The 55,413-nt window shown below is 45.4% G+C and overlaps 1 protein-coding gene across 8 annotated transcripts; it reads right to left on the bottom strand.

Annotated features, from left to right (window-relative positions):
* Positions 1 to 3,225: 3,225 nt before the first annotated feature.
* On the bottom strand, positions 3,226 to 53,968 carry atp11a (ATPase phospholipid transporting 11A). 8 transcript variants are annotated; one of them, XM_048999227.1, is made up of 31 exons: positions 53,479 to 53,968; positions 31,859 to 31,981; positions 30,820 to 30,909; positions 30,638 to 30,718; positions 29,464 to 29,571; positions 27,429 to 27,557; positions 26,685 to 26,788; positions 26,496 to 26,546; positions 25,764 to 25,828; positions 25,011 to 25,092; positions 24,106 to 24,256; positions 23,820 to 24,017; positions 23,315 to 23,488; positions 22,971 to 23,137; positions 22,716 to 22,787; positions 21,892 to 21,965; positions 21,686 to 21,789; positions 19,374 to 19,555; positions 18,524 to 18,775; positions 17,564 to 17,738; positions 17,003 to 17,105; positions 16,480 to 16,625; positions 16,216 to 16,275; positions 15,847 to 15,974; positions 15,629 to 15,764; positions 15,119 to 15,142; positions 12,939 to 13,004; positions 12,691 to 12,794; positions 12,432 to 12,597; positions 8,762 to 8,861; positions 7,541 to 7,678 (listed from the first exon to the last, which is right to left on the bottom strand). In XM_048999227.1, exons 1-30 carry the CDS (start codon positions 53,515 to 53,517, stop codon positions 8,772 to 8,774), a joined length of 3,444 nt encoding a protein of 1,147 aa, XP_048855184.1. In that variant the 5' UTR covers positions 53,518 to 53,968; the 3' UTR covers positions 7,541 to 7,678; positions 8,762 to 8,771. The 8 variants fall into 8 exon arrangements, with proteins under 8 accessions (XP_048855181.1, XP_048855182.1, XP_048855183.1 ...); XM_048999228.1 differs by lacking the exon at positions 8,762 to 8,861 and adding an exon at positions 11,060 to 11,148 and having other exon boundaries at positions 7,542 to 7,678; XM_048999229.1 differs by lacking the exon at positions 7,541 to 7,678 and adding an exon at positions 11,060 to 11,148.
* Between the last annotated feature and the right edge of the window lie 1,445 nt (positions 53,969 to 55,413).

Genomic DNA, 55,413 nt, shown 5'->3' on the forward strand with positions numbered 1-55,413 from the left:
TCCTGTCCATTCAGGAAGGTGTGAAAACTTTGGAGACTGTAACTTCGGTCCTTTTGCCGCACAACCACTGCAGGTATAACTTTGTTACATTTCTTACTCATTAATCACAAGTGTTACCTTTTCCTGCTCCAGTCCATTAGAAGGGTGGTCAGTCTGAGACCCACTGGAATTGTAGCCAAATCTCCATGAGCCCCCCGGGACCAGGGCTGTCTCTGGGAAGTGCCGGTTTGAACATACGCCACCCATACACCAGTGATTTTAACAGCTCTTGCTGCTGCCCGCTTTCTCATTCACGTACGCATTCACTCAGCAGCCCTGGTACCTGTCCCCCGATGTGTAAACATCACAGGAATCGAGTGACTCATAATGACAGAGTGGGAGTCTGCTCAGCCAACCTGGAGCCCCACGGTGACGATATGAACTATGAGACGCAGCGTCTGCAAAGCCTGACACCTGTCTGTTCATCTATCTATAAAAAAAAAGCTGAGGGATGAAATGTTAGGAGGTGGGACGGGGTATTCAGTCAGCCTTTATTCCAGCACGGCCGACCTGAACACATCACACTAAGCTTTAATGTCAAATAGCCAGGCGGACACAAACACCGGAGTGTGTCCGCGGTGTTTGCAGACCCATCCCCCGTTTTGAAGAGGCCATTGCACGTCTCCTCCCACCTGTATGGCTCGGAGCCACGACCCTCTGCCCGCCCCCGCCGAATGGCCCGGCACCCGTTTTTACCGACGGCTTCTCTCCGAAGTCGATAATGAGCAGGCGATGTGGCATGTACAGGCGAGGGCGGTGGGGGTTGGGGGGGGGGGGGGGGATAAAAGAAAAGGTGTAATGATTCAAAAACAATCTTGGCAAATGACAGTGCCGTCTCGAGGCTAATGGAAACACTTCACAGCCCAGTGACTCCACACACTCCATTAAACACACTCAATGGCAGCCCTACTTGAAGATTATAACTTCTAGAAGACTTGGAAGAGTCGCCTACATATATGTGATTCCACTGCTTATTACGATTAATTACTCTAATTCGCTGAAATGGTAAATAATATTTCCCACCGCTGAGAGCAAACCTCGGGGCATGTTTGACAACAGGACATCCGTACTGGATATTCTGGGGGGGGGGGGGGTTCCCACTAACCCTACATCATTAACGCAGTGGAAGTGCATATCATCGCTAATGAGGCAAGGGGGTATATTTCTCTCATTCCTTTCACCTTCCTCGCTGATTTAATCGATGGATCAGGCATTGATCAGGCAGTAATCATAGCAGGTCTGAGAATTATCTGTACTGACAGGACCGATGAAAAGTGACGAAAATGACATTTCTGTTTTATCTGTCGTGGGTAGATGTGTCTGTCCCGTGCAGAAGATGTTGAGGCTCACAATGTTCATTCTGCTGTTAGCCTTCTGAAGCAGACCTGAGCTTTTCACTTTCTGTGGTTACTTTCTGCGAATGTTCCCGTTTCGCTCAGATTCACATGGACTTCCCAGCATGCTCTCTGACTGGGCTGCAAATACGGCCCCTGGTCAGGTGACTGGGAGAGAGTGTGAGCTGAGAAGTGATTGAAAAGAAACCACTGATGTCACCACCGGCGCAGAACATGAAGCATGTTTCGAACTTCAGTTTAAAACACCCTTTTAAACTGGGGCTTAGAGAAGGATCAGGGCGGTATAAGAGACAGCAGTCCGCCGACTGCGATGTGTGGGCAAAATCGAATGCAGGAGAAGTTGGCCTGTCCAAAATCCACCGCCTGCACACACTCACACACAAACACACAGACAATAGGCTAGTAAACCCCCCAGTGCTTAAACAACACATTCTGCAGACCCAGAGAATCCCAGGCTCCCAAACGCGCCAGTTCAGATGGGGGTCACGTTCGGGCCTTCCTGTTCGCTCTCTGTCGGAGGTCCCTTCAGAGTGGGCCCCCTTCACCTCCTCCCAACTGCGGAAGCTACAGAGGGGGTGTGACAAAAAAAGGAGCCATCAACAAGACTTGGCAGCCACCTCCCCCCCCCCCCCCCACCCAATTTCCCTCCCTCCCCGGATCTTGGCTCCCCCAAAATCCTATTTCACGGTGCCAGGCAGGCTCCTGCTAGCACGTTAGCGATGCTCCTTTAAAACAGAACACTAAAGCCCGAACACCACAGTCGCAGGGGTATTTTTGAGCAAATCCATCTTCCTGCATTGATTCACTGTGCGATACACAGGCGGCAGGTAACCGCATCCCACTCATCAAATCCCAGAAAGGAAGCTGCTCACAAACAGACTGAGCAGGAATAAAGAATCGTGGCAGTGGGATTATTTCTAATTTCTGAGTCAGGTGCCAGCACTGCGCTGACCGTTCGCCCTAAACTTGGCATGTCTAAGAATATAATGCAGGGGCTCTCCTGCTTCAATAGCCCTTCACATCACTTAATCAGGCGATCCTGGTACAGCATTACAATGGAAATCAAATGTTTAGGATTAGACCATTATAGCCTCTTAGGATTAAAACGGGACTGCAGGCCCCTTAACAGGAAAACGTGAGGCCTGTTTTGCTCCATGGCCCCAGGCAGTGAGAATTATGACCAGGGAGAGAGATGAGAGGAAAAATAGCAAAATGCTGACCCCTAACGACAGAGTGGAGGTACTGAAGGAGCGGTAACGACGCGTGTCCTGACTCCCACATGCAGGCCCGCGGTCTCGTGAGGACAGCTGGGCTCCGGTGGGCGGACTTGCTCGTCTTGGGGGCCCGGGTGAAGTAATTTTGTCCCGAGCCGGTTTTGCCCATATCGTTCAGTACCTTAGTATAACACCAGCATTGCATCCTTATGCGTGTCCCTTGCCTGTCGCAACGTTGCCTATAAACGGTATTATTCTTGAAAAGGCTCGACAATAGCGACTTAATTCAGTCATTAAAATGTCAGAATGAATACCTTTCCCAATTGTGCTATCATATACCAAAAATACAATTTAAATGTAAAATACACTAAAGGAAACGTTTTTGTTTACTGTGTTTGGCATCAAGTTAAAAACGTGCTCGCTGCTTGTTATAAAAATTAGGTAAATAGTGTACGTATTTAATAACAGACGTGCACCGGAATTGGTATTGAAAATCGAATTGATTGTGTTTTTAATTAAACTTTAGTGCCACCTTATGGATAACTAGGGTCACAAATGATACTAAATTATTTCAGTGATGTTATTGTTATGTGAGACATTACGTGAGATGAGATTAATTCAAATTTCAAATGTTCTTTATTACAGGAAAATGTACAGTTACTACATAAAGTCTGGCAAAATGGACAGGTATCTATAGGTATCAATCTTTTAAAAACTGTATACAAAAAGACCCCAAAACTGTACATGAATGAATATTTTGTTTATGTACATATATAAGCTATACTATACAGCATTGTGTGTCTTATTTATTAAGAATGAGATTATTACACCTTGATTCACATTGCGTGTACTGTAGGCTGGACCCCGAACTTGTCTACAGAATAAGCAAACGCAGTGTGTCTGATATATTTAACGGCAAGGTTACACTTTCACAAACGTGTTTTAAAACAATTTAAGTGAAGGGCCTCTTGCCAGTGTGAGAAGACACATGTAAATGCCATCGACGCGCTCTCAATAAATATGTGTTAACAAGAGAAGCATTTTAAAGCTTTATTTCAAGTTTTGTACTTCCCGTCATATTTATATATATATATATTTTTTTGTTTTTGTTTTGTCGGCATCCAGTTATGGTTACGAAACTAAAAATCCTGCTAAATAAATAAATAAAACATACCATCCCTCTCCTGAGTACAAAAGTAACAAAACAAAGTTTCATTCAGATTTACAAAAAGGTCTAAGCTGGTTAATACTAGATGGACGTCAGACACACGTCGGAGACAACACCATTGGATCAAGCCGACTTCTTCCAGTCCAAAAAAATGACATGTGATTACTTGTAATTGCGTTATTTGTTCAAGTGAAGCGGTGGTGACTGATCGTCAATCGCCAGCCTCACCGCAAACACACGGGCTGCAAGCGGTTGGCTTGTGTACATTGGTGATTATGACGTGTATTAGCCACTCGCAATCGAAATGAACAGTGATCATCCACTGGCTTCATTCGAGGGTGAAGTGGTACGTTTCACTGAATGGGAGGCTCTACACAGTAGGGAAGAATCCCCCAGTGTTTTTGAGTGCAGAGGCCGGAGACTTAAATATTATCTATTATGCTTCATGAAGTTTCCATGCCATTGATATGAATGGTCTGATTCAAGGAATTCCATCCGAAAACAGTAGGACACATAAAACGCAGGAATCTTTGGTTCCAGTTGCAGATTCTTCCGCCTTCTCTGAACAAGGTGTAACTCATGGCTTAAGTATGTGAATGGGAACATGTGTTTCTTGGCAAATGCAAAAATATGGAGCGACGTGAGGTCACCCCCACCCACAAAAAAGTTCATCACAGAAAGACCGCAGGCATTAGACTCGGTGACATGGATATTAAAGCCCCCATATCCACTCAAAGACTCAACAAATACTGGGTCACGTATGAACTGAAAATAAGATGAGAGCTTTGGACCAAGAAAAAGGTTAAACTCACATCGCCACAGTGCGAATTATCCTGCTTGTGTTTATCTACATTGATGTAGTAGCAGAAATAAGCTTGTGTTACAGTTGCGATTGTGACACTGCCTTCTGATTTAAGTCTCATTACTCAGGTTTAAAGGACCCCCCTCCCACCCCGCCCTGAAATCAAATACCACTTTTATACATCCATAGGTCTTAAACATTCTGATAATTACCACATTCTTAAAGCACACAAATAGCATTCAGCTTAAGGAATTACCAATAAGTTTCTGTTCTGGTTAACAAAGCATGAGATCTCCAAGTACAAACAATTAAAAATTAAAATACATCATCAGTGTGTTTACATGAAGCTGCCGTCCCCCTCATTCTCTGTCTAAAAAGCATATATATATAAAAATAGAACAAAAAATTTATCCAAATACAGCACGACACAGACAGTACCGGAAGGCAGCAGCTAGACAAGCAGCTAGAACATTTACAAAGAAATCCTTGGTCTTCAAAGTATCCCCACACTTGTGCTTCTGGCCCTGCAGCACATTTTGAATCTATGTACTGGAGTGGCAGCCAGCCACAAGGAGAGAGTGCTGTGCAGCGAGCTGCAGGTGAGCTGCGGTGAGGGACTGATAGGACGGCCGACGGCTGTGCACACACATTCACGCGAGCACTGCTACACAAGTAGGATGAAGAGAGAAGCGACAGGTAGGAATGAGGAAGCGAGGAAGAGACGATTCATGGAGAAGAGAGCTCACAGTAGTGATGGAAAAAATTTAATGAACCATTTGCTGTATGTTTTGATCTCACTAGATGGTGTTCTTGGTTTACTTTGGGCCTTTTTTTGAACAGAGAGCACCATCTAGTGGAATAAAAAAATATAGCAAATGGTTCATGAAACGTGATTTTGTCCATCACTAGTTCACAACCTTATTTGTGTGAGTGTGTGTGTGTATTCTTTAGTATTCTAGTCATCATGGTAAATTGCTAATGCTAATTTCGCCTGTGCCTCTGGTGAACTCAAGAAGTTTTTCCTTTCCCTTGGCAGAAGCCGGGTCATGAATGTGAAGCCCAGTGGATGCAACGAGGTCAGTGTTTGTGCACACCAGACATGTAGAAATGTGTAAGATGTGTGTAGATGTGTAAAAGTACAGCCGAACTGTGGGAAACACAGACACGGTTAGGGTGGCCGAGGGCCAGCCTATTGGTCTGAACTAAAACAATGAGGAGGAATGCAGCCGAGGGCAAAGCAGCAGTGGAAAGATGGAAGGCGGGTGTGGGGAGGGACGGGAAGTCATTTATACCATTTGTACATATGCAGAATGCAGCCACACGTCTCCAAGGCAACCAAGCACTGTGCAGTCCTTCACTTTGGCTACAATACTCCCCACCACCCCTCCCACTGATCGAGACGCAAGTCATTTAAGGCAAGATAACTAGAGCTTACAATTTGTCAAAATGCCTGCCACCCCAAGTCTCAGCATAAGGCAAAAAAAAACGTGTGTGTATGATTATTATTTTTGTTGTTCTTGGTTTTTTTTTCCCCCGACCTTTGGCTCCAGACAATAAGTAAAGAAACAGTGTAATATTAAGGCAGAGAATTCACACACATCCACTGTCAGACAAATCTACTAGGATCAATCACACGGTAAGCATCCAGCTGGGGATAGACAAAGGGTACAAATCCACAAAACCGAACAACGTGCCGCACAAATGCAGTACGCTGGCTGCCATGGCAACAGGTCACAGCTGTGGTTGACTTCTGACTTGTCACAGGTCACAATCGAATTTCCTGTACCACACGATGTCTGTCATCTAACCGCTAGATCTATTAGTCTTTCGACTGCATTTCATACAAATGTGATTCTGGTCAAATGGGCGGTAGTACAGTAATGAATTGCAGGGAAGACAACAGGTTACAGGAAGAAATTTAGAGTTAAATATGATCGTAATCCTTCAGAATTGTGTCAGTGGTTATATATGATGAGGAGCCAAACAGCCATATCAAACCTATGTCTTAAGCTACAGAAGGAGGTTCTAGAAGCAGGGGCCTCTCACCAGTGATGGACAAAATGATGCTTAATGAACCATTTGCTGTATTTTTTGGACCCCCATAAGATGGTGTTCTCCGTTTGCTTTGGGGCATGCTTTGTGCCCTTCTATGAACATACAGCGCCATCTAGTGGGATAAAGAAAATACAGCGAATGGTTCATGAAACCATTTTGTCCATCACTACCTCTCATTTTAGGACCAGTCTAGCACAGTGAACACACTTGCTTGGTCTACAGCACTTACGATGAAAGTGAACAGGACAAGAGTCCTATGTGGTGTTTCTCGACAAAAGATTTGCACAACACCAGTTTGTTCTGCGAGCAGCAGGAAAGAAAAAAAAACAGAGTAATAAAAAAAGTGAGTTTAACAAACGGCACAGAGGTTTTCATCCAGTGTAGATTCTGAAACATCTGAAGTTTCACTTTCACTTCGCCACGAAACCAACCGTTGATCACAATGCTCTTGGTGCCAGTGTTTATGTGTCTGTATTTCAAGTAATATCACTCGCAGAGGCAGTGATATGAGGGTCTCTGGGGAGGAGGGCATAACGGGCAGGTCTCACAGTCTCACCGCAGATTTAAAGGGGGTCAGAGGTTAAGCGGGAGGTCGTGGCAGTGTGGTCCCAGACCACACAGTACTGACCCCACCCACCACAGGGATGGAGTGGGTCAGAGTTTTAGGAATCAAAGCCTAGTCTCTGTCTGTCCAAACCTATCAATCAGAGCAGAATGAGGTTGCTCCAGCTCCAAGATATTGGCATGGGTTGCCTCTTGTGGGATTTTCTCGTCTCTTAAAGGCATAAGGTAACAGAGGTCTGGGCTACACTGAGGTTTCAAGACCCACTAATCTGTGCATGCGGCCAATGCCAGGGGGACCGAGGGTGGAGCTGAAAGTGCAGTAGCCAATGCTGCCCCTCCAATGGGTATACATCAGTTCTTTAGAACGGTGGCCAGACCTTCTGGGGTTGACGTTGTGGGCTTCGAAGTCCAGACGGGAGGAGTTCAGCAAGGGCAGAGGTGTGAACTCTGATCGGTGGCTCTGGTACAGCTTCTGTGCATTCTGAGGAAAAGGTGGAGAGAGGTCGGACACAGAGGTGGGGAGGAAAAACCGTTGTTAGAAGGACTCCACGGAGGGGGCCTGGCATTCACTGCACACGCCCAGACACACAGGAAATGACCAGAAAACAGTGAAGTGTTCACATAAACATCACAGCAAATGTACAGCTGATGCTCACAGCATGTGAGTACGTGGATACAAGAAGAAGGCTGTCCATTCCCAAAAATTGATGGAGTCGGGACACTAAGGTCAGGGAAAGACGGTTGGAAACCGGATCCATTTTCCGTATATAAACCTACACGCAGCTTGTCCATCCACAGACACAGTCACCTTTATATATATGACATTCCATGTCAGGACACACTGCTAATATGGCATGTAGCTGATTATATGTTAATTCAGCTTCAAGCCCTGGGGGAAGGCGGCCTGGCTGCAAAGGCCAGCTCGCTCTCCATCTGATTATAGTTTCCAAGAAGCACATCACTGTTTAATTAAGGCAGAGGGTCTGTGTTGGCCAACTGCAGTTACACAGATCGGTTTCCAAACGCTTCAGCGCTGCCTGCAATCTCACTCTCAACACAAGAGGGCAGCAAATTGCTTTTGTTTTGAAGAAAGTACGATAAGCTGGGGAATACCTTTAAGGACTGTGCTAATGTTTTGAAATCTGAGTTGGCCGCACTGATTTCTATCCTCATATGATTTTTTATTTTTTTTTGCCTGGTTTGTTCTTGTGTTTTTGTCACGAAGGCATTTCATTTATGCAAAACGAGGCTCATGAGCTATATAGTACCTCTAAGATGTGTGCCCACTCTACCCGGGAAGGAACAGCCTTGTTGTGAGGTTTCTCACTTCCCCAGCCCAGCCCCACCCGGTGTTAAAACAGCAGCACACAGAAAGTCCCCTGTCCGAAAGACGCAGCAAGAAGACAAGTTGGTGTTGCAAGATGGGGATTAACATGCATGTATGTATGTCAGAATGGGGAGACAGGTCAATCAGCTGCTTCCAGCAAATATCCAACTCCCTCCATCCTGATCTCCCCCAAAAACTATGCCACACCAGGCACCACGCTCACCCCCCTGTGGTTACCATGGAGCAGCTAGGTCTCAGTGGTGCACTGAGGTGGGTCTAGCAGGGAATCGTGGCCTTGTGGCAGCACCCTTTGAAAAACTCCATCTGCCTTCAACCTCTGTGAACAGCAGGAACAGACACACTCAGAACACAGGCTTCTGCTCTGTCGGTAACTCTGTAGGCTGTCCACCTCGTCTGCAGACATCGGTCCCCCCCACCCCCCCACACCTGCACCCCTTGAAGGTGGGGAGGCGGCTTGCCGAGGGAGGAAGTCCTGCAGGTGTCACCGGGTGCACAGCAGTTAACGTTCGGCTCCGAGCGGACACTCACTCGCTGCACAAATCGCTCCTTTGAAAAAAGTCATTGAGGGCTGAGGCAGAGCCAAAAATAACCCAGCCTGTACCCCCTCCCTTAAGCGTAAGAAGTACAGACCAGTGACACCTTTGGATAAATCGCAGGAGAGGCTGCTGTGTGCTAAAGATGCCCCACAACACCCAAAGACAAGTGGGCTCGTCCATAAAGGCATGACCACACACAGACTATAAACCTCTCCAGTGCAGGAAGGGAAGACCGTAAACTCCAGGTATTATGAGGAAGTCAACAAATCTCTTCAGTTACATGATTAATTGTCTTAACAACATGGTTGAAGCTTCGCTGCTTGGGCCCTGAAGAAGGACAGATATCGTCTTTCCAATCCTGTGATTCTAATTCTGGTCTCTTTCTCATCTGTCCGTACAGATGCTTCACCCAGCCGGGGTCCTGGATCTTATCCCAGGAGGATCTCACAGATTGAGTGAAGCTCTACTTTGAATCATTTGCCTGGAAGTATAATGAATATGGCAGAGAAGTGGAATTCTCTGAGCAAACCTGTAAGAGCACAGCAGGAACGTACTACTGCAGCAAAATGCAGAACATACTAGAATGCTCTGAGAACATATGTACAGAAACAGTAGGGGTATAAAATCTAACAGTACGAGAAGCCCATCATCGCCTCAATGAACCTGCGGGAGGAAGCAAACAGTAAACAACACATTGAAATTCTTTTTTTTCCACATTTTGGATGGATTTATACACAGGATGACAAAATGACACAAAAATGAAATTGCACATCCGTCCTTGCAGGTTTCAGCCAAAGCACATCCTCTCACATCAGACCAGAGGTGACATCACCCAACAGCAGCTGAGCCATTGCCGATGCACCAGGCAAAGTGCTTCCACATCAGTCTGGATCAAACGCTTTGCAGAAATTCAGAACAAGCGTGGAGTTCCAGAAGCTTCCGGAATGCTACGCCACAGAGTGCACCCTGGTCTGTCTCAGGCTGGACTTTTCTTATTGATTGGCTGCTCTATATTTTACTGGGAGCCAATGAACGATTAGTCTGCGTGCGGCGCATCCAGCCCAAACAGATTACTCATCCCTACCCTCAAAGGCTACCCTTTGCCCCCAGGCTACACATCCACTGGCAGAGACAATTTCCTCCCCATATGCCCCCAAAGAGAAGACAGGAATATCTCCAGTTTCCGTCCTGAGATCAAGGGCGCAGGTTTAGGTACGGACGGTTGGGACAAGTCTCCTCCAACATTGTGGGAGTGCTGTGTGTTTAGGGGGGTGGGTTGGGGTGGGGGCTACGCCCTTGTCTGAGAAACATCAATCTTTGATGGGGGGAGGGAGAGGTCTGATGTGAAAGGATCGCTTGCGATGGCTCCAGCACACACACTTACATGTACACAAAGCACGTCTATAAATATCTCCTAGCATGCAGTGCACAGGACAGTTTCAGGCGTCCTTAGGCCACCATGGGGGGAGCGCAGACCCAATGACAGCTTTCTGCCCTTTGTGTCATTATCATACCTATAAATAGGCCCATGTTGTGATAATAATAGGCAGATCCTACCAACTCACCTGTTCATTTCACATTATAAAAGTGGCTTTTTATGTTTTTAAGATAGCTAATGTCTTTGCAAGCAAAGCAGTGTACAGACATCTCACCGAGGATGCCAGGAAGAGTGGGGGGGGGGGTGTCACACAGCATTTAAACACAGCTAAACTGGACTCACACCAAGATGTGAGACCAACCGGACTTGATTCGCTTTGTGGGCTGAAGAGCGAATGGGCCAGTTTATGGCACAAATCAGGCCGGCAGGCCCTAATCGTGAGCAACAGGCAATGGGGACAGCTGTGACGTAAAGGTCATCGAGAAGGAGAGGGAAATGTGATCAAAGAGGTGGCATCAAAAGCCCAACCCCCCCCCCCCCAACCCCATGGTGACCGGGGACCACAGACATGACGCCATGCAGAGAGGATTTAAGAGTCACCTCCACTCCAGTTAGAAACTTAAACTGCTGGAAGTCTGGGATAGCATAAAAATGGTGGACTGTTCGACAGTAAGGCACTTTCGCTTGGTCTGGAGGCGGCCGCAAGAGGTCAGAGGTTACAGATATACGGGGAAGCAGCAGTTCAGTGTCAGTGAGGAGCAGAGCAAAGGGAAGAGGGAGGAGACAATGGTTACAAGCATTAAGAGACATCAATTTTTTTCTGTCTTTCTCTCTCTCTCTCTCTCTCACACACACACACATACACACACACACACACACACGCACACACACTACATTCTAAAAACTCCAGGTAAAGATTGAAATACAGAAGTTGCAGTATAACAGCCATTTCTGTGTTACAAGAGGTGCAGTCATTGATAGCATCTATGAACCTTATTTAATTAAGATCTAATAACCCCAATAACAGCCAGCAAATTCCTGTCTATACAAGAACATAAGATACAATGTACAAGTCAAATTCTGCTGCCCTGACATTTTGGACACTAGCTCTGCAGTGACTGTTAGGGCAGGGCTTTGTGGTCACCACGAGGATGAAGCCACACAACAGTTAAGTCATAGCTGGGTATCTGTTGAGAGAAGCTGCAGAAGAACTAATAGAGAAACTATGGGAAGATGATGGTACGAACTGAGAGTTTGTGACAAAAGCCTTAAGGTTCTGTTTAAAGCAGGAGGAACCAACAGCAATATCCCTGTGTTATTTCGGAATCAATACTACATTTTAGTACTTATGAAAAAATGTGCTCCTCATCTTACAATTTGGTGATGTTAATTCGTAAGATGCAAATATCGTAACACTGGACGATATGTTGCTAAAGCTGTTGTGTGGCTGAGTGGATGCTGCCATCACACAGTAACAATATTAATAACGTTACGGCATATCACTAGCCTACGAACAGATCAGAATTCATAGTTGATTACTGAATTTATGTCGTTATGGCATCATCGTAAAGTCGAAATATCGTTTTGATCAAAACGATAAAGTTGAATCACCATAAACTGAAGATTATCTGTATGCAAACAAATACAACGCACGATATATAGGTTCTATTTCTAGGCTATAACAAAGTGTTGAAAAATGCAGGAAAAGGTCATGTAGGAATCATGCCAGACGAGGGAAACCAGACACGAAATGGTCCACTTACATTCGACATTGCGGTTTAACATCGATAGCATATGGAAATCTAAAGGTCAGCCGATGATGGTTACCATGAAATCTTATACAATCCGAGTAGCAGTTTTATATTTGTGTAGAAAAACAAAAACTCAGTGCAAATGTGCGTCCCTCCATAATGGTGCCAATCTACGCTGACATGCGCTAATAATGAGTGCAGTTAGGATGCCCCGCCCATACCTGGATGCGCTCGGTGCTGGTTGGCCAGAGTGCTCGGCAGAGGACCTTTTTGAGCACATCCGGCAGCAGACTAATGATGACAAGCAGCCCGATGCCCAGCCAGGCCGGCCCGCTGGACAGCATCTGCACAAACACGTAGTACATCCTCTGGTAGTTCAAGAATGGCCTGCAGGGGGAGCCAGAGGGAGATGAGGCTGAATGCCAGCAGCATGCAGAGAACACACGGTTGGCTCGTGGCAAATAAGACGGCAGAACTGACCAGATGACTCCGCCCCACAGCAGGGAGAAAACGACGTAGAAAAGCAAAGATCCCCACACGACAAAGTGGTTGATCCACGTCCAGTAGTGAGTGTCCAGGGCCAACTGCAGAGAGCAAACCACAGTAAGATAATGGCAATTCTAAAGAATGGAAAACCAGCATCTGACGGCTTGTAAGTTAAATAATGCTCTAATGGCCTTCTATCTAGAATGAGACTATTCTTATTTGATCAAATAACAGGATGTTACCTTTAGGGTGACTGTGAACACCAACACGGTGAAGACCAGAGTCCCAAAAGTCCAGTTTCCGAATATCTGTGAAAATGGACATTTCAACAGTCATGAAGCAATGTACCTGTATATCATTCTGTGCACTTCGTTGGACGGATGCGTTCAGTAGAATACAGCTGATTAGAGTCACCTGACATGATAACAATAACAGCAATCTGCGATAAGCACATAGCGTTTTCCCATGATCTCAGCAGTGGTTCAGTTTGGAAGCAAAGTCATGCTAGTTTGATCACACTGTTGATAATTACTAATAGCCAAAATCCAGCCATGCCAATTCCTAATTTTTAACACCCAGCTTTGCGCATTCCTATTGGCTAATGCTCCTTCTTGCTCATTCCTATTGGCTAATACGCAGCCTTGCCCATTTCGTATTTGCTAACACTCAGCCTTGTCCACTCCTATTGGCTAACATACAATCTCTCCTCTCTGTTGTTTATGGATATCAAATTTTCAACAAGCACCGGTGTACAACAAGCTCACGCAGTTGCCAAAATGCCTTTTTTCCCCTGTTGCTGACAGGGATCCAGGCCATGCTGACTGTAAGACGAAGCAAACATCATGGAGGACAATAAGGACAAATGACACCACAATGCTCCATTTATTATTAATACAGAAAAAAGCACAAACCTGCTGCTAAGTCTCTAGCGCTTTTGGTTTAGATAGACAAGAACCACAATCCTCCATGCTAGAGCAAAAACTCTACCATGACGTTATGCAAGCTCTGCTCAAAATGAAAAAACTAGAGTTCAGCTTATGAACAAGCTTCAGTGGAGGCTACAGTGGGGGCCAATTCACAGAGCCCAAATGATACCGCTGCTGTGATCAGAACCCATTATTTTGCTGTTGGCCACTCTGTCTGCCCCCAGGCATCAAGATCCTCCTGCCAGCTTCCCTGAAGGCTTCTCCCTCCATCTAATCAGAGGCAGCATTAAAGCAAAAAACCTGAGTTCACTGCTCTGTCAAGTGCTGCCTTTCATCCTTGGACAGCTCTCTGCAGTCCTGGCTTCCTGGCGTGCCGGAATGCCCGCTGATGTCACTAGCGTTACCCCCTTATCAGTCCCAAGCAAACCGAGGCTCAGAGGAGACATGAAACGAAGCCAGAATCCAGAAGCTACATCAACATCTACATCTTTGAAGGGCCATTTGGAGGGAAACACGGCTGTCAGCGTGCTTTCACGTTCACCGTGCGTCCAGCTCTTATGCCGTAGGGACATCACCGGCATCTTTTTCATAATTACAATTGACAAGAGGGAAAGAAACAGTTTTAATCTTTATATCATAATATGAAATATTGATTTTCAGTCAGGCTGGAAACCCGACCAGAAAAAAATGTATATAAATTCATAGTAGGCTTTTCAAAAACTATGACTATGACAATGACATAATCCTTATTATGAATTATTAAGCAGGTTAAGATCATATTGATTATCTTAAATATACCTTGAGGTGGCATGGTCTTCAATCCGTTTCAACAATATACTATCTGAACACTGAAATGAAATTCAACCTCTTTTCACTAGAGGAAGCACAGAAAATACAGAAGAATGAATTATAAACACTCTTCAGAAAGACTGAACACATTTAATTGCTTCATCACGTTGCAGCTGTAAAGATGTTTCGCACCTTCATGAATCATTTTAGCCAACTTTTATTCTCTTTTCCCGTAGCCCACACAAATTTCACCCAGATAAATGAGCATTCCAGCATGATTATGTTTCAGGCTGATAATTTCCAACATTTCTAGCTAATTTTACCCATTCTAGCTTTCTGTATACCTTCCCGTAGTCTTGCTCAGAGACTTTGGTAGAATCTAAATTCTTAAACCCCCCCCCCAGCTTGTCATGGTCATCTCTCTCCTCCGGGCTATATGGTACACTAAGACAATACGCAGACCTACGTTAAGCGTGCCACCATAATGAAGCGGAGGGTCATGAAGGTTACCTACTCTGCCTGAAGGGTGAGGGGTTAGGTTTGGCCAGGGGTGTGGAGACAGGGTGTTAAAAGAGAAGCATACGTATGCCAAGCAGTATGAACCGCAGAGATATGTGGGATAAGCGGGAAAGTATGAACGGGGGAGGGTTCATGAAACAAAAACTAATCCGAGAGGACAGACAGAGAGGGGAGGGGAACAGGCTTACCATTTGTGTGTTGGTGGTCATTAGCTGAAGAGGAAAAAAGCAAAGAAGCGAAAGAGGAGAGGAAGAGGAGGAAGAAGAGGGGAAATAAGGACAAAAAAAGTAAAGAAAATTAGGATGTTAAAACTGAAAAACAAAGACAAAAAAAGCAATCAAAAAGACTAATATGACATAAATAAACAGTATAGAGAAATAGACCCACAGCTGAATGCCCTCCAGCGGTGAAAATTTCATGGAAAACCCCAGGAATTTAAGCAGAGTAAGTCTCCGAGCGTTTTGAATGGCTAGATCAACCCTGCTGTATGGATGGATGCTCTAGTGATGCTCTGTCCAAGATGCATTAGCTTTTTTTAAGCCCTTGCCCACAATACCTGGATCCTGCTTCACAATCCTCCTCCCTAGAAAAACTACTGTGGCAAAAACACATCGGCCTCAAAGCCAAAGGAGATCCCCGCACACACAGCCTGTCCGGCCATCACCAGCGCATATTCTCCCAGGCCCAAGCAACCTCACCTGTCCATTGCTGGTAAAGGTAGTGTTGTCGAACAGGAAGTAAGCACCAAAGAAGAAGACCATGGAGTCAAAGAGGCCCAGAAAAGTCCAGTATATGAAAATCCGCCAGCGAAGCAGGCAATTCTTGGCTATATCCCTGCAGAAGGTAAGACAAACAATTAGGTCTCGTTTTGTCATGCATGCTGTCTTGTCTCTAGGGATAGAGAGGTAGTCCTCACCTGTACAGGGAAGGGTCCCTCTTCAGGATGTCCATGCTGATGTGCTGCTCGATGAGGCTGTAGAGCAGGATGGGCAGGGAGGTGAAGCTGATGTTGTAGAGCGTGAGATAGGCTGTATCATACAGAGGCTGGAGGACACAGAAGGAAGAGTCAGGCAAATTCAGGCAAATGGAGCCGTTGGAGTTACGGTGAATGCATCTGGCTAATGACGTGTAGAACATTGATCTTCAGCCTTGGAGAGCACGCTCTGTAAGTCACTAAAGTGATTCCACTCTGCACAGGTATGTGGTGGTCTCGGAGGCATGTGCTCTGGGGATTGTGGTCACCACGGGGATGAGACCACACAACGGCTATGTCATAGCTGGGTACCTGCTGAGAGAAGCCGCAGAAGAACTGATAGAGGAACTGGGGGAAGATGAAGCAGACATTCTGTGGAGATAAAGTACGGTCAGCCTGGCCACACAGAGACGTTTGCGTCATTTCAGATAAAACACACACCTCCTGCAGGTGATGCTCTCAGCAGTCTGAGACTATTAACCTTACAGAAGGTGAGAGAGGCACTGTATGACTTTGTTATTGTCCGTAAGTCAGGTAATGTACTTGATTCCTGCTGGTCATCAGTAACTTACTCACCTTGTAGAAGAAGTACTGCACCAGCTCAGCGATGCGTATGTAGTAATAGTGACCATGAACCAGCAGCATCTTCTTCAGGTGTTTGAACTTGGGGATTGCATAGTCACTGTTTCTGGCTGCCTGGCGACCCTCTTTACCCATAATGCCTAAACGGGAGCAAACCAAGAGATCAGTAAAGCAAGCAAGGATGTTTAAAAAAACTGTAACACTGTGAGGAGCTGTGATCCTGCTTCAGGTCGGCAATGGCCTGCCTTCATCTTCTCTGTCCCTTTGTAATAGATAAAGCTCAACAATTAAAGGGTAATGCAGTCATGGAATTCATAAGCAGCATGCAAGTATGCCATAACATTGTAACGTACCTTACCAGTTTTAATATACATTAGTAGCAAATATTATATGATTAAACAATTACAATGTTATTATTAATGTATATTAAAGCTGCTAAGGTATGTTAGCACGTTAACATTCATGCTGCTTATGAATGTTCTATGAATGCATTATGAAGGTGCACTGAATCCTTCACCTATGCCGACGTGAGCTTCCAGGATCATGCTGACATCGTTGGCTCCATCTCCAACGGCCAGTGTGATGGGATGCTCCTTTGAGGCCTTGATCAGCTTCACGATCTAAAATGGCACACATCCAGAATATTCCAGAGGACAACAGCAGCAGCAGATAATCAGCACCTGATCCTAATGGACATGGAGACGCCGAATACAGTTTCCAGTATCCCTATTGTAACATAGCCAGACCACCCTATGTGCAATTTCCACTCAGATTTATACAGCTCAGGCAGAATGGTGTGGAGATATCTGATCCTTCATTCTGCCACTGGTCTCACTCGTCTCCACAGTGACACTCGATGATGGTCACTAATAAAGTGGTCAAACAAAGCCTTTTCCATTAACTGGGAAACCACAGATTGTGCCAAAGGGAAGAGAATCCAGTGCCTTCCAGCGAGAGCCTTTAAAAGTTTTACCCAATTAAGATGGTTCAGAACACCTGACTGACCCTTCCAGGAATATTTAACAGCTGCTATCTCACATCTGCTGGTCTGGCCAGCCCACAGGAAGTGACATCGGACCTGCGCTTTCTGCAGCGGCGCCATGCGGCAGCAGAGCACGGCACTGCAGTTCCGGCAGATCTCCAGGAAAATTTCCCTGTAGTTCCCTGAGCTGTCGTCCTGTGCTGGCTTCATCACTGCGGACAGCGTGGCCCCGTCGATGATCAGCCCGTAGTCCTGAAACTCACTGGACAGCCTGCGAGCAGAAACACACTTGGGTCAATTCCTCAAAATACAACAGCTTCATGATAATTGCAATACCGGTCAAAAGTCCGGACAGACCTACAGAAAATCAAGTTTCGCAACAAGACAGCGAGCCTAAGCAGACCTCGAAGGGATGTGAGTACTGTACTATCTTGTGAACAAAGACAGAGATGGGGTGCTGTGACAGGTGACCTGGTCTCCACAACCCCCAGATGCTGGAGAAGCATTCCAGACGGCAACATCTGGAAGCTGGTTGAAAGACTATCAAGAGTCTGCAATGCTGTCATCAAAGGGGCTGTTTTGAAGAGTCTAAAACTTAATAAAATTTTGGTAAAAAAAATTGGTTAATATTCAATATAAATTACTTCACTGCCTCGGGGTACTTTATTATAAGGTGAATAACATAAAATAACATTGAAATAGAGACAAGTGCATTAAAAGTGTCCAGACTTCTAATTCATACTGTACAATAATTAATACATTTATGCTTTTAGATTTTGTACTGGAGTGTAAATAACTTTCAGTTGTTTTTGGGAAACATCAGTTTCAGGTGGATTTCAGTAAATGAAGTAATGGATGGATCATGGTAGATGATTGAGGTCGAGGTTGGGGCCATTGGAGTGACAGGAGCCGTAACTGTAAAATTTCCTGATGCACCTTTGACTGTAATTCTGCGCCCGACTAGCCTGACCTAATAGTGTAGCTGTGTGAGCTGAAAAGCAGTGATGATGTCACATGGGCAGGTGCGGGGAAGCCCCAAGAGCCAGAGACACGGACCCGGAGAAGGTGTCGTGCGTGAGGCTGTCGTGTTGCCGCAGCACAGTGCGGCCGAGCTCGAAGAGCACGTCGTGCAGGCTCTGCTCCTCCGTGCGCTTGGTAGTCAGCTCCAGGATCTGCGTGCTGCGCCGGAACAGCTTGCTGGCATAGCAGGTGGCAGCCGCTGTCTCCATCTTGTCCCCTGTCAGCACCCACACCTTCATGCCGGCCTTGTGCAGTGACTCGATGGTGTCTGCTGCCTTTTCCTGGAGCCTGGAGGGGCCAGTCAGACAGTCAATCAACCCAGATAGCCAATCACCATTTCCTGTCCCGCCCATCACGCCTCAAGAATAAGACAAGACAGACGACACAAACTGCTTTACAAATAAATTCCAAAAAACTAGTCAAAATATAAACAGGTAAAGGGGCATCCCCTGAAACCCATAAAAACAAAAACAAATACTTAATTGAGTCTTTAAAACCAGTGCGTTTTTTTTCAGTAATTCCGACTCAAACAACAAACAAAACATGCAAACAGATGTGAGTTTTTAGCCGGCTTCCAGTGCAGTGAAAGTCACCACTATGGAAAGTGACACTGGGAAATCCTAAATGGGCTGTGTGACCTTGGTCAGCCGCTTGGATTGGCCAGTCCCAGGTGGGCATGGCAGCCTCTACACCACTTGGATTGGCCAGTCCCAGGTGGGCGTGGCAGCCTCTACACAACTTGGATTGGCCAGTCCCAGGTAGGTGTGGCAGCCTCTACAGTCTCTATGAGACCTGGGTCAGCTAATCCCAAGTGAACATGGCAGCCTCTAGGAGACCTGAATCAGCGAATTCCCAGTGGGCATAGCGCCCTCTGTGCTCCCCATACCTGTCCTCCACAGCAGTGGCCCCCAGCAGAACGAGATCCCTCTCAATAAGGTCGTAGGCCTCCGCCAGCTTCCTGTCCCTGTCCTGCAGGGCCAGCTTGGCACTGTCCAGCAGCTGGCACATGTTGTGGTACTCCTCCTGACTCAGGGCCTTGTAGGCCACACAGAGTGTCCGAAGGCCCTCCTGCAGGGAGCCACCAATCACATGATGATCATGAGGGAGCGGGGGGCGGATGCTAACTGGTTAGCTAAAGTCATCATTGGGATGTACTGCTTCTTTAGCTGGTATGCACCAGCTAAAGACTGAAAGGGTCTAAAGATATTCGCTGCTATTCTATGTGTAACCGGCATATATTTCCTGCTATATAAGTCAAATATATAAAGCTCCATTTATCTATATCAGATTTCTTGTATGAGTATATACAGTTCTGGGCAAAAGTCCTAGGCAGTGAAAGGAAATGTTTAAAGCTATTTATCTAGGTACGACGTATGTATTTGCTCAGAACAAAAAACACAGTTTAACATTAGAATATATGCAAATTAATAGTAACTCAAAAGTTAAAAGGAATTTCTTCTATTCCCCAGAAAGTTACTGATCTATCTAGTTGGATGACGAGATAAACTCTGCTTCAGCTCCCAAACCTCTCCTTAGGGGCCCCCAGCCATTCCACCGGCTCTCTAAGTTAACTTATTAGTTTAAAAAGTTAATGAGGTATTGATTAGCCAAACAATGTGTGTTAGTGGTCGAGGCAAAAAATACGTTGGTGGATTGGATGGTCGCTGCAAACACTGGGGTGACTTTAGGAGAGGTTTTGGGACGGCTGAGCTGACAGACTTTAACAGACATAATATCATAGTTTTACACCAACATGCAGATCATTTAAACAGCGTTTTCTTTGACCGCCTGAGATTTTTGCACAATACTGTATGTGTATAAATAGTATCAGTCAAAAGTCTGGACACGCCCCTTTTAAATGCATTTGTCTCCGCTTTAGCTGTTATTCACCTTTTGGTAACAGACCTCAAAGTAATGAAATAACATATCAAATACTGCAACAACCAAGAGAAATGAAGCAGTCATGTGTGTCCAGACGTTTGACTGGTACTGTATGTGTGTGTGTCAATGTATGCTTTGGGTTTACATTACAGCGTGGGGACCAAATGTCCCCCACAATGTAATAAAAACCAGTTTTATGAGGTTCCCACAAAGATCTGTGAATGCAATCAAAAAAGTAAAAATGCCAAAAGTCTCGCATTTTGTTTGGTTACTTATGGTTAAGATTACGACTGGATAAGGGTTAATAGCATAAAAATGAAGAGCTGAAGACACAAGGCAAGTCAAAAAACAGAGTGAAAAGTGGGACTATAGCTAAACGCAAAGGAAGCAGCTCAGGGACACTGTGAACAATTATCTGCAACAGTGGAAACGTCAGTCAAGAAATATACTGCGGAGTAGCACTCAGCAAAGGTGCAATGAAGTACCAAAAATACCTAACTAATGCCAGAATTGATCAAAATGTGGCATTGCCTGTGGCTTCACAGATGTGAAATCTGAGCAACAAAGAGAGACAGGAGGAATATTGATGTTGTAAAAGTAACAAAGATTACAAGGACTTCAGAGAAAATGCTTTTTAAATGTTAGAATTTTCACTTTAAGTACAAATAATCAAACTAGAACCTATCAACAGAAAACACGGCATTGGAAGCCTGGCTGAAGACAGGACGCTCGGGAGGAAACCTGTCAATTTGGTCACCAAGGACGGCTCTTGATGAAGTTAAAACGAGGTGGACGGGTGATTCATGATGGATCATGGGACACTTATAACCGACTTTGATCTCTGACTGGCACCACTGAACCACCTGCCCCTCATTTTCACCTGTTTACTATAATTGGTATATTATATTGGTATACATAGTAAATTACCGAGCTGCAGTAGCTTGGTGACACTACAGGTGTGGTGCTGATACGTCTACAGAACAGGAGATATTTAGGCCATGAGTTGTGGGAGGGAGGGTACGGGCTAATGACATGCCTCTGCAGTCCAACCCCTGGGAGATGTCCTCCAATTATCCCTGCTTATCAGGTCACCGGAGAAACTGGAACAGTGCACCGAACCTGATGATACCTCAAGGAGCCCAAACCCCACAGAGCTGCAGGGATAGGTCCAAACCAGACACAGGTTCTAAAAAAGGGGTGATCGGATCGTGGATAGTTATAGAGAACCCCCGTAAACTCTCACTGTCTGTAAAAGTTGAGCATATTCCGGCGGGCAAGGTGGAAAAAACCAGCGGTGACAGGTTCTGAGACACCCACCACAGCATTGTGCTCCACCCGGGCTCGGACCCGGTCCACTTTCCCAGAGATGACTCTGGGGAAGATGGATGAGTCGGCTCCTTTGCAGAACAGGTAGAGATGTCCTGTGTGGAGCAGGAAGAGGAGTATAAGGTGTGATGCTGACAGCATGCTCACCCATATACACAGAGAAGCTGTAATGACCAGAATGACCCCGAGGAACCTACCTGAGCTGGAGCGGACAATCACACTCATTCTCCTTCGGACAGAATCAAAGTTGAGCACCTCCAGTAGCTCAAACCTGCAGCCAAAAACAAAAGTGCCCATCACTTGCTGGGAACCACAAAATGTTGGTCAGCGGTCAATATTTCAGACAGTCCATGTGTTTTTTCTTAATGCCGTCCCACATGAAGGTCAATGACCAATGGTTGGAGTTCCCTGGCAAATGAGAGCAGGTACATTGATCTCCCCCACCCCCAGTTCCCTTCCACCTTTGAGGTTTTCCTCCATCCTTCAATCCAAGGGGAGAAGAGAAAGGTCGCGGGATGGGTACTCAGACTGAGAGAAGGGTATATGTTGCAGAGGGTTGAAAATTCGGGTCCAGAAAGTACAAATCCAGTCCAAGGTTTTGTTTCAACCAACCAGTTGAGTATAAAGGGTCACAGTCACAACTCAGCTAGTTGGTTGAAATAAAACCTTGGTCTGGATTTGTACTTTCTGGACCTGAATTTTCCACCTCTGGTGTGTTGTAGACATTCAGGGGCTCGCAGGCTCATACTTGCCAGAGGGATCTAATCCCTCCACAGTGGGGAAGACATGATCGGGCAGAGTGTGATAGTTTGGCACAGTCATTTAGTATGTATGCTGTGGCCACAGAGCTTTGTCTTAACATGAAAGCTTGTGATTGTCACGTTTTGTCTCTTTGGTAACAGATGTTACTTTCAATTGACAACCAGATTTTTCTACTAAAACTTTTCGGCTATCCATTCATCCACAATTACACATTTACAAATCTGGAACCACTTCAGGAAACACTTCAGCGATGACCCACCTCTCTACCTCATCTTCCCTATTCAGGATTTCCATGTGATTGTCCTTTAGTCGTAGGTAAGTAAACCCCAGCCTAGGAAAGAGAAGAACAGTTAACACAGTCAGAGATGGAGAACACACAAGCCTGTGATAACAAATATAGTTGGTGACATTGCATTTATTTACAGTTAAGTGCAGAAATGACTTCCAGAACAAATATAATGATCAATGTCAGTCCTTTTCTTCATGCATGTTTTGAGTGACAGCCATCACTCGCCTTTTCATGCCCTCCACCAATGCCACCTCGTCCGGAGAGGAGGAGATGTAGAATGAGGTCGCCTTGCCCTGGTGGATCCCCCGCTTGATTCCATCAACTGTTTCTTCCTCCTTCACTTGCACAGTGTGGCACAGGCAGAGGGCACGGAAGAACAACTCTTCACGCTCCTGGCCACAAGGGGGTAGCAGAATGCATGGGGCAGTAGTGTCAATAACAGTAGGGAATTATATTATCCGCACTAAGAAAAAGGTAACGTTCGCGAGTTAAGAATCACAAGAAAACACAAAAAAACACCAGAATCATGCTTTTGATGGCTTGACCTAGTAAATGCAGGTGTCTCTGACCTTGCCATCAGGACCAGGAGAGGAGTCGATCATGTCAATGCCAGAGGATCCAGAGAGAATCTGGCCATTGCATATGGCGTGCGGGACGTAGACATGGCCATCCACGCAACACTCTATGAACTCCATGTTGTTCTCTGTCAGGGTACCGGTCTTATCGGTGAAGACATATTCAACCTGGAAGGTGGGGGGAGGTAGATCTCTTCATAGACAGGCCACCATACGCTAGCCTAATGAAATGTGATAATATATGCTGTATTCCTTAGCCATGACAACATCTAGTTTCCCTTCTTTTCTTGAGATCCCTTAGGAAGAACCACAAACCAAAATAACCTGGATGTGGGAAGTCAGCTGTGCAGAATGATTCTAAATAAAATATTCCAAAAGATAGTTCTGTGTTGAATGGGTTCATCCCAGGACAGAACATCCTTCACGCAGAGGCAGCATCTATGTCTCAGGTCTGCATTTTCAGGTGCCCCTGCAAAGGATTCATTCACCGCCCACATACCTGCCCCAGCTCTTCATTGAGGTCAGAGGTATTAACCAGAGCTCCCTCGCCGAGCTCCTCGTCAAACATCTCATCATCCCAAGTAATGAAGTAGGAACCCAGGAACTTCTGCATCTCAACGGTGACGTACATGGACACTGGGATGATGTAGTTGAACAGGACCATGAAAGCCAGGAAGTCGGTGAAAGCTCTGATCATCTATGGGATGAAAAGAGTGGAACCACCATTAGAGGGAGGGGACAGGGGCATGTAGAGGGAGTTTGTAAGACGGTGTATCTGGGCTTACCACATGTCGCTGCCTCTCGTGGTCGGTCTTTCCATTATACCAGGGCTCATCCCGGTTAGGGTTCGACTGCCATACGTACTTCAGCGTTGTGTTGATCAGGGCCTTGCTGATTAGGATGCACAGGTAAACCACCAGGAAGGCATTCATAGACCTACGCAGGTAAACAGGCAGGAGATCCAGTGAGGAACACACAACACTACTTCATGCTCTCACTTGACGTTTTTTATTTGATGAGGGACCGCAGGGAGAGTTACATCTTTTCCCGACAAGATGTGTTGTACTGAAGCACTTTATGCGACAACAGAAACCTGTTTGTTTCTCGGAATAAAGCTCTTTTAGCTACAAATCCAAGTCCAAATCCATTAAACTGGCTTTTTGTTCACTGAGCTCTTATCTGGACAGGCTTACGGGGCCAATGCCATACATTAACCGCAAACAACGGCTACATCAACACAACTGGAACAACAGCATCCACGTTAATTACACTGTGATTTACCGAGGTAATTAGCACAGGGGTCAAGGTGCTTGTGAGAACAACTGGGCAAGAGCTGGCCATTTAAAACTCATTTCTCATGTAAAAGCACAGATCTGTTATTTGGTGGCAATGGACCTGGCTGGAATGGAAAGGGTTAGTAAAGGAGGGCGAGGGCTGGGCGGGGCGAGGGGTTGCATGGGGCAAGGCAGTGTGGAGCAGACTAATTACAAATGTAAACACCTTGTTGGAATTTTATCTGCTTGAAACAACCAGCTGAGTGTGTTTGATCAGCAGAATGAATGACAGTCAACATCTCGAACCTCTACAATTCCTGAACAGGTCACAACATGCACCAAATCACTAACATACAGCATAAATACAAACGCAGAAGAATCCTGAATGTGAGATGAGTTGGTTATGCAACTCTTACTTTTCGACGGCGGAACGTTTCTGCGACTTGGATTGGTAGTTGAGGGCCATCTTGGACTCCATGCCGGTATAAATTGCGACAGCTGGTAAAAAAGGCAAGTGCTATTAACTGATCCCAGATCAGTCGGGGTGAGCCTCACTCACCTTCAGCCCACACAATGTCTAAGCATCTAACATGGAGTCAGCCTAATGACTCAAAAACACAGGGTTTCCATTCCGAGATCGCAAGAGCCCTGTTTTTTTTTTTTTTTTGAAAGATGAGATGCACACATTACTTTGCTACACAGTCAGTACAGAACAACATGTAACTGCACACTGAAATACGTTGGTGTCTAACTTAAACTATGAAACCCCCATCTACTGGAAAATCACACTGCAGTACGGGAAGCCGGCCCTCTCCTGAGGAACCAAACACCTGTTTATTTTATTTACCCTATTATCCATCACAGACTTGGCTCTGGCTCGCTCCGATGCCTCTTTAATGAGATGGAAGTGTGCAGTAATATGAGGCAGCAGAAAATACCTGTAAATTTTGTTCTGCCAATTCAGCGCTGATCATGACAGACCGCAGAGCCATAACTGCTTCCTCATGAATAACGGCAATTTCAATCCTCGCTGCAATAACCATAAGGCTTTGCTCGGAGGAATGAGCGCACGCCAGCCCGTCTCACTGATAGCCCATCATTTCTAAAATGGTTTGGTCTCTCCCAGAATGCACCGGGCTGCTTCTGTATCAGGCCATGCAGATCCTTACCATAAACAAATTCTGTGTTCTTTAGCGTGGCTCCTCGCAGAAGCAGGTTCTCAGAACCCAGGGGCCTGAAGGAGAGACAGTAGAGCTTAATCATCATTGACAGCGGTGTGTTCTTTCACTAAATTACCATGAAGTCAATCAGTGTTCATCTCTTGGCTGGTGGCCTTTGGCCAGAAGTAGTATAACGTCACTAAAGTCAAAATCAAATTGCAAACAAGTGTGCATATAATAACACAAACCTAATTTGATCTCAAATTGACTTAAACATCCTTGTCAACAAGCAGACCCACCGCTGAAACAGATTTCTTTAGTGTCAACTGAGCAAGATGGGACACGTCCTTCTCTCCAGCACATAAACATGCTTGAACGTCAGATCATCTCTCTCATTAAATTCTCTGCTATTCAACCAAACCGGTTAACATACAGGTTAATCCCCACTTATTGTGATGGGGCATTTTCAAAAAGGAAATTCAGATGCATAAACAATTATAGCAGCAAGTGAGGGATTTGCATAGGGGCCGGGAAGTTTTAGGAACAGCCAAATAATAAAAGCCTTCCAAAAATCATTAGCATAATACATCAGCCATGCATGCAAGCTATCGATATATAAAAATGTAGACCCAGTATAGCAAAGCTTATGTTTCTATGAGGTCTGTGACATAGCAAATGGCTATTTTAACGTGTAATCAATTTCCTGTCTGGCAGGGAAAGCAGGAAATATGATAGACCTACCTTGCGATGGGTTCATCTCGGTCCTGATAAATATTGATGCGTCCGACGAATCTGAAAGCAGGGGAGTGGTTCAAACTCAGTTGTTTATGTGGTGCATTAACAAACACACACGCACACACACACACACACACACACACGCTGTGTTTGTCGGCATCACTGGCTTCCCTGAGGTTCTTCATAGTCACTCACTTGTAAAGGTCAGGTTGTGGCTGCTCGCACTCAATGGTGGCCCTCAACATGTCCACCTCCTTCTCAGTATTAAACGACTTTGTGTCCTGCACTGCATAGTATGTCTTTTTGGAGGGAAGAAAAAGCAAGAAAATAGTAAATGCGACACAAAGGGGTCATGGGGGAGGTGAGACACTGTCGGGCCACAGGATGCCCTGAGCCACATCAAACACATTGGCTCACTCATCTCCTTTTCTCCATCTCTCCACTTTACTCTGTACCACTCTTTTCTCTGTCCTGACGCCCCACTATTCTATCTCAATGCGAACACACACCCCCTCCTTCCATTCAAGAGGACAATAAGTCATTTGTCACATGCCTTTCAGCATTTAAGGGATTACATGGAATGCTTTACGTAAAGATAAACGATGGGAGCGTTATCGACTGCGACAACCTAAACAATAATTCTGTTCTATTTGTGCCCAATTACAGAATTATAGTATTTATGAGGTATCTGCAGAGCATGACCCTTAAGGAACCTGCAGGGGGTTTGAAGGTAAGTTGGTCAGGACATTCTCCAAGCAGTACAAGACCATAGCCTGTAATTACCTAGACGTCCGAACACAGCTATAAGCCCTTCAGTCACAGGACACTTTGCCAACTTGGCTGGCCTTCAGCCTAGCAAGAGCTTTAGAGGATGCCCTGTCAACATCCAATAAGCCTTGACCTACAATCAACAAGCCTTAAGCTACAGAAGATCTTCACCTTGTGACTGGACTCCCCGTCCAGACTGGCTGTTGTCACAAAGCAGGTACCATCATCCCGGCTCGTGGACAGGAGGATGAGGTCACTGGGGAATGTTTCATCCTCCTTGACCAAGACAACATCCCCAACCTGAGAAGGTAGGCAGAGCGTGAGCAGAGAAGAAGGCAACGTCTTCACTGAGAGAAGCTCCGGGCGGGTCTCTCCCTGATGACACCTAGCAACACTGCTGTCTGTTGCATTTGTTTTCACCTTCTATGGAAAAAAAAATAAACATCTGCACTGTCGACATTCCATTTCGGAGGTTCTTGTTACAGGCACTGACAATGTCATGGTGATACCTGGGCTGTACGCCTTAAGTCTGGGTTGTTGCTGCATTTTTCTTTGTTTGTTTTACAGTTCTGACACACTAACAGTCCACATAATTTATCATGATATACATTTCAGCAAGCTGGTGTTTCTCGATTAACTATTTGGTTCACAATAACGAATAAACACCCATATAGACTTCATTACATTTTGGTCATCTGTTCATGTTTACTTTCCGCAGGATCATGTGTTACACAACAGACTGGAAGCCGTATGCCTTAGCAACAGCGAAATCTTCTAATCTACGGCTCAGCTCAATTAGCGATATTTTTCATTTGTTGTTCTTTTTTTTTGCACAGTTCATTTCAGTTCAGAGGCACATGGAAAACAGTAAACATGTTCAGTGTTTGTGCTATGACAAGTTCAACAAGGAAAGTTCACCAATTCAAATGCCCAATTTGCTTACAATGAGTCTCCAGAGCTAAGGGACCTGGCTCATTAGCAAGATATTCCGGAAAGTGCCGCTAGCACCTTTTAAACGTGGAAAAATCGTTGTTTTTAATCATTGCTACATGGTGTCTCCAAAGCTTTAGACCTAGGGAGGTGAGTGTTCAGTACTGGACTTGAAATGGGGTAGGATGACAGTCCATGTCAGGGAAGACACTTTGAGCTACTCCAGGTTTTACAGGCTACTTTATAACTGAAAGGCACGTATTCTTGGCTAAATAGTTCAGTGTCTCTTGTGCCTTGACTGGTTTGTTTCTGTGATTGAAAGACTCATCCAGCTGTTTCACATTAACATTAGTGACACATGCATGATTACAGGAGACTGACCAATCAGCACACAGCAAGAACTCGGTGCTTAAGTGAAATCCGGGTCCTTTTAATTGAAGTGGTAGTTTACAAATCCTGTCCGAGCTCATAGTGTCCCCCATGACATGGATTATCTGGTCTCCCTAAAAAGGGGCAGTATAAAGAGCTACAGCTGATCAGAGAGCCCAGGAATCACCAGCTGAGGTTTATCTGACCAGAAGAAAGAGGAACTTGGACTCCAGTAAACCAGGTAGTTAACATCAGAGAATAAGGAGGGCAAAGCTAAAATTCCACGCCAACACGGCTGACATGCTCATTGTGCACTGCAGGCTTAGGTAGTATCCCGTACTAGTGCTCAGGTGAGGCTGCACCGTCTTTAACGTAAGAGGATATGAAGACACTGATAGCATTAGCGGCTTAGTGGGAATTTTCACTGCATCTCAGGCACAGCTGCTAAGTTGCACGCGCTCCCCCTCCCCTCCCCAAGCCAAGATATGCCTGCCAATTGCTAAGTGGGGCAGTTAAATCGAGATGGCCACAGAGACTGAGACAAACAGAGCTCTGCCACACGCAGGCGTGCGCAGCCGAGGGGCCGAGGTGAGGCACACCAAAGGCTGCACGGTGGAAGCAGAATCCCAAAGTGAACAGGAAACTGCCGTTTAACTGCCGAGCAACACACCTCGAGACTCAAGCCGCATGACGACTTAAAAACTAAACAAATGATCAACATTTTACTGGGGTAAATTGCAGAAAATTAACATTTTAACTGACAAAGATTCGTTTTTACAGGGTTCTTCATTGCAACATCACAGGCCGCACATTGTTTTCAAGAGCCAGTGGCTGTTATGGGGTTTGAACTCTCGGCAGGCTTTCCGCACACCCACCAGCCACCCCCCATCTCCCAGCAGACCCTCACCCGCAGCTTGCGGCTCTGCTTCCTCACCACCTTGCCGTGCTGGATGATATGAACAGGACATTGGTTGACAGCATTGTCAGCTTTGTGGCGTAGCCAATCCTCATAGCCCTGGGGCGGGATAACAGGGGGACAAAAGAAAAAAAAAAAAAAACGAACAATGTAGTATGTTAGGTTTTATCAGCAAGACAATGACCTAATTTATCTTCATATATATCTCATTGTTAAGATTTTATACAGCCGGCAATTCCACAGTCAAGACGGCATGATATATTTACAGAAAGATGATCCTCCACTATTTCTCCATGTACACATGTCTCAGCTACCAGAGAGAAGGGGGAAAGTGATTTTGTTGGGTCAGTGGACCCGATTTGGTGTGTGAAGGCCAAGCCAGCTGTCCCTGTTCACGGCCCGCCGACATCAGCACTGGCATCTGACTGGCAAATCTGAGAGCTCTGTCTCCCAGATGCCTCCAAATCAAAACAGGTTTTAGAAAACTCACCTATCACCTATCACCCATGCTTCACCTATTTTAGATTCATAAACAAAAGCTGATTTTCACTGCATGTCTCAACACAGCTATTGCTACAGCATAGGAAGCACCTCATATCATAAGATTACAACACCGTTGTCCCAAAGGTGACCATGAATACTTTATGATCACAACCTGAGGCACTGGGATCCAGTCCTTGCTTCATGATTACTGAGACTCCACTGTAAGTCCAAGCCACTTCTGCCTACGGCCATATTTTGCCTGCCAGATGGTGCTCTACATATCGTGGTGCAGGATGACCAGAGGGCAGTTAAAAACATTCTTCAGCACCCTGATCTTTACTTCGCAAGAGCCCCGATGACCAGCTGCATCCTAGCAAAACACCAAGTCCAGTGTGGGTAGGGGGCGTAGCAACCAGGGAGGTTGGGAGGATATGTACCCACCATATGCAATTTGGACTCACTGTCACCAAAAGTAAATTGTGTACTGGCCAAAGCCAACTATCCTATGTCATTGCACAGAGCTACTAAGTCACCACTGCATGGCTACTTTGGGAGTAGCGTCCAAGCATAGTCTAACCAGCTTGTTTGACACATATAAGGGTTTGATACAAGCCTTTCATTCAACCAAAGCGCTGATATTCTCCAACACCTCCGAGTGCATTTCATGACAATAAAACCTCACCTGCTTGATGGCGGTGACGGTGATGACAAAGAAAAGGGGCAGGCCGCTGGTCACGGGGCTGGTGGGGGTGTCGATTATCAGCTGAAATGGTGGAAGACAGCAGAGGTAAGCAACCTCAGTTACTGCTGCCACAACTCGCAGTGCAAATAACTGTGGGAGTTAGCTGGAGCTAAAATCCTCACCTGGACCAGGAATATGATGAGGAAATAAAAATTTGCAACCCTTCTGAACTGCTCAAACAAGTTCTTCGGCACAAAATTCCAGAAGGTGTACTGTGAGGGAGACAGACACAAGTTTTAATGCGATCGGTCAGACGTGCTTGGCGATGTAAAAGGAGTTCACGCTTCTAAAGCTTCTAGGGCTGGTTCTTAAGAAATATAGGTGTAACGAAGTTCTATGACAGTGACAGGGAGCCTAATCTGAGCTGCCAAGCTCCAGTGACTCAAAGTGTGACATTGGGTTCCTAGCCTGGGCTTGTGGAAGAGGTGAATGGGAGGCGGTTTATAAGTGCAGTGCTGACCAGTGCTTCAGAAAGCTTGGCAGCAATCACAAAGGAAAACAAGGTGAACACGTCAGCATGATGCTTTTATATGCTACATGCAAAATACATACAGGTACATTGGAATGCTTCTTGTTACATATCCCCTTTCCACACATTAAGTGTAAAGCTTGGGGTTCAAGCACAGGGTTAGGCTATTTATCTGGCACCCCTAGCGCATTTTGGGGGGGTTAAGAGACTTGATCAAGGGCCCAGTGGAGATTCTGCCAGAGCCTGGGCTCAAGCCAGCGACCTTCTGTTCACAAGTACAAGGGACTAACCCTCTGAACCACACACACCCCCCGAAATGGGCCACAAGTTGACAGGTAGCTTTCCCTGCCCGGGAATCAAAGCCAAGGCCTGCCGGTGAGAGCTACAAATCCTGACCAGTAGACCACCGGAGAAATTCCCTGGGTTATTTCCACACAGCTATGTTTGGAGGATCTGCAGCAGGACTTTGAAGCTGAGGGTGTGGCTGTAGCCCTTTTCTCTCTACAACAGCGTTTCCAAATCTGGGCCTCAGGGATCCACAGATGGTCTATGTTTTTGCTCCCTCCCTCGTGCACTGTCTGCGGTTCCTCAAGGATCAGATTGGGAAACACTGCCCTACAGCATCAACATCTATCTAGGAAGAGCATATTTCATGCATTCCTGCTCCAACACTCCTCACGTCCATGGAGTACCTTGGAAGACACGATCCGATTATCTGGGAACCGCTGAGGGATGTAGGCCTCTGTCCCTGGTGGGGGTTCCCGGTGGCCGATGTAGACTGTCCGGCTGTCTACCCAGTTCTCCTCTCCGGTACACTGTGGGACAAGAGGGATGTGGTCATTGTGTGGTCCTAAACATTTTAATTAGCACCTGATTGACAGCTGAAACATAGGCAAATTGATTTAATATCCAAATGACTGTGTCAACAAAGAAAGGTCAGGCAACACACTGGGCAGTGTGGGCAACCAACTGGAAACAAGGAGCACGAACAAAACATTCCTGTGATACACTATATCTCTCGCCGATCTCGATATGCAGGGACCCGCCCTCAGTTTAATGTGAACTAATGTTACCACGATGACGGTGACATTACTGAATGAGTCTGCTTGCGTGGGCTGTAAAACATGGAAGAGGTTACGGAAATGAGCCAGGAGACGCATCTGCAGCTAAAGCTGTTTACCAGATGCAGGACTAGCATCTTATTCGGACCCCCGAGGAAATCAATAAAGTATTCATGCCAAAATCAATATCATTTCATATGCAAGCCCGTCCAGTTTGCTCCTTCTCTTAGGACAAAATATTTCCCGGAAAACACAAAGTAAACTCACTGTTCTTTTTCTCAACATATAATTATTTAAATTAAATCAGCTGGCATTTCCTGTGGCAGGCATTCTGATTGCATTAAATATGCATATTTAATTATCATCAATTAACTTATAGGTGGAAAAGAACATTTAAATCACACCCTATTGGTCGGTTTGGTTTCTGAAACCTATCGTGGATTAGGTCTGCAAAAAAGTTTGAGAGTTACTCAAAGATCCTTAAGAATTAAAGACCGTGTGTCCTGCTTCATGCTTGAAGACATCAGAACCATCTCTGTGGAAGTTCTGCATACTTCCGTTTTTCCAAAGTTGCTTTCAGGACCGGCCTGTTCCCTGAATCCAAGCCTGCATTGCCATCCACAGAGGAGCATACCCACGCATTTCCACATTATCTATGCGAGCAGATATAGACTCCTATCTCTAAAATGACTGTTTTTCCACAGTGACACAGTACAGTTGGCATCCACAAAGGTTTACATGCTGCTTGCTGTTGTTTCTGGACTAGACGCATTTGACGGTTTGTTAAAGGGGAGCGTCTGCGTAACGTAACAGGGGAGTGAAGGGTGAGGCTGTTTGCACACAAGACCTACGACACCAAACATTTGGTCCTTACTTTGACACACACAACAGACCTTGATCCTGCCCAGCTGGTCTACAGGCTCACTCAATTTCTGAGCCCCCACCCCCCCCCCAGCCCAAACAAAGGTGGCTCACTGGAACATGCCCTGGCAGCAGTGAGAGTAACTCCATTCCAGAGGGAGATGACTCACACTGGACAATGTGGCTTTGTTCAGCTGTTTCTACGACAATCGCTTCAGGCTCTTACTCTGATTTTGCAATAGTTAGCCTTTATATTAGCCAGATTTTCTACATTAGCTACCGATCTACATTAACTAGATTTTATATTACATATTACTTTAGCTAGCTAATTATATATCTATGTACAGAGTCACAAAATGTCTCCATTATCACATGAAAACTTTACTTCCCAAAACTTGGCGAGCTTATCTATGTATCTATAAACCACTGCTTGCCTTGCTCTCAGTAATGTAGTACTTTCTCCATTGCCGTTATAGTGCGCTGCAGATCTGAAAAGCTGGAAACCAAACCCTGCCCACCAAGCCCTCATGACTGGCTGTAACCCAATCAGCTGAGGGGGCGGAGTTATGAATGGAGTGGCTTGTCCATTGTTACTGTTGCTACCGGTACCATTGAGAAGGGGTGATGACACATGTCCGACGGCAGTCACGGCAGAAAGTGTCTGCTTTACTGTGTCCTACTTCCCCCGGTACCCGTGACTTCTGTGGAACTGCTGTACAAAGGCTACATGACACCTGCCATGCAACTAACGGCACTGACATTTGTGTTTCAATTGTCTCTGTCGCAGTTTCACAGCCATGCTCCTCGGGTTGACGTGGTTAAGAATGATTAAAGAAGAGTCTCGTTAAAAACCACTGAGCTAGAGAAGACTGGCTGTTTGGCATCTGGATCGTGTATCAAATATGATACAGGAAGCAAAAGATAAATCACCTCACAGGCTATGTTAACTACGCATGTAAAGTGTGTTCAGGGGGGACTTTATAACATGCATGCAGTGTGTGTTCTAAATGGAGTTGTAAATACAACCAACTTGGAGATGTTCGTCTTAACCTTCCTGTATCTGAGCAGTCCAGTAAGGAATTACAGGCCACAAGAATGACCAAAGTTAGGTCACTTAGGTTTACACCTTTAGGAGTGTGCAGATATGTGTCATATCTGTTTGTATTGGTTTGTGGTCACTGGCCCATGAGTGCAACACTTGGTTTTAAGAACGGAGACTGTTTACAGCAGATTGCGGCGCTTCGTTTCAGATCGCAGTGGCGTTTGAGAATGCGCTGCTTGCCATTTCCTCCATACATTATCGGATTGTAGAGGGTATCACAGCTGTTCTGTTGTGTTCTGCCACACATTCATCTGTATCTGATCTCAGGGACAGGTATCTGATATCAGAGTAGTGTTGGCCCAACAATATAATCAAGTAATGGATATTTTATTTTTTAACGGATATATTTACTTTCTAATGTCTGGAGGCTGCAGATGGACAATCGGGGGAATATCCTTTTCCAGTGAATGACCTCCCTCCTGTATCAGAGCAGAGTGTACTACAGCATTCCATTCCAGTCATTCAGCCACGCGGCCAATCAGGACGCAGTGTGAGGAATGAGGGCGCTGTCTTGCGCCCTGCCAGTTCAGACTCCCACACGCTTTTGCTGCACGCACTGTGACTGTTACCTGCCAGGAACACAGACTCCAGTCTGGCAAACGGCCTCTGCTTCCAGATGCTCCCCCGGAATCTTTATCAGACAGATCTACCTTAAAAACTGTCAACAAACATCTATATATAAATTTGCCATAGCAGTAACATCTGTCGCTGACACAAGGGGCAGCAAAATGAGAGGGACTGTCACTCAAGGAGCAGATGATAATCCAGACAACGTTCAGGATGAAGTGTCTGAGAAGAAATTCTCAGGCCCAGAAATAATAACTTGCCGGAAGAGTCCGCCAACTGCCAGTTTACCAGTTTCTGGGCCGGATTCATATCACGCGAAGTAGCAGTTCTGCCTCGTCGGTCACAGAAGCTCAAGTCAATCCCAGCCTTGTTGTGTCTCAGAAACTTGCCTATCTCCTGGTGATAAGTTAACTATGCTCTGTGGGGTTTTCAAAGCTAAATATTAAGAGTCCGCCATTCATAAGGAGAGCTAATCAGAAGCTATACACTAGCTCATTGTATTTTCATTATTTAGGGGAGCTTTCATCAATTATGGACATCTAAAATCCTACTGAGCCACGCTGTCAGGGTCAAACCTCATGCCCTGCTTGGTGCCTTAGAAGGGTCAGGCTGTCGTCATAGCGATTAAGCTCATTTGCAATTCTACCCTGCCGACAGAGTAAACACAGGTCTTCAGATGAAGTCCCCCTATCATGTTTGCTTCTGTCTCCCGAGTCACACCAGCCGGCCAATTAAGACTGAAACCTTCCTGTAATTCATATAACTCATACAAATCTCACAGGTCTTTCCTATCCTTCCCTAAGCTGAATCAATATATTAAAAAAAAAAACACACAGCCATGGACCGAATTTGAGAAGACAACAGTATTAGGTGTTAATGCTTTGCCTCTGGTGATGTTTGACATTTGGAGGCTACTGTTTGCGAGGAACTAAGAGGAAGACTAATTTGAATCACCACTATGACACGAAGTGCGTGTATCGCCGAGGCAATGCGATGGGTGGACCTTGGGGTCCTGACCAAAGGTCTCCTGACCCTTAACTTGTTTTCCGGTGAACCGTGGTGAACCCCGTTATAAAGCCACCACACTGAGCTGACCACATTTTGGAGCGAAACAGGGATTGTTTCGGAGATCACTCTTATAATTTCAGCACAAATTTCATTTGCCTATGCAAAAGAGATTTATTGTCTGAGGGAAAACATGCAGATGGGAATGCAAAGGTGCTACCATCCAGCCCTATGTCTCCTGGCAAAGGCAAAACAGACTCATCACGACTATGAACACTGGCACAAGATTCCCCGACAGTCTGACATAGGTGGGGGGAGGGGGGGTGGTCCCATGAGATAATGCTACAGTTACAGCCCCCCGGATAAATGCATCCACTGCAACTCTTCCCTACACAAGGCCAAATAAACTCCCCCCTTCCTGTATCCGAAGAGTTTACCGAAGTTACACATGGAAGTCCTCTCAAAATAACTGTGCCTCTGAGCATGGATAAGATATACAGGAATAGGATTGGCTGATAAGCCTCTGAATCTGGGATGTGACGATGAGGCCGGCCCTACACATCCCTGACTGACACCCCCTGTACCTCTTCCTTACATTTTAACGCACAGGGATGTGAGGCACCACTGACGGCCAAGGCTTTCCAAGTAAGGGAATCGAGCACAAGTAAGAAGCCCAAAATAGCATGTCACTGAGTGACACCTTCATCACATCGGTGGCATAACTTGAGCTACCAGCGCGGGAATACGCGGGAATACGCGGGAATACGCGGGAATACCGAAGGCTGCGATCAGCAGACAGACGCGTTGCTCCTCAGAGTGATTCTGACCTCGTGGATTGATTCGGTTTTAGCTTTACTGCTTTGTCACATGTTCGGAACTGAACATCTGTGATGTGGGAGACTTCTGTTCATGCTTTTTCCTATCAGAATTGTGCTTGGTCAGAATCCATAATCAGAGTATTTTTAGACCTGGGGGAGGAGGGATCAATACTACATTTCACATCTGACCGGAGTGGCTATTTCTCACTGTGCTGCTTATTTATAGAAACATCATCATTGTGTTTCCTTATTTGGCTCTCCTCCCTCCCCGGACCCTTACAGACAATGGGGGCCTGCTCTCCAAGCAGCCCAGTGCCAAGCTCTCTTCACCTGTGGTCAAAGGGGGGAGGGGCTCTTTCTCAAGCTCCGCCTCATGCCGAAAAAAAGGGTACAAGGGAGCAGACAGAACAGAATAATTCAAGAAATGGGACCGAGGAAGCAAGACAAAAAAAAAACACTAAGACCCATTGCCCTCGGTTCTAAGATTAATGACCACGCTGATGTTCCTCGATTGCTGTTCCTGGAAGGGCTGTAATGGTCCACGTATTGACCGTGTGGCACTATGTTACATCATTCCAGTTCGGTACACACAATGAAACGAATAAGTATCATCTCTTCATAAAACATCATGGTGATTGTGGCTGTGAGCTAACGTTGGTTACAGTCAGTCATAATTAGCAGTTGGGGGACATTCTGGTTTCCCAACAAAGTACACCAACTCCGGAGAGAGTACTGGATAAGATCACGACTGTCTGACGGCTCTGTTATACCGAACTTGGATATGATGCCGTAAACATTATCAAACATGCTAACTCATCCAAGGTGACATCATCCGCATGTGTGCTCGGCCTCTGCAAATTAGTCCCCCTCTGACACTTAAGATGCTTTTAGCAGGAAATTCAGACTGGGCTAAAAAAAATGATTATGGCCAAAGCTGTGTTTATTGCTACAGATATACGACAAAAACAGTAGCAGCGGTCATGAGATTTAGTTCATAATGATTATTATGATGCAGTCTGTTATTCAGACATGTCGACAGCCACATTGCCTTTGGTTTCGGTTTACGGTTCCTAATTGAGTTTGTGTTTAATAATAAATAATTTCAAAACAAATGCTGTTTTCCCTGCTGTACAGAAATTGCGGCGAACCGCAAACCCAAATCCAAGGTTTGTACCTAGCTGTGAATTTAGTGTTCAATCAACACCTCTGACGCCAGGGCCACATACGCAGGAGAAAGCAATATGTGCCAGTAATGCTCGTAAGACCAACAAAATACCTGTCATGTGCGGTTTGGAAAAGAGCAAGAGAGGACCAGACTGCACGACATGCTGAAGAAAACGCAGACATGACAAAAAATGACAAGAGAGTGAAGATAGGAGACGCTGGAAGGTCTTTAGCATCTGCAGGTCCAAGAGACAAGGCTAAGGAGCCGAAGTGCCGTTAGCAGCCCGTGCCAGGATGGAGATTGCATTTCACCTGCACTCTGGGGCTCCTTTAACCAAACCCCGGGGTTGTGGCTTGGGGTGGGGGGGGGGGGGGGGGGAGTTGCTGAATATTGCTTTTTAATCCATTAAAACCACTGCTTCTGTGCTATTACCATGGAAACAAAAGGCAGGACATATCCTGGAAGGTAAACAAAGCTACCTTTTCTGTCGGATCGCTATGGGGTGATGGCGGATACACGAAAAAGCTAAGCCACGGCTGCACAAGCATCCCGTTGTGTCTGACTTTGACAGTGTCCTGAGAGAAATACGAGCATGATACCAGCAGGCAGGATGCTCGCTACTAGGAAAAGATAAGAACTATTTCTGAAACCAGCCTCCCAGGCCAGAGGTGTAACTTATCGGTCTGTCGTTAACATACTGAATTCATACAATAATATGACTCCTTTAGATTGAAAAACCTAATTTACTGATTGCCAATGAGCAAATACCTAAAATACAGTCTTCATAATATGAATATGACAAAGGTGTACCTGCTAACTCATGATAATTCTGGGTACTAAAACCAAATGTGGTTCCCAAGCATGAACAGTCCAGGTTTAGACAACATGTCCTTCTGCTTTCAGTTAAAATATAGCCAAAGTGGCTTCAGCAAAACATTCAGCTCTGGAACTGGCTGATGGCTGTTGCCCAAGGACCACACTTATCGACCCCTTCCCAAGACCAGCATGTAACCCCAAACAAAAGCAGAATATTCTCCTGTGTCATTTTACTGCCCCATGGTGCCATACTTGAGCCCTCTTAGTAAACACTGAACTTGTGGATTTACTGGCAAGAAAGCGTAACACAGCGGCATCTGAACCACCAAGGAAGAGAGGGACAGGATCTTTATCAAGATAACATCACACAGCAGTCATATAACCTGACTAAGGGAAGAAGGGTTCCCATGAAATCTGCCACAAGTCCCATCAGGCGTGAGAAGAGGAAAAGAGGTTGCCCCACTATGTGCATTCACGGTCTGTGAGCTTGGCAGATTAAAGGCAAGTCACTGTGACCATCTCCATTCTGCTACAAAAGCCACTCCACCCCAAAAGTATGTATTGCACGCCGCAGTTTGCCGTATACTTGCGGATCGAATATCACAGGACATGTGTAACTCCTGTATCCCATAATGCCCTTTAAGGAGTCAAGCACAGGTGTCTGTGATCAGCCAGCCCATGTTCCTTGAAAAGAGGCATTAATTGACCTACTTAACCTGCAGTAATGCTCAGCTACACGCTGTCCTCTGTACCTATTCACTTGGATAATGCAGAAGCTCAGGGGAGTCTTGGCTCTCTTCCAATGTCAGCGGCTCAATGCGCGTCGCTAAGGCTGCTAAGAGCGGGTCGGGCCACGGCGTGCCCAGACGTCCCGTGCCGGAGCAGCTCTCGACAGCCCGCCACCCTTTTACATTCACTGAGCTGGTCCACGGCTTCATCACCACAAATAACAAGCCAAAAATAACTGACCTGGTAGTTCTGCTGAGCGCGGCACTGATGCAAAGTCCTTTTCCTTAAGGGCGAAAGGTTAACTAAGTGGTTGTAGCAGGAATGAGTTATGAGCACCACTAATGGCCTTTCTGGGCAGAGAAAAGCCCAACTTGTCGCGGAGTAGCGTGACGCCAGGCTGGACTTCAGCCCGTTAAATGAGGAAAAATGGATGGCAGGGCCTGTAATTGCATCTGTTCACTGCGGCTCTCTGGCTTGGCTAATACAATTTCCTGGTGGCCCAGTCACAACCTCGAGATCTTGACAAGAGGTTAGAGGAGAATGAACAACAAGTTCTCAGCAGTTCACCATTATCACTGGGAGCTGTTGTCAGTATACGTGTGCCACCCTGTCACTGTCATCGAGGCTGTCATTTAGTCACCATTACCATGTCTGGCACTACCACAGGCGCTGTTACTTTGTCATCGTTACTTGTACTGTCACTCTGTCACTGCCACAGCCGCTGTTACTTTGTCACCGTTACTTGTACTGTCACTCTGTCACTGCCACAGGCGCTGTTACTTTGTCACGTTACTTGTACTGTCACTCTGTCACTGCCACAGGCGCTGTTACTTTGTCACGTTACTTGTACTGTCACTCTGTCACTGCCACAGGCGCTGTTACTATGTCATCGTTACTTGTACTGTCACTCTGTCACTGCCACAGGCGCTGTTACTTTGTCACCGTTACTTGTACTGTCACTCTGTCACTGTCACAGGCGCTGTTACTTAGTCACCGTTACTTGTACTGTCACTCTGTCACTGCCACAGCTGCTGTGACCTTGCCACCATTATTAGAACTGTCACAAGTGCTATGACTGCTGTCACAACTGGTTTTGACTCTGTCTGCCCATGTAAATGAACAGCGTAGGAGAGAGTTTGATTTTGGGGGAGACACAACTTAATTTATATACAAATGTCTGTTTATGAAGGGGGGGGGTGGAAGCAAATGAAATATTAAAGGGTATATGCCCCCCTCCCCCCAGTTCTGATGCCCTGGATGTAAATCATTTCAGATAGATACTCATCTGATGGCTTATAGTATCAACGAGCTGTCAGGTTTCCTTTTGACATATTTGCTGATCTCATTTCCTGACAAGATGCATTCCGCCATTTTCCTTTAGCTCTGGGGAAATGGCTTCCAGGAGGCCAACAGGAGTGAGAACCGTGGAGACACATCTGAGGCGAAATGAAAGCGCAGACTCCAACAAAATCAATTAAGAACTCAATAATGTACTATACAGAAAAGTACATGGGATACAGGGAATGAAGCCAGCAGCATTTTGTTCTTAACGGCACCACCGTTACAGGACCTGCGATGGAACGCAGATCTCTGACCTTATCGTCCCAAAGTCAGCCTAACAAACACATTCACGTCTTGGACTTTTTGGGGGCTCGTTTTTCATGGGGCAGAAGGCAATTAACCCAAAAGGGTTTCATCAGGGGGTTTCTCCTCGAGTGTCACAGTACTCCACGAGGAATACACCATCAGATGGCCAACAGCACCTAGCCATGTTCTTTGGTATGACTACAGCCTCTGCTCCATGGTCACTTGGCGATGGCGCCAGGCAAGTACACTGCCTGCAGGCTAAACGACGGGGTGACATGTTTCACTTGAGAAGAGTGGGGGGGCATTGTAAGAGCCACGGCCGACATAATTACAGCAATTAGCAGACTGAATAACGAACCACCTCTGATTCACCAGCCCAAGCCAGAGACACACCCGGTTATTCCCTGCCTGACACGCACAGTCAGACTCGCTGGGGGACTGATCCCGGACCTGAGAAGGTGCGACTCCCATCTGCTGCCCTTACATGACTCTTACATCACACAGCCGCGCAGGTCCAGCTCTCACCCTCTCGCTTGCGACATGATAAAAACTCTTCTGCTCAGTTTCTCCTGTGGGCTACGGCATGGGTCCTGAACTCAGGAGCCTTTTAGCCCTGTGAGGGACACACACTTTACTGTATCAGGCAGAATATTAAACCAAATCTTAAGAGTGCAGCTTCACAATTATGCGTCTGAAAATCCTAGAGACCATTGGTTAAGAAGAAAAGCAAGGCCAAGGTGAAGTAAATGCTGCCCCCGCCCCCCCCCCCCCCCCCCCAAGGTCCTAAGAAGAGCTCAAAGAAGGTGATGCCAGAAAGGTTTGCAAACGAGACCTAACCAAGTAGTATCCCCAGAGACGGGAACAGCCCACACTGCTGGTGGGAGATTGTGCAGGTTGTGGGTGCTGAACATGCAGACTCTCATCAGGTGATGTTGGGTCTGTGACCTGAACACGAGAGAGGTGTCTCATTAGCTCAGGGATGTGTATTCGTCACTCGCCAGCTCCCACGGCAATATGGTTTGCACAGACGTATCACGGGACGCTTTTGGGGCAGAGCCTCGAGTGACAGCAGCACAGAACAGAACTACAGAGTCAGCCGAGAGATTTCAGAGGACTGAGTCACCCGAATGACTTTATAAATAATCTGCGACTTCCCGCCATTAGCTCAGCCAGCTCACGCCCGGCCTGCCCCGCCTCAGTGCCGTTCTGCCATAGGCCCGGAAGACCTGCCGCTCCACCACTGGCATTTCTCCACCAACTTGTATGATGCTGGTGGCCAGATCAGGCAACTCAAGCCGCTGTCTGGGGGATTTAATTTTATTAGGAGTGGTGCATCTTTGCCACAAACATGTCACGAATGTACCGTGCAGAGATTTTCCAGAGGGAAGTTAAGCTACTTTATAATTTCCTCAGGCAACCGAGTGTGGATCCAGAAACAGCTGCCGATAATAATTCAATACCGGCAATTTGGCAAGGCACAAAAATTTACGGGCACCGTTAGAAAGAGCATCTCTGTGTTTGAGGAAAACCACGAGAAACTAAATTATGGGGCGGCCCGATGAGAGTTTTATGTGCGTCTCAGGCACTCAGGCATGCAGCCAACAGGCCGTTTGCGGAACTGCGAAGCGTGTCGGGGATCAAACAGCACCTCTGGTTGAAATGGCCCGCCAGCTGCCCTCGCCCTGTAAACACATCTCCATGTCACAGCACTTGGCCTCGGGTAAACTCGGCCTGTCCAGACAGCTGGACGTTCGGGTCCCGCCAAAGAGCATCACGCCCTGCCACCCCCTGGTCCTCACCTTTCTCAGGCTCGCTCCTACCATCTCGCTTTTTTTTTTTCTCACGCAGGCCTTATTCGCTGAATGACAGGAGGGGTAACTGTATCATGCTGAATTGTTATTCCCTTGCCACATGACAGGTGTCCTTATCTGCTTGTGGAGTGCATAGGTCTGTGGTTTAATGTATCCATACCACTGGAAACTCACTGGAGCGATTCCTGCTCACTGGAAAGATGCCACAATAACACCAGTGCTGTCTGAAATCAGTCAGTGCTATGACACTTTGGTTCCAGTGCTTTAAACAATAAACCTGATGCGCGACACTGGAGGTCCTGTACATTTAACCGTTTGACCGCTTCACTCCCATATACAGCTGGGAATTTATAGTACTTTTCTACATGCGTGCAGCAGCAGGACTGATCCGAGCATACAGCCAATGCCCCTCCACTTCTGAGCCAGTGCCGCTAGTGCCCTATCTACCCAATTTACCATGACGTTAGGTTTGTGTCTCTCTCTAACCTTCATCCATTAGCAGACAGCCCTTCTTGGAGTGTAGGCCACTGGAGAACAAGAAGAAACCTGTCTGTTTTTAGGTTTAGACGCCTGACAGTCAGCTAATTAGCTTATTTTTCAAAACTGGCATCTTCTGTGGACAAGCTAACTGAGTGATTGACTGCCTGGTGGGCTTGTCTACCCTTTGACTTGGTAGCGCCGGTGCAGATCGACTCGGAAATCCATGCCGATTCCCCGGCTTCACCCTTCCAGCATCCTGCCTGCACTTCCTGCTTTTGTTTCCAGACCTTGAATGGGTTCTTCTGATTTCCCCTTTGAAGTGAAGTCTTTCATGTTTTTTCAATCTTTCTTTTATATAATTATTGATATAGTGACCCTGAAATGGTATATACAGGGATATACAGACATGAAGTCCAGGTAATCAGGTTAACCGTGCAGCTCATTATAGACCCAGAGTAAAATTTGCCAAAAAATGTGAAACAGGAGAAGCATCGAGGCAACGTTGTCAATGCTCTGTTACATCACTGGACCCAAAGACAGGGGTAGTATATGGACCAGGGTGCTACTGCGTCAACATCCTTCAAGAATGAAGACTAGCAATCCCAAGTGTTCCAGAAAGCACATCAGCCCCCTCCAACGGATTCCCCGTCACATGCCCCCTTCATGACTTTCAGAAACAAATGCCTGTTTGTTCCAGAGCGAGACACACACTTCCACCCTCTCAGACTGGGAGAACTCGGTCCGCTTTAGACAGGAGACACAGAGACCCTTCTCACTTATTGTACCCACTTTCAATGTCTATGGTATAAGTAATTGGTATAGATGTACATTCTTACAAGTTCCCAAACCTTACAAAATCAGATGTGTGATCATGTGATCAGTCATGTGAGGAGTCATCTGTGTCCCGAGTGCCTAATTCTCCTTGTAATGTTAAACATGTCTGAATGAGTTTTCTGCCCAAGGGGCTTGTACAGCCTGTCAGTTGAGCTGGGCCACCTGACACATCTGCCGGATGGTCCAGCTGTAGCACTATGGGACCAGTTAGGACAAACGGAAGGTCAGCTGACTGGACATCCCCTTCTGGGCACCCTTGTCCTGTAACAGCAACCTCCAGCCTCACTTTAGCACCACCCCCAACCGGGCAGAATGAACTGGCTCACTCCAACAGCCAATTACTGGGCTGAGACTTGATCCCCATTAAATCTTGCCCTCCAGGCTGTGTCTGCTGCTGACACATTATGCTGCCTGTTCCCAGGCCGGCATGGAACTTTCAAGAATCCAGGGAGGTGGGATGAGAGTGACAGGCTTTTCAGAACTGCTGTAGACACAAACATGGACAACACCTGCTGTCATGCTGTCCAATAAACAAATATCCTTTGCATTAACTTCCTTAAATATCTCACATGAAATACTCATTCCATTTCGTATGTTGCGTTGGAATTAATTTTTTAATCCAGGATCAAAGCTCAGCTTCAAAGTACACAAAAATAATTATCTCTTAAGCTAATGAGCAAATTTTTCATCAGGTTTCTTAGCCTGAATAATTACGGGGCAGCCAAGTTCCCTGTTGTACCGTTTTGCTTTATGCTACACAAATAGCCAGTAATGAACCATATTTACAATCTTTATCCAGCATTGCTGGAGATATTCACCCGGCATGATCAGAGATTTCCCTTCAACCTGGAGGAAAGACCCCCTTCTACAAGCTGAAAGATCAACACACAAAGCAAACCACAACCTTTTCATTTGGCACTTGCAGCTACGTGATACGAATCCTGATGAAAAATTCATAAAGTTCCTTCCATTTTCAGACTGTGGTTAGCAGGAATTCAGGAATACCCTAGAATGTGGAGTGAGGATGCACTTAAACTTGCAGGAACTTCTCAATAGTTGTGCTACATGTCCAGTAGGCAAGGGTCTCTCGCTTCCCCTCCAGTAGCTGCTAACCAGGCAGTGACTCACTGTCGGCCAAATCACCATGTCCCAGAGCAATTCAGCGAGCGATAGATGTCACCACCCCCCACCCCCTTCCCACCGTCAACCCAAAGGCAAGAGAGCCTCATGATCATCAACCACCCAGTGACAGCTCAGCCTTTGCTTCTCTGAATTTTCAGAATTTCCAGCTGTAATGCACATGCATATTAAACACTAAGCCCAAGGTAAGATTCACACATTCATTCAGCATCCATACCACCCTTCATTTAGGTGATAAAATTCATTTTGATCTGAGAACGTAACGAGCACGATACCTGACGTAGCATCGTGTCCTCGTTCCGGATCGCATGCCCTCCCCCCGGCTCCTTTAAATGCCAAAATACTCCTGATTTCCCATCTTTCCTCCGCTCTGGTTTCACTCTCCTTGGGCCTACATGCCTCTCCTCCCCTGAGCTTAGGAAAGCCTGTGAGGCTTCTGTTCCTGCCCCATTGAAACCGCCATGCCTTAATCTGAGCTCTAAGACCCTCAGTCACATGATTCTCAAATAATCCTTCCCACCTTACTAAGGCTGATACTTTTTTTTTTGGAAATCTGAAATGAGCTTCCATTTCCCTAATTTAACATTTAACAAATAACGATTTAACAAGGGCAGAGATTTGGTAATGAAGCTTCGCTCTGCTTAACTGCAGTTCGGACTGCTGATGATATCAGTGTTTACTGTCGGGCTCCAAACTCAGAGATTTTGAGCTCCAGTGCTTTGGTCAGATCTGAGGGCTGGGAATTTCCTGTGCAAACTTTCCTGGGGTAGCAATTTGCAGGGCGTGTCCACTGTGTTCTTTCTCTTAGAGATCATTGACAGCTATGTGATATTTATGTGACGCACATTACATCTGTTGTCCACTCTAGGCTATGGTTACACAATAAGAAATTGGTGATCGGCACTGCACATTCCAACTGCAATCTGCATTAATCCAGATGGGGCTAAATATAATTCCTTTCAGTTTTTCTCTTGCTTTCCGTGCCCTCACACTCCCGGTGGCTCGAGTTCGCCCCTCGTAGGCAGGCCTGGAAACCAGTCCGGTGTTCAACGTGCAGAAGGCGTGACCGGAGCATAAATAACGGCATTTCTGTGTAAAGACACCGATGCATTTCCAAAGATCGATTCACCGCTGCGGAATGTGACCTCCAGTGCCCGTGCCCTCATGCTCTCGAGGGCTCTTCTGTCGGAGCAGCTCACAGAGATTTCACCTTCTCCACCGACGCGCTTCTTAAAATACAGCAATGTATGTCTCTCCCTCATTGCAGCTCCTCTCACCCATAAACCGGCCCCCTTTTCCTGACAGCCAGGGACACTGTTAATCGCACCATAGGCCCAGGGGACCAGCTCCGCCAAAGACCTCCTAAGAGTACAGTAATGAGCCGGACATCTGCCGCACTGCGTGTGAACCCGAACCCGAACCCGTCACTACACACCCACAGCCCAGAAAGGGGCCTTGTTCTGATACTGTTCCACACCCCCTGCCCACTTGGATGACAGAGCAGGAAGTAACCATGCAACAAGTCAACAGGGAGGGGGCGCAAAGGTGAAGGAAAAGGGTTAAAGAGAAGGATGGTGCAATTTACAGGTTTACCTAAAGAATACATTTGAAATAATCATTTATATCTGTAATGATATATGGTCTACCTAAGCACTGGTAGATTTAGGCATAAGCTACATGGGCAAGCACCCACAGCGGTATCTTACTGAGGGCAGCACGGGGCACCCACACCAAAAATTTGTTTGTAACATCTGCACGATGGGTTTTCTGTCGTCCATTTGCACGTCACATCAGTGATATCATGTCACAGTGTGGGTCAATGAACCTTGTCGGAGTGGGAGCTCTGGTTCTGTTTTATGAGCTTAGCCTCAGGATGCCCCTCTGGAAGCCTGGGGTAGGGGCAGCATTCCAAATGTCTTCATAAAAATGACAGTTAGTGGCAAATGGTGTTGGGAGGGGGTGGGAGATGAACACGAACACCTGCAGGAACGTCTTTGATCAGGACGCTCCACACACCACACACCACACACCATGCGACAGACATAAGATGTAAGACTACTTCCACCACACCTGAATCCCTGAGGTGGCAGGCACAAGGATCAAAACCGGCATCTTAAGGGGGGGGGGGCTGTACTGGTCTTCAAATCTGGCCACCACACTGCAAAGGTCTTCAGATCTGGCCACCACAGAGCATCCAGTGAGACCATCGGTAATCTGTCAGAATGTCAGACAGCCTCAAATGACACGATCCACCTGCCAGGGGCTGTGTGCTTGAAGTCTTTTTCCATTAAAACCGCATTCAAACTCTGCAGAACTTTAATGGTTAAATTATGGATGTAACCAGGGGCAAGCGGGTCACCTCAGAACTTTCCTGCTGTTTAATCTTAGTTTCAAGTCGCACATCATTCCTGAGGGGCAATTATGGCTCTGCCTGACGCAGCATTACCGGAACCCCAGGGCAGAGTTCATAAGTCTGATGCTCCATTAAACCGTCCTGGTGCATCGCGGGGACACTCACGCCAGGCTGCGGCAGCAGCTGCATGGCACGGGCAGTGCAGATGCCTGCGTCGTTACCACAGCGACCAGGAGCGACGCAGAATCGCATTAAATATTGAACGCCGCTTTGTTCCATGTGAATCCACCATGAGTATGTATGTCAAAGGGAAAAAAAAACTTTATATATGTGTGGTAAAACCATATGAAAGCCCAAAAACAGGCAAATGATCGATGACGTGACCATAACTTGACTTCTAGATCCATGCTTTGTTAAATGAGTCCACTTGTCCACTCAGACAGTCACTGTAAATATTCAGGTTGTGGAGTAACGAGACTCTAAAATTAAATTGGAAAACCTTAATTATTTTTTATAAATATATTTAGAAAAGGCGTTTTCTAAGGAATTCTAGTACATTTTAAATGTCTGTGCTTTTCTCTCTTACAATACAGTTTTCATTATTGGCCATGATAGCTTAAATGCTTCTGATATCAAAGGTACTCACCAAAGCTGTTTGCTTTGAGAAAAAAAAATGATTCTTTATGATGATCAGGGTGCTCATAATATAACCATCTACGCAGCAATTCCTGTCAAATGCTACATAAAAAATATTTTATGAGACAGCAATTTTCTTGTTGTAAATAAAACTCACATTTCTGTTATTATACAACTCGTGGGCCAGCGAGTAGAGTGGCTGCCTTTTGAGATACTACGACAGAGGTCCCCTGGAACTCTTAAATCTGAGATTGTTATTAAAGCCCATCCTTTTGACTTCAGAAAAGGAATTTCTTGGAAGCCCCATATGAGAAGAATTCAATTCTACATTTCCCTAGACCTCTTCTTCCCCACAAAAGCCTTCTCCTGCAATCTCTGTCGTTGATATTATCTCTACAATCACAACAATTCTCATCAGGCACAGCACAAAAGTGAAAATGGATGCAATAGATGAGACCCATAGTTCAGATAAGGATCAGCATGTGAAATCACCGTTGCAATAATTATTAATAACCTAAAATCAGCAAGACACATCTTCCAGTGATGGGAGTATTAGCGTGCATGAACCTACTGCCAGTAGTATTATCATAAGCCGCCAGTCATTGCCTGGTTCAACCCACTTTCCATTAATTACTTGCCTGTTTCCCATTGGGATTGAGCCAGGAAATGAATGCAAGGCATAGTGATCCCATCTACACTCATTTTCTTAGCCAGTATTTGTTATATATGTTGTGTTTCCATTATGAATACTTCATAATTGATCCAAAGAAACAACTGCTTAGTGAAAAAAATCACCATCCACCACAAACCTGGTTTTTACCAGTGTGGGACCGAGGACGGTGTAATGGGAATATCTGAACGATGACAGCCAGCACCTCTGGGCATGTAAGAAGCAGGGGGGGGGCAGCCAGCACACAGGCAACGCTGCCGTAATCCTGGAGATTAGCCAGTAATGCAGCCGCTAAGCTGACTCTATGAAAGCACAGCAAAGGATCAGGCAGGGATAGGGGGCGCCGTCGCACCCCACAGTATTCAGAGAGCCATACGTTTCAACATGGTGAATTCAGAGGAGGTTACCCAGCTCAAGACTGAGCCAGGCATGGAGTTACGTCTAGGAACCAGAGCTTATCACAATGCTGTTACATACCAGCCAAAACACGTTACCTCAACGGGCCTTAAATGGTGTCCTCTTTCAAACTATTTAACATAATAAATGAGGGTGATTTTAATAGCACCTCCATGCCTTTTTTGGACAACGGCGCTTCAGTTTTTAATCGTTCGGAATGTAAAATCATTCAGGAAGAGAAGAACACCAGGGAAACGACGGCCCTCCTCTTCACATCTGCAGAGCAAATGGAGACGCGTTTCCATGATGGTTTCCATGGCGACCTCGCTCTAACAGAAGCGTCGTGACTGGGTGGAGACAATGGGGGATGGGAGGAGGACAAGCTGCCATCTTTACTCCTTTGTGACATCGAGTGCACCCCACCCCCCCCAACCTCCACTGGACAGCCTCCACTCCAGTGTGGCACCAATCATGGCAATCTTATTCAATCAGAGACAGCCAAGCACCAGTCAAGCTGGTCATTTCCCCGTTTTAGCAACACCGCTCATCCCTACAAGTGGATTAACCTAAGCAAAGCCCCTTGCTTGAAAATGCACCATTCAACTGCATTGTTAAAAGTGCAGCTTAACCACTATGCCACCTGCTGGACAGTATGCATCCAAACCCCAGGTTGTTATTTTCTCAGTAGAGCTGTTCCTTCCTGGTTATATGTAGATTATACCATTTTGGATCGGCTTTTTATACCATTGCTAATTTTGTGATTTTGTTTGTTTTTAATTTCTTCCCCAGTAAATTACATCCTTTTTTTTTTTTTCAAGGAAAGACTGCGACTGGAGGTCCTGGGGGAACCATGTACTGTAGACAGCTTGAACGTTGTTAATGAGATCAGAGACGTGGCAGGATAGTCGTGCCATGCGCTTTCAGCACCTCCAGCGCTCAGGGCCAAACTGCAGGAGACTCAGTAAAGAGCAGCCAGGCAGATGAGGGAAAGCGTGCATTAAATATGAACCGTTCAGGATATGAGGTCACCGACATTCACTATGTCTTTCCCAGTACAGCTATACAAACAGTCGGCCTCTGTACTCCGATGTAGGACCCAAAGAGAGGCGGGTTAGGATATCAGATTCAACTGTAGCTGTTTAAAGGGACGAATGCGTTTTTTTTTCTGTGCATTAGATGGATGAAACTGCACAAGAGGAATGCAAGCACCTCTTTCATCTGGTTGACATTCCAGGGTTACAGGACTGGAGATACTATTCTGAAGAAAATTCACATCTCCTGACCTTCACATAATTCACATTAAGGGACCTTGCAATGTTTGGCTGCCACAGAGGTCCCATTGGCTATGGAAAAAATAACAGATTTATTAACTTTGGTTGTACCTAAAGGGAGGATTATGAGTGCAGCACTTTAATGAACAATAAATTTCAGACTAAATTTATTTTGGGTTAAATATGCTTGATCGGTGTCCTATGAGTTGGAAAAGTCAATCTCTAAATAAGTGAAGGTCCTCTGCGATAGATCTACACGACGCCACAAGTATTCATATTTTTTTACTCCAGCACAGCTGACTGGTGGCAGAAACAGCTGCATGCAGTGGAATATCAAGTCCATGTATCCTTGGATACACAAAGTTTACTTCTGAAAGATCTTTTTAATTAACTGTAGACAACATCAGAGCTGGGAAAGTTTGCCAAAGCAGTTACTTTTTATTTTTGAAACATTGTAACTTGGTTGTGTCGCCTCCACATGACTTCAATACTGTTTATGTTGTGATGATTCAAAGCAGGAAGGGGTTGGGGAATTAAAGGGTCTGGAAGTAGGATGGACCCACCAGTGATGTTTAACAATCTCAGCTCTGCTTTGAAATGCTCCAATGACTTTTCTTAATATAAACATGCCAAGAAACCAAAAAAAAACAACACAAAAATAAAAATGGTAAATGAAACTGAAACCTAACCCACAGCACGCCCGGCCCGGCCCGGCCCAGTGTGTCTCTCTTCCATCTCACTCCTCCCCATGGCGCGGAGATCTCCCAGGCTACACGCACAAATCCACAGAATCTCCTTCCAAACACGACTGAAATTAGCCCCGCACTGCTTCCATCCCAGAGTGGACCTTTATTTCAAGCATCTCGTGCCGCGTCCTCAGTCCTCCTTCTGCTGTGTGGCGTCGATCCCGCTCGGCACACTGAGATCCCAGCACGAGGACACTGGGCACTGTATTCGAGCTGTTTATCTCCTGCTTCAGGATCTGCTCTATTCTACACTAAACGCTGGGAAAATAGGGTCTTTTGGGATCTTTAGAACAAAAAAATGTCCTTTTACTTGGAATCTCTAAACTTTCTACTGATGAGTAAACAATAGTTTTGTGACAACATGACTTCATTTATATTTGACTTTCACTTCAGATGAATATAAATGTTTCTCTGCAAACACAATTCTAGTTTGTCATCACTGTGGGTCGATAAAGACAATTTTTTGTAAGGAGCATCTGTTCATCTGATGCAAACTATTCAATTTAAAGAGTAAAATTCACCTAGAGACTTTTCCCGAGTACTCTCCTTACCACGTCTGTTTATTAGCACGTAATCTCTCTAGCATGTTCACTCATCAACAGTTATTGTCATGCTGACTGCAAAACAACCTTGCTTTTGGGCCGTCTGCCAACATATCATTGTGAAGAAAAACGCAGGTATCAACACGGGAAACCCTGGCCTTCGGCTGTGCTACCCTACGCACCCTTTCTTACCTCCGTATGGAGGACGGCGCAGTTACATATAACGTAATTTTGCCCGTTTACCAACCCAATCTGATAAATGCTATCTGTTCATTTTATCTTTAATCTCCTTTCACACAGTAACACATTTCACTGTAAAGTACCAACGCAAACCTGATATATAATAGTAGATTTCAAAACTTTTATCCCTTATTGTATATTTTTTAAAAGAAAAACACGTTTTTGGATGCTAGATTTCATCGCTATAATGGAAATGTGAACTGCCACAATAGCTGGGAAAGATCAGAGCGTCGGTTTTATCCATCCTTCCATCCATTCGCGTTTAAATGCGTGAGGGAGACGCACAATTATTATTACAACATATTGCAACATATCGATTTCGTAAAACGTTCGTTCAAAGTAAAGGGATGGGCTAAGGACGAGTGTACGGCAGCTGTTTTGAGGAAAATGCATAACGACAGCATTTGGCTTATTGTGAGTTTAATCAACACGTGCCCACGATGGCGTCACACTTGGTTTCGCTCTGATTTTGTACATTACCCTGCTTACCCATATTATATATTGTATTTCCGCTCCTGGTGTCTGAATCTCTTCTGCTTCTGTTTCTTCTTTCCAAAGCATAATTAAAACACTAAGTTTGAAACGGCTTGTCTGTGTTGCTTGTTAAAATTAAAGTTGTTAAGTTATATTCAAATACTGGGTTTATTTGTCAGAAGTAAATAACCGAGTGTTTCTCTATTCAATAAATCAGATTTTCATATGCGTGAGACTCCAACGTACTACCTACAGTATATCCAGTAACATACATCTAAACTTGTACCAGACAATGTGATATACATACATTTATTCAGGTTTTTGTGTTTGTTCTTATCCAATTGTATTATTTTACCTAAATAACCCACAAAAGAATTTACACAAGTGTCAGTGTTCATCCCACTTTGAAAGACATACTGAATTTTGTTATGGAAAATGGGTGTAATTCTAAAATTAATAAAACAACACCTCTGTATTTTAAAAAGATATTTTTATCGCAATTTATATAATGTTAAAGCGATAGATAGCAGGTATAAATTACACGACTGTCTGGAAAAGGACAAACTGAACATACTGCTTAATAGGCGCGATATGCTCGTTTTCGGACACTTGTTCGCGATACTTGACTGGTCTAAAGTTTCAACAGAGGGGACGTATATTTCCATAAACTCACGCAGGATTTGATAAGGATCAGCACACTACATGAAGGTTTACAGAAAGTACCAGGCATTGTTTCATTATCCGTGGGTCAGTCTTTCTGCATTCATGACAACAAAGTAACCTCTCCGTCTTTTGAATCCTTTCCAAGAAAATCAGACACTATTTAACATCCATACAGGAATTATTTAACACAGAAGTAAACGTGTAATGGAAATCGTAACCCCCTGTACCCCAAGAGGTGCGATAAGTCTGTGGGGGGGTTCCTAAGTCTGCCTCAAAGCATTCGGACCAACAAGTTGGAATGAAAACAGCGGCTGAGTGAAACAGCACAGGTCCTACCCTACTTACATATCTGCTGATGAGATTCCGAAGTGCGCTAAAATCCATTCTTCTCGACACCTTCCTGGCCGTCTTTATTTCAATTTTTTTTCTTATCAAACCTCAGTTGATCTACTGAAGGTCTAGCCAGTTGTGTTTTCTGATCTGTGATCCATGACGTTTGCACTCTTAGTGTGCAATAAAGTAGCAGCTCTGCCCGGCAATGGCAAACTGTAATATCTAACTGTCACCTCTTACAATCGAACAGGTAACGACACTACGCGCTGGGCATTCATAGTTTTTGGGGGTTCCTTCGTATTAATGTACAATATTTACTCTGAAAATAAATCTTCTTTTCCCTGGCTTTAGTTTTCGTGGCATCAGTACTCTTCTTTCTTGACAAGTCCTTTTTCTTTTCTTTTTATGTTTTCCTTGCCTCCCTTCTCCTCATCCTCGCCTCGCCTGTAATCCGCCTGGACGCCGGTCGTAGCAGAGCTCGGGCTTTTCTTTCGTCATACGTCATGGGAGCAGTCGGCGCAGGCGCATTCAGTAGTCACACCCACTCCCCCAAAGGACAGCGACAGCGTCGCTCGCGATGGCGAGGGACACCTCGCACTGAAACATCGCATCAGTCTGCCCTAACCCAGGCAGCGAGTGAATAGCAATTAATACAATCCGTTCATTTTCATTTGTCCTACGCAGGGTAGCGAGGCGTTAAATTTAAATTTAATTCCGTGTGACGCATTACGCGACTCCACTGTCACCAATCGCTACAGTTTTTTCTTCATCGTAAAATAGAAACATTCCATGTATTTTTGAACATCAAAAAACAGATCACAATTCAAGCGCTGAAACATTAAATAATAACAGTGAACAACATAACGACTCTGCAGTTGATCAATGAAGTCATAAACAATTGCTCTAAATTAGGGGAGTTTCTAGCCATTGAAAAGATCCTGGGCTAAGTCAAGTTCACCTGGGGCTTGACTTTTTCGTTTTCGAGGGAAAATTAATTGCCATCGGGGGAAAATACTCGGTGCTACAGGGCCAAGAGAAACTTTAGATAATTCCTTCCTGCTATTATCCGACGTAATTCAACTTTAAAAACTAATATACTTAAACTTATTTATTGTGTGAATTAGCCTATAGTTCTTGGATATTTGGCTTGCAAAAACATTCAAGTGTCTTCACCTAATTCAATGTAATTCTTTGTTATTAATTAAGTGGAGAATGAGAAGGGATACTCTTTGGCATAAAACGGACATTTAACTCGCAGCTTTTTATAGAATGCAAAATGTGAACCCTAAGTAAAATTCACAATTTAAGGAGCGTTATTAGTTCAGTGGAGAAAAAAAATCCAGTTGTCATCAAAACGCACAGCCAGTGTAATAAGTGGGCTATCAATAAAATCATCAAGATTTTATCAGTTCAAGAAATTGCATTTATTTCTGATTAACAGTGACCCGAGAAATTGCTAATTGAGAACTTTAAGTATGAGAATAGAGTGGATGCTATGGTGTAATGGCTCATCCGAAATGATGGGATTTTTTTCGACTTTTTTTTTTAAACAAAGTTTAAAGATATTTCATTGAACAGCAGACAGGGCTGCTATGGACGAAACAACATGAGTAAAGTACTGTTGATTTATTAGCGTTTAATGCAGGGCAAATGAAGGCAGAGGTACGATAGTAATTAATATATCGTTTTCAGGGTTAATTAAATTAAATTGTAGTATTTAGTACTGTAGTAAAAAAATGAAACATACGATATCTCCCGAACAATTATACGCGCCGTTTTGCTTGCGGCATGGAATTATTTGCATGCCTTAAGAAGTTTTATGTGGAAGAGCTATAACTCAAGAAGAGAAACCTCATCAACCAGAATATTGCATGCAAGACATGAAAACATAAGAAACATAAGACTATTTGTGGAAAAAATAGCACAAATAGCAATAAAACACAGCTT

The sequence above is a fragment of the Brienomyrus brachyistius genome, unplaced genomic scaffold (assembly GCF_023856365.1).
Source record: "Brienomyrus brachyistius isolate T26 unplaced genomic scaffold, BBRACH_0.4 scaffold44, whole genome shotgun sequence".
In the NCBI taxonomy this organism is placed as follows: Eukaryota; Metazoa; Chordata; class Actinopteri; order Osteoglossiformes; family Mormyridae; genus Brienomyrus; species Brienomyrus brachyistius.

What these genes read in the sequence shown, in the direction of transcription:
- atp11a (XM_048999224.1), bottom strand. Translation starts at nt 53,517, where the DNA reads ATGGATTTTAGCGCACTTCGGAATCTCATCAGCAGATAT. An exon ending in CCACAACCTGACCTTTACAA is followed by an intron (nt 26,547 to 26,684) that starts GTGAGTGACTAT and finishes CCCTGCTTTCAG; the next exon opens with ATTCGTCGGACGCATCAATA. An exon ending in GAACACAGAATTTGTTTATG is followed by an intron (nt 25,093 to 25,763) that starts GTAAGGATCTGC and finishes CTTTTTTACCAG; the next exon opens with CTGTCGCAATTTATACCGGC.